The sequence below is a fragment of the Anopheles nili genome, chromosome 3 (genome assembly GCF_943737925.1).
Source record: "Anopheles nili chromosome 3, idAnoNiliSN_F5_01, whole genome shotgun sequence".
In the NCBI taxonomy this organism is placed as follows: domain Eukaryota; kingdom Metazoa; phylum Arthropoda; class Insecta; order Diptera; family Culicidae; genus Anopheles; species Anopheles nili.
The window spans coordinates 36,651,984-36,724,072 of NC_071292.1; the positions used below are offsets into that span (position 1 = coordinate 36,651,984).

At 42.2% G+C, this 72,089-nt stretch overlaps 1 protein-coding gene across 1 annotated transcript; it reads right to left on the reverse strand.

The window, feature by feature from the left end:
* Positions 1 to 25,513: 25,513 nt before the first annotated feature.
* Positions 25,514 to 35,973, reverse strand: LOC128724173 (lachesin-like). The gene is made up of 11 exons (XM_053817938.1): positions 35,853 to 35,973; positions 30,522 to 30,563; positions 29,382 to 29,479; positions 29,054 to 29,261; positions 28,716 to 28,862; positions 28,402 to 28,530; positions 27,680 to 27,814; positions 26,437 to 26,589; positions 26,264 to 26,350; positions 26,076 to 26,189; positions 25,514 to 25,992 (listed from the first exon to the last, which is right to left on the reverse strand). The coding sequence occupies exons 1-11, from the start codon at positions 35,971 to 35,973 to the stop codon at positions 25,808 to 25,810; spliced, it is 1,419 nt and encodes a 472-aa protein (XP_053673913.1). The 3' UTR covers positions 25,514 to 25,807.
* Positions 35,974 to 72,089: the final 36,116 nt, after the last annotated feature.

Here is a 72,089-nt window from a genome sequence, read left to right on the forward strand (position 1 = left end):
TGGGCGCTTATCGTGTGACGTGAATAGTGTGATGTGTTCCGGTGCCGCCTGCGCGTACAGTAACTTCCGCCACGTCTTACGCCTCGCAGAAGTAGCAATAGTGAAAGGTGACAGCCCGATATGCTCGGGCACATCGGAGAAAGCATGCATAATTTACTCTCAAAGGGCGGCAAAAGCTCTGCTACGGAAGCAGGTGCGACGGTCGACGATGATGCGTGTGGCACAGGAGGGCTCAATGCTGACAACAATCGGTAGCTTAGCAAATTCCGGGATACGCCGGGGTTGGAACCTGATCACAGAACCGTTTGAAATGAACGGGTTGGATTGACATGCCATCGCCGGTGGTGCATGGCTTAAGAGGAGCTTTTGTCATTGACTCAATGCCTGTGCTTTTGGATGTGCCAAAATTTCTCGAGGTTTTAGAAGGACGACGGAAAAGCTGCTCAAAATTAATGATTAATTCGATTATTAACGCATGGAAGCTAGAAAAATGAAAGCAAATTATGTGAGATGTTCATCAATATGAAATTGAAGGGTTTGCTAAACATCGAACTTAAGCATCGCCACAGGCTCTGTAGAAATACTGTAGCTTAATCGTTTTGGTTCTAAATGACCATGTTCTAAATAATGTTCAATCGAACGGCTCGAATATTGCCGTGCAAGCTGAAACCTTGCCATTTATCTGCTTTACTTATCTGTCTGTCGTTTCTGGCAATTTCAAATTCAAAGAAAACAAAATCTAGCACCACGAGGCATGTTCAAAAATATAATGCCACTCCAAATGAAAGTGCTATAGCGAACCTGTAATGAATAATACATAAGATTTATAGGTGTTTATATTTAGCTAATTTTCATTCCACAGTGAAAATTACTACACCCATAAAAAAGGATAATGGAAGATTATCAAACTTATTCATCTTTTTTCACCTGCTCGTTGGTTCCTGGAGCTAAGCAACACGAAATTTCGTGAAACATTCCGTAAAGCCGAGAGCAAAAAGATACCCACCGATAATCTTCACGGGAAGCGCCTCATTGATATGCTTAGAGATTGCCTTGCGCACACTCGCTTTCTCAAGCTACGGTCTTGATGATTTCTGGCGAGGGGAACCAGTAGAGCTACTTTCTATTACGAGTTAGAACGTAGGACCTTCTAATAGAGGCAAATTGGTGTAATTATAACGGGATTTTCCGGAAAGTTGCACTCATTACCACCTCGGATTAGATTGCAACTTGCCTTGGTGTATGCGGTGATGCACTATAAAGAATAATCCGCGAAATTGATATGAAAATAAGGCGAAGAAGTCCGAACAGTAAAAGAAAAGTTTTTTATCCTTTTCTTCCACTACGCATGCTGAATGCTGGAAACAGAAAGCATTGACAATAATGTACGACTTAGAATGTTTTCTAACTCAAGCATTGGCATTGACAAAGGAATATTTTACGAAAAATACCATGCAAAATGGAAACGACCAAACACTGGCTGCTTCCCTTATCGATCATTCAAAGCAAATCTTTTGGGGCTTAACCAACATTATGTCACCCTCAAAGCGGGAAAAGTAGCACTACTATCTCACGAGAGCCTATATTTATGGACGAGTAGTCATCGGAAACTTGTCCGTACCGGGTCCCTTTGGCATACGGTCTAGCGACATTTTTTATTTGATCAGGCAGGTAGATTCCAGTTTGCCTCTATTATCCTATTTGCGGAGTTTGGTGTTGCTCTGCTATATTTCTACGCTAACCCATACCAAAGCGTGCTGAACGGGCACTACTTCCGGTCACTAAATGCTGCCGTATCGCTTTTGCATAATGTAGACGGTTTCAAATTCATCGGTAGGGCCGGAACCAAGCTTCGTTTGAATTCCGTTGGGTATTAGCCATTTTCACATCGGTCTCGCACCAGTACAGAGCAACGCTATTTGACACTTGCAGTGAAGATTTTCGCTTTCGTATGCTTTCCGGTGTTTCATTAATCCATCGTGTACGTCTTCTGCTTTGCTTTGTTTTTGCAGCCGGTCGGAGTACGGTTTGAACCGTGTAAGCAAGCACCCGTGTGTTACAGTCCAGCCGGCACCGACACACAGTTGTGTTGTGGTTTAAGTTTGCTCTGTTTGATTTGCAAGCCTTTATGTTTAGAATCTTTATCTCTTGTCTAATTTCCATTCTCTTTTCCCTCCTTGCCAGTGCTGCTATATCTCTCTTTCTTATTCGATTGTGTGCTCAAAAGGACAATTTCAGGATCCATACTTCAAACTAAATATAAACGTTATATTTGTATCTAAATAATGTCTGTAAATTATTTGAAGGAATTGATCTAGTTCAGCTAGACTATTGAGTTTATGCCTGTCATATTAAGAGACTCTTTGAAAAAATAATATATTATAAAGTACGTTGTAGACTCAACTATACGGATGCATAAATACTACAAAAATATATTACTTTTTGTTTTTCAACAATCATGTTACATAGTCATGTTATGACGTTATTTTATTTGCTTTAAATAATATCGTGCTAGTGAATACAACACAAAATGTCTCAAAAGATGTTGAACGATTTAATTCAAACGTTCCTTCTATTCAATCAAATTTATTGTATATTATGCAAGGTTTCTTATGGCAAATTATCTCACACCAATTGATTACTGCGAATGAAATACACTGCACAAGTTGCAGTTTATTCGTACAGATAAAACAACAGTATGAATTCGTTCGATTTTCACAAGCTTCACATTACAAAATTAAAGCCCACACAGTTTGAGCCCACCTAGGCACCTACGCTGCCACGAACACTTGCGATCGTTGTTGCGTGTGGCGTTGTTCATAAAACCCCCACAGGCAGATGAAAGCCGTCAAAGAACAACGGGCGCTTGGAGGGGAGGGAAAAAAACGAGAGCAAGAAAAATCCGAAATGCATGGCCAGGTAAAACGAATCAGTAGCAACCGCGGAAGTCAAAAATTCAATCGATAAATCCACTCTCGCAAGGACTTTGCTTTCTCCTGTTTTTGGTGGCTCTGATGCCAACGACAACAAATGGAGTCACTTTCCGGAAGCCAGTGAACTGAGTAACACTCGTTCGGTAAACTATAAAAAATCAGCCCCAACAATCCCCAAAAGCACATGGCATCAGCGTGATGGAGAAAACAACAAAAAATCGTGCTTGAACTCCCTGCCGACGAGGTGATGCAAATGACGGTGGCTCAGGGAAGTAGCATGTGGTTGGGGTCCTATTTTATGGGTCGATTTTTGCGTGCCTTCGCTCAAAAACCATCGGTTTCTCATTCTTCACATGGAATGAACCAATCATGGGTAGTTTCATTATGTCATTGTTTTTTTTTGTTCCAATATTTTTTCCTCTCCTCCTTTTATAGAAATCAAATTTTATTTTCCATGATGTCAGTTCCAATCCCTATTTGTCTGAAATAGAAATCAAACGTTGATCGTAGAAAGGCACCGCAGAAGTCTACGTATTTTAGGGAAAGTAGCGATAGTAAAGCTGGAATGTCAAAATAAAATTCTCGATAATGCTTCGAAACAAACTAATTTCAGCTCGCTCGGTGAAATTGACAAGATAATCAGCTTTTCAAATAAATCTCGCTAAAGAGGGAAGATAGCACGAACGTATATGACGTTTGATCCACCTTTGTGTAGTTGATATAGCAGAGAAAAATCAGCTCTTTAACGAATCTCGTGCATTTCCAAACACGAAATGTCTACGTTGCGGCAGCATTACCTAGTAGCAATTGTAAATATCCAGCAAAGTGCATGAATTTAATGAGCAGCCAAACAGTTGCACACTGCTCTTCTGTGATGTAAACCTAGCTCTAACGACACTGTGCGGTGTTCTTATTGCAGGGAAGCATGGAATTATATGCAAAGGGTTGTGCGAACTGGACGGACCAAACACGTTTACCCAACCAGTGGCATTCGTATTTGAATCAACCCGAGCATTCAAAACTTGTGTGCGTGTTAATTAATTTTAAAATAAAACTAGAGGTAGTTCGGAAACCGACGTAACATCTGAAACTGAGGTTATTTCTTTGTAATTGGCTGAGACAAATTTATTACCATTGGTGAGTTTTTAAAGCGAATAAAAAAATTGAAATCAATGAAAGAGTGCCTAAAACTATGATATTTATTCAATAAAAGGACAAATGTTGAAGTACAAGCATCATTTTCAAATCTGATCAAAATGATTGGTGAGTTTTTGATGCAAATAAAGAAATTTTAGATACGTAAAATTAATGAAAGAATGCCTAAAATTATGATATTTATTCAATAAAAGGACAAATGTTGAAGAACATGCTACATTTTCAGGTCTGATCATGTGCAATGTTTAGAGTAAGTTGTGTAAGTTAAGAAATACAAACTACATACAAAAGTGTTGTAATGCTTGCTAGTAGCACTAAAATGATTAATCACGAGTCGTGTGAATGCTATCATCATTTTCTTAATATTGTACCTAGCAGTCCACGGATCGCCAAAGCCGCATCCTTCCGACAAACGACCAATGAGTATAATTTAATTAGCATTATCACTTTTGCATTTACAACTGGCCCTTTCCCGACTGCATCATCGGTTGTTGACGTAGTCCCAGACGCACTATTTCCAGTGGATGCAATTGTTAGACATTGGTTCGTCCTATTTTCGCATTTATGTGCCCTGCAATGCCCTCGACTTGTTGACGAAGATGTTCTGGAGCGGGTAAGCTCGATTAGACCCGCACCATCAATCTTGTATTAATCACATCCAACGAGGCTAATTGTATTTCATTATCATCTTGAGCCCGAAAGATCAGCATCAGCCCCGCGTAGTCATGCATATTAAGCAAGAGACACTTACTGTTTTGTCGAGTAGCTTCCGATGGTACTAGCCCCGGGTCAACTGTGCGAGGCCGTGTAAGTGCGAGGAGAAACGGTGCGAAGGAAACCCTCGCCATATTGCATCGTTCCACCTCTAGTTGCATCAATCATTTTGGGAGATTCGCTGGAGAAGCTGTCATCTGTTAGCGCTTCTCTCAAGGTGTACTGCCGGGTGTTCGACCGGCTACCTCACGTGCATGTGTTGGGGTACGTTTGGACTTACCATCGCGTATGTTATGCCTCTAACTGACGTTATTAGCAGCAAACACTATCTCTTTTTGATCTGAGTACAATAAAACATGGTAAAGAAGACACGAAATTCGTATTTGCTACAAAACAAAACGCTACTCAAACAAATCACTACAATTGGTTGCTACGAGTTTCGGGCGAGCACAACATAAGAGTGGGATACCCAGGTTACGGTGGTACCCACAAGCTGGTTGTAGCTGGTCTGCAGAATCGCCACTAACCGTAAACCATCCAAGGTATACCCGTTTTGTACGTTCCGGAACGGTGCCAGCAGTTCGGATGCTGCTCGGAAACTACGATTGGGGCTGCAGATTCGGGCACTGTTCGTTGGCATTTCGTTAGAATCCGCCTGGAGAAGGAATATGCTGCACGATGCGCATGCTCAGGAACTGTTGTGCATGAACCTGTCGCGGATTTTAAATGATCACAGTTCACTCCACTGACTCACATGTATGCAGAAAAGCTTCACCAAGCCAACCAGCATTAGTATCGATATTCAAACAATCAATCGCTGAGTACTTGGATATTATGAGCGATTGATGAACTCTGACACGATTCGCGCCCAGTTCAATTAAGCCAATAGCGTCGGAGCAGAATTAATGGGTGTGCGTTTGTTCGTGGTTGATGCCAGTTGCCACTTCCAAATTGTCATGAATCGTGAGCTTAAGAATGCTTCTTTTCCTACTATTTCGTTGGTTAATTAGCTTGAATCGAGCTTATCGGGAAGCCCCGTTTACCGTTATGGTGTGTGTATTCTTATTCAACAAATGAAAACATACAGAGAGGTTAATTGCGTTCATCGGCACTTCCGTGTTGATTGTTCCAATGTTAAACGATTAACGTTTACACTGATTGAGCTCGCAGAAAGCACCCTATTATCACGGTGCATCCAGCGCTCTTTTTGCCATTTTAATGTTGATAATGGTGTTAACGATAATGGAACACGCGGAGTAGAAGTTGAAAGTTGAAGTTGAAATTCCGTAGCTGTTGATGAATATCAAACAGAACTCAGCGTGTTTCTCCGTGTCAGCAGAATATTGGTTAGATCTGAAGAATTTACGGCTGGTTTATTCTCCATAGCACGGACATTAATGAGCTCTCTGGCTCAAGAGCATGCATGTTTCATTGGGGGTTTTAATGTGTAGCAAATTGCTCAAGTGAAATGTGTTTGACAATGCTAATTCGAGTTTAAAATTTTCATTCGATGGCAGAAACGGGAGAAATGCAGACAATTATTTGACTAAGAATAGCTGAGCAGTTTCTGTTGAAAAATTACTTCCATGGAAGATGATTCTCAGCATGGAACATTGAAGGATTTTTAATATAAACATGCATTAGTTAGAGAATCATGCTTTGAATGTTGAAAACTTTTTTTTTCCAAGATTACTTTTGCATCACTAGTAAGGGATTTGTTTTTGCATCAATACTCTATGTAGCCATTTTTTATTATGTTAAACACAAAGTGCCATTTGTGGTAGATTCTCTTTTGTCATCATATCCAAAACCATTGAAATACTGCATTCTGCATTACTCTTGCAGATTCAATACATATTCGGTAAAGTATAGCTTTGTATATCAATATTGCTTTAGTCGAGACGTGCATTTGGGCTGATGGAAAGATCTGACACGGCAATAGCAAGTGCATGGTTGCACAAACAGGGGGTTTAGAAATTGATAAGGTATGAATTAAAAATGTAACCAAATTGCTTAAACATCGTTTCGCTTTCAAAGGGTATTTTTGTACGAGCCTTAGATTTGCGACAGCATGATGCATATGGGATGCTCTTTGCAAATGGAACATTAAAAAAGGATTTCAGACTGGCACAACTAAAATTCAAAATTACAGCTAAATAAATGAAACACTAACAGGATTCACTCTATAAAATATTCTTATCTAACCGGTCGTATTATATTCTAAAATTTTTACATATTATTCACTGCCTACTACAAAATATCTCATAAATTTGGAAGAATCATTCTATCTCTCTTTGATTTTTATTTAGTTTGAACATTGATCATTCAAATAATTAGAAACAGCACGAATCACTTTATTACGTTCATGCAATTTCCCTTATTTGTTCGATTGCATATCAATGATTCTATGTTTTGGTTATCAAAAGAAACAGTGATCAGGATTTTGGAATAGTGAAAATATTTTATTTTATGCAATGATTCCGTTCACCAGGTCCACTAACTATCCATCATACCCATCAAGCCAAATGTTTTACAATAAGTGTGGTATCCCAATTAACTTAGGGAGCTAATCTATTACACTCGAACAAAGCTGTCGTTTTTGAACGCAAAAAGGTTGTGCATTTCTAATGTTTTACTCTCAGCACAAGTCTCAATTTACTTTTCGGGTGAAGAAAGAGCCTTCACGAGCGTAGCCAAACAAACAGAGTTCAATGAAAACAAATACACAAACGCCCATATCCATATGCACCAACGCAGCAGCTGCTCGCCGAATATCGAGCATCAGGCGAGGAATTGAAGTTGCGGCTGCACCTTGCTGCTGACCATTCGTAACCAAACATTCGAGCTGTTATTTGTTTTAAATTTATTTCTGTGAATAATTTTATTATTGTTTAATTGAATTTAAATGGAATAAAATATTCCACCCTGTCCGCGTTTGGCAAATATTTGCCGTATGACGATGCATGTTCGCGCATGCATGCATGCATGCATGCACTCATGCTAGTTTTAATGCATGTACAAGAACAATTTAAGCTTCTCTTACTGTACATCCACTTTCGTCATGCGGTTGACACGTGGTGCAATTTACCGGCACCGGCCGTGATGCTGGCCATGCTACTGCAGCGTAGGATTCTGCTGGATGGTCATGATTCTGGAGGCAACGATCAACCAAATTGCAATGCGTGTGCTCCATGCATTGCTCCCGTGGGCTGTGCAGTTCATCCGGAAAGCCCTCTGCCTCTCTTTATCGGTCCCAACCCAGTTTGGCCAGGTTATCCCCAAATATTGCAACGCAATCAAACCTTTTCGTTACCATGTCGAATTGACCCGGGATTTACACAACCGAAAACCGAAACCTCCATTCCCGCCACACTCTGCCATCGATTGAACAAGGATCTTTTTGTAGTGCGATTCTTCGCCTTCTATGACGTTATAGCAATCGATTACTTAAATAATCGAGTTTCATTTTTGTTGCGCCGATGAAAAACAAACAGCGAGAAAAACAATGAATTCATTTTCCCACCAAAAAGGATGCCTCGGACCCGGAAATGCGGATGAGTAAAAACTTTATAACCGATAAAATGAAGTGTTGCAATCGCAATACGATACCTGCTCATTGAATGATAGCGGTGAGTAGATGGTAGTGTATTCTCGTGTGGTTGTTCGCACGATTCAAACTGTATGTATGATATTTGTTATTCGCAACTTCATTACAGAGTTGACTTTGATCAGCATTAACAGACGATTTTACATAAATAGAGCTTGAAGACTTTAATAATTGATAAAACATTGATAAATTAGTTAATAATTACTAAAAAAGTGAATAAGATATTTAAAACATTTGTGCAATCATGCAAATAAGGTATACAAGTTAACTGATAGGTTTTTAGTGACTGCAATATGGTACAGATTCAATAAGTTAAAACAAATGAATATTCCAAAAAATTACAAAAATCCTAATTACTATCAGTATTGTACTAAAGCAAATTTCTCTTGAATAGTACGCTTAAATAAATTAACCATACAAGTGAGTACGCGCAGTATGTTGACACAGCACGACACATATGACGCACTCTATTCAAAACCAGGCCAACCAGCCGTTTGCATGAGCTCGTTGGGTCAACCCAGCGCCATGGTAGCCACATTTCATGCAAAGAAGCACTACCAAAGACGAATGAACGGGGATGTTCTTGTGAGACGCCACCATGTCTGCGGTATACACCCTTATCTTGCGGCTCTAAAGCCTCCCAGTGTGCATACATATGGATCGGGTGCATGTACGGAGCAACGAGGCGATGACGCGGCAGCAGTATTCAACTGATTTCCTTCAATTCGCAGGAACCCGACGAATGAACGAATAGTGCCCACAATCGTCCCTGAGAATAAAGACAAATCGAGAGAGTCTAAGAAAAAAAAGCACTAACGCAGTGCTCTAGAAAGAAAAACCCTAGACCCTTATTTCCTGGGCAGCCTGCCCGGAACTAGGCGTTTATGCGTTCATAAATAACGCAAAGGGTGTTGAAAATTTGGCTATATTCGCAGCAAAATCGCAGCATGGAGTACACAGGAGATATGCGAATTCATTTCTTTACAATTGTCCGGTATTGATTTTGTTTCCTTTGGCGTAATATTTTTCAACACTGATTTTTTATCTCAGGCTTCCGTCGTTGCGTAGGAACGGGTATTAAAAAGGGGCCGCAAAGGCTAAGCTGATGTCTTAAGCCGATGAAACCGTTAATCGAACAAACTGGAGCCATGGTTTATCTAGTTGGCTAGAAGAATGACTTTCGATCAAACAAGGCCTACTTAGACGTCATGGTGGAAAGAGAGCGGTGGCTAACGTCAAACGATTAATCGAGGTCCTGTAAATATAAGCTTGCAGTACGCAGTTAATGCTTATACTCTCTCTCTTTCTTTCACGTTCGGTGTTATCTGATAATCATTGAGAGGCACTAGGCAACAAGCCTTGGTTATTATGCAAAGAGATATATTATCTAGGTTCGCTTAGACGTCACGTACAAACCGATATTCTCGATGATAGTCTGCATCCTTATCTAGATGCGGCAAGTTTTTTGTTATTCTGTATCCTCTCACACAGCTTTCACTTCCATTCGATTTTTGCTGTGTTTGATATTCCCCTCGGCACGAGAGATGGGCTGGGATAGAAAAGATGGATCATGAGTCTGCCGTCGAGAACTCAACCGAAACAGACACACCACCGAACACATCCCCTTCAATCGCTTAGCTCGGTTTGTTTCGCTTTTGTTGTGATGAATGAATCTGCCAGCTACGAAATCCTGAGACCACCGGCCGATTTTATGCTTCCGTAGAGAAGCGCCACCGCAACGTGGATCGACGAGCCTTGTCGAAGCGTCGGGATGCGGAGAGCCGAAAGGGATTGATTTTAATCAATGATGCCAAGTGTTTAATGAGTGCGAACAATAAGGATGCCACAGGCGAGGAAAATTGAATTAAAGTAATCGATACAGTTTTTCACTCACCCACCCGAGTGGGCCATCTCCCGCGCTTGTGCCTGATGCTAAAACGAAGCGGTTGCGCTTGCGAAAAGTTGCACGTTGGTTTTGTGCTTGTGCCAAGCGGAATTTAACATGCTTTCAATCGCATGAATTTCCGATCTCGCTACCGCTTACGTGTTGACGCTGGTTGCCTATCTTACTCGCTAATTTTGTGGTATTTGGTGTATGCACGTGATTCGTTTCCATAATTTCGCTTCATTGGAAGCGCCCGTAGACATCGCACAAATGCAAAACCGCAATTAGTGCATACACGCAAACACGAAAACAAAATTGCTTCACTCTTTCGTAACTATTTGACTCGATGCGTTGCAATGCTTTGTTAAACTTACATTAAGTAATCGATTGAATGTGCCCGAAATAACCATGAAAAACGATCGGCCTAACAAAACCAGCACTTAAAGAAGCATGAACGTGATTGCATATCTGCAATTTTTTATGCAACTAAGCGTTTGAAAAGGAAAGCTTCAAAAGGGGCTCCCAATGTTCCATGACGCTTCGTCTGAATGTTTGTGCGCTTGCTTAAAACTCTGCACGAACATTGCTGTAATCACCCGTTTATTGTGTTACAACTAATTAATATCAGACAAAAAGTGTTACCTGGGCAGCAGGGTGGGAGTGATTCGATTTGATGGTTGGCGTCAAAACCACAAACACATCAACGACAACCAGACATTTGCGAATGGTCAAATTTGAGATTCACCAATCTTTTGGTTCATTAATACGATTACGAATTAATTAAACTAATCAGGTTTCTGCAGCCTCTGGTGGGGCAGCTCACCCGCATCTTCGGAGAGATATCCGGTCGATAGGAAATGTGCCCCACCAAACCTTGGCCATACCACGGCCATCCGACGTGCTTGGTACACCCACCACGATCACGATTTTTCTCCAGCGTTGCATGTAGCCGAGGAGTTTAGCCGTAGCTGCTTCGTAAGGGTTTTATTTTTCATCCTTTACTCTTTACGGTCCTCCTTCTGGGTAAGCCGGTCTCATCCTCGCCCGGCTGTCGTGTCATGTCCGTGGGGAATCGTTTTTGATCGAGAAGAAAGGCCAAACAGCAGTTTCTAGGGCTGCAACCGAAGCGACCAGTGCGAGCGCTTGTGTAAAGACTAGAAAATCGGTCTGTTTATACCGCTCCGTGTACAAATCCTGGAGGTTCTCGTGGATAGCCGCTTTGATCCACCCTCGCCCAGGCAGGAACGAACACGGCGGTAAAACACGCTCACTATCCGCCCCCGTGCCACGCTGGGCCGGGTGAGATATGAGAGGACAGGGCCGGCCAGCGACGCCACCGTGTTGATCCTAACGTAAAACCGTGCTTAAACGAGGCTTGTGGGTATTCGCCAGTAAGGGCGCCGGATCGGACCAAACGCAGGCTCCGCCGGTTCGGATGGGTTCGGAAGAAATCGAATTAAAATTGTATCAACTTTAGTGGCGTTGGTTATTTTTGACGGTTCGTGATATGCTTGCCGAATGGCTTCGTTATCCGATGTAGATAGCTGGTCAATCTACGCCTGAGCAAGGTGAGCCCGGCAAACGGGAGCCCGAGAAGAGCGAAAGTCTAGCGAGTAAAAGAGAGCAGCACCGTCTGACCTTAAGCTTTGCTTGGGAACTGGGCTCTTGGGGTGAGTCGAATATCGGTATTTTTTTCTTCTTCAGCCGGCCCTCACCATGTTACGGTGAGGAGTGATAAAATAAGTAAACCGCTCACAAGTGAGTTATGAATGTTTGATGATCGGTAGTTTACCTCGGAGCCAATAGCCATTGCTGCTAACCAGAAACTGGGGGGTGACTTTATTATTGGTCATCCCGTTTCCCTGTCGTTGATGTAGTTCCATTAAGTTCAGGTCAATAATTTGCACCACCCCGATCCTTTACATATGTAACCCGGGCTGTTCGAAGTACGCACCCTTACCTCGAGGGTTGATGAATCGAGCGCAGCAGATTCATAAATCTGTCAGGCGTAACGCACCCTGTATGTTACTGCAAAGTGTGATGATAATTTTACACCCAAACTGAACCTAGGGAGAATTTTACAGCGTTTATGCGTCAGGATTAAACCTCATACAGCATTGATTTGGAAGGAATTCTGTTGTTGTTTTTGTTGTTGAAATTTTATTATATTTTCTCAACGGGATCTAGCGTTCTGTGTTTTTATCAGTAAAACTAATTAAAGTAGGTCTGATGGCATGTTACTAGTAGCTAGTATAATAAATGTGTTGTATATTTACCCTCACACAGTAAACTAAAAATAATCGGACAAGATCAAATTTAAAATTTTTAATTTTACCCTGCTGCAGCAATACTCTCAAAAAACAATTAAAAGAAAACGTTGATATGGATCTATGTAAAATGATGATAATCAATAATATTGTAAACATGTTTGATTTCAATTAGTCACATTGCTTACAGATGGTTCAAACCTTTCCGGTAATTATTATTGATACCATCGATAAAGCATTGATTTTTCATTAGACTTTTACAAGGGGTGTAGAAAAAGCTACGGTTTGTCAATTTCTCACATTGAGCAGTTTCAATATTATTCATACCCATACACTCTAAAATTTGCCTCTTCTACGCTTACGTTCGCGCTTGTGGTCAGGAACTTGTCACGATGCAGTGCTTTTTTTTTGTAAGAGCTAATTTATCATATTTACGTCTTGGTGTCATCTGGTAGCATAGCGCTTTGCAGCGGGTGATAGTTTGTGGTGCTCTTCTTTGGCATGGTTTCATTTTTGCTTCGCTCTTACCCCGATTAACCTGTGCATGGAACACTGCATCAAACGCTCATTTTTATTCATCATCTGCGCTTCTTTGTCGTTCTCTTGCGTTCACGGTAGTGCCATGGACCGTGTGGCTTGCAAAAAGTTAGAATTATTACCACTTTTAAGCCATTTCACACAATATTCTAGAGCAACTTTAGGGTATTGGTGAGATTAAAGTAACACTTTGGATATGGACCGGTATGGATGAAGGACATTTTTTGTTATAAATTTGTTTTTGCACACATGCAAATTGATACCAACCATAGAGGAGACTAATAAAAATTAAAGCATTTTCGGCTGGTTTAAGCGTCTGACTCATTAGTCAAGGATTCAGGGGCTGTAAGCAAAAACAAACAGAGAGCTTCTAGCCGCGCAGGGAGCGAATGTGTAGAAAGCGTACCGGTGTTGACATGCTTCAACAATTAGCGTCACTGCAACGTGTGCTCAGTGCACTTCCATGGCACCATCGTACGAGTACGCGCTGCAACAACCGCTAGCGGTTGGCATATTATGTTCATTTTTCCACCCCAACCTAATGGTCTATCGAACATCTCGCGCACAATGGATGAAAAATCGTTTTCAAAATAACTGGTTCTCCGAGTTTTCCCGGGTCCCAACCCCCGGACATTGCCAGCTACTGCAAAGCGCAAAAATTACATCACCTCGCCGGATCACTAACCCGGGGCTCATTCCTCTACGCTTGAGCACTCCGGCTGCGCACTCTGATTGATGACATACTTGAGTGTAAAGTTGGATTTTTTGTCCGCCTCAACTATGAACCCTCCAGATTGTCCTTGCCGCTGTTATCGCCGGCACGAGACCCACGCTCGTTCCCTGTCGCCGGCTCATTGTCAAGAGTAGTAGGCCGCGGATTATAACCCTGTCGAAGAGCAGCCGGAAGTCGCACATAGACATATCATAACCGCCTAGCTACGGAAAAAAAAGAAGATATAAACAACCCGAGCATGGGGAATGCTGAGAGTGCTTTACATAATTGAATTGCAATGCGACACGTTGGCGACAAGTGCGGACCAATTCCTGTGGTGAACTGTACCGTGGAAAGATCCCGTATCTCTCGACGTACGTTCCGGGAACGTTGGCATTCCTGTCAATGGGAAATACCTCTGCAAAGGAGGGGCGCGCGATTTCTGGCTTACAATCAATGACAAATGGAACAAAATACATAAGTGGCTTTTTAATTTCCTCGCAAGCGTGAAAGATATATCGCACAAACTTACGATGCGGCAAAGAGGCTGTGTACACGATAATAGCGACAATAAAAAAAAATCTGAAGAAGCCGTTCACCGCCTTGCCCGCATTATGGGCGTATTAAGGCGAAACCTCTACAAAGCCGAAGAAATGTAGCCCCTAGCCTGGGCGCTGAAAGATGCGGCACTTGAGAGTTTTGAAAGCCGGCGTATTTTTTGTCCTCGTCAAACCCCGCTTCCATTATGATGGCATAATTTCCAAACCATCACCCTTCACCTTGCACCGAAAAGGAACACTCCATTCGAGGAGGGTTTTGCTTCGGATCGGAATGCGACAGAAATCACCCCCGTCCGGAGTCCGGAGTCGATTGACGATTATCGGGCGAATAATTCCAACGTTTGGCACATACGTGCACTATGGGGTCTGGCGTCGCGTAAACGCATTTCTAGCAACGAAACTCAGCGACCACAAACGCCCGAATGATGGCCCAGAATATTGCCGCTCACAAAAATTGCTGGTAAAAATCAGAACGCTTCTTCGCCTCTAAACTGCTCAAGAAAAGGCAGAACAATTTGTGTGCAAGCTTCGACGAGTGGCAGCGGTTGATGGAAAATGAAATAAAAAGCCCAGCACACTCACGAACCTCACAGCCACGGTGGCGGCGGCAACACGAGCGACCGGCAACATCTTTACTCCTTCAGATATCAGCGGCTAGTGTTCGAAAATCGGAGAGGCATCCGGTATGGGAAAAATATTTTCACTGTAAATTTGAATTTTATTCAATTTTCCATTCATTTCATCCGAGCTGCCAAATAGCCAGCTCGCACACCAGGATGCATTCCCAGGCAGGACGGCGAAGATCGGAGCCTTTCTTCATGTTTTTTTTCTTCTTCTTCTCTCTTCCTAAACGAACCACGACAGTGTGTGGCGAAGGAAGGCCGTTGCCAGCGGAAGGCTATGCTGGCCGACGATTTGTCGCTGTGTGTGCTTAACTCTTCCTCTCTTGGAGGTGTCGGCCTTCGCTTTATGTCGGGTGCCTACCCTTACTCAATCGTCACAACAAGCGAAAAAGGGGAGGCACAAATGGAGCATGTTTCTGACTTAAGACATTCATTTTTCTCCATTCGCCACTCCTGCTCTCGGTCGGGCGATATTTCCATACGACAATCGGAGCAATATGCAGAATAATACCGAAAGACGTTTCTGTATTGAATAGACAACGTGGCGTCCCATATGTTAAGATATTATTTTATATTTCCATGGTTTTAAGAGTAAACCCAACGTTTGGCAGCCCCACACATTCGGCGGATGCTCAGTGGGCACTATCTGCTGCTTGCTTACCCTGCTCGACGACGACGACGACGACGACGGAAGGGCGAAATCTCTTTTCCAAGAGCGCTTCCCGGGCGTTTGTTCGTGCGGGTGGCAAAGTGGAACGTGCAGAACTAAACTGCATCGTCCTTAAATTGCCTGGGCTTCTGGGACGGTTCGGTGGCGGTCGCGGTTGCTACCGTTGGCTTTTAACCGTCGGGAAACTAATGGCAAGGCACGAAGGACGGTGGCAAGAAATATGTTTTCGAAAGGAAATTCAATTTCTTTGGCGGATTTTGAAGGTTTCACTTTTTTGGAACGTGAACGTGCATCGTTTTCTTCTCGTGCGCATCCATTAATGCGTACCGCGCTGGGAGGTGAATTTTTATTGGCACAATTTGCCAGCCTTTCCGCGTTTTTATTTTATTTTAGTTTGTGTATTATGTTGTGTTATTTTCATCTCGTTTCTCCCGGACCCGGGCTCGCTGATCCTCATGCGCAGCGCGGCACTTATTGGCAACCGGAACGGGAATGGCAACAAACAAAAAAAAAAGAAGAAAATACCTATGGAAACGTACCATCCTCGGGTGGTTTGATTGGTGCGATTTTGAACGTTCGGCAGGCGGGCGATAGATGGTTTATGAGGGTTTGCATGTTTGCATTTTCCGTATCGTTACATATCGAGCGAACGTACTCAACGTATCGACGTTATTGGTAAATCAAAATATACGCAGTGGATTACGTACGTGCGTGTGTGTGTGTTATTTTTACTTACAGGGTTAAGTGACTGTTGAAACAAAAAATTATGCATCATTGAATCATCACGACCTCACTAGAGAGCATTTCTTTTTCGGAGAAATTTTATTTTTAAAACCATTGATTCGAAACGGTCATTAGTTGATCGAAATTAAGAGCAATGGTTCCAATGTGAAACATTCAATGAAATCATGGTATGTTCTGAAAATACATTTCGATAAAATTAAAATCACATACACTGTAAGATTGCACCGCGGCGATAAAAATATCTCGTCAATTGTTGTTGATTTGTTGGGAAAGGGCCATTTTTAATGTAAATATTGAACTCGTATCCTCAGCAGAATTGCCCCGAAATGGATTTATTGTGACAGTATTTTTTCTCGCGCCTGAACGCAACAGTGCAAAAATACGGCATGCTGGCTACATACTGTCTGACCGTGACTGTTTGATTGAAACGAATAAGCTCGTCTAGGACTTTTTTTCCTCGCTCTCTCTATCTCTCTCTCATGTGCGTAACATTCCTACTATTATTTTCCACTTTTCACGAGTTGCGTATCAAAACATTCCCCGTTGCTGTCCGTGAATATAAAATTTACTCACGCAAAGTAAGGATGAGGTTTGCTGTTATTTTATGCGCCTTTTCCGCCTGCCTTTTCTGCGTTCATTTCCAAATCTTCTCCCTCTGCATGCGTTCATTTATTCGCACTCGCCTCGCCCCCGTTCCTAGTCCACAAGCAGATCATCAACCGGATCCGGCATAACCGGATTAAATTTGAATCAACCGAAAATCGGGAAACGTGATATGCTTCGGAATCGGCCGGTCGCTTCGTGGGAGCTGCCTTTTTGCAGTGGTCTCCATGATTCATGATTCGCTTTGCCACGGCGACCGTGGATATTATTCTACCTTATCGTTTTAATCGAATCAAAACATTATTTTTTTCGCTTCACCACTCACCACGGTCGCATAGCAATAGCAATGGTAGTAACAACATCAATGCCTTACCGTCTGCACCGATGAGCACGGGTCGTATGTGTGAGGACGCACGAAAATGGAGCCCGTATTGAGCATGGTACCAGGAGTTTTCTGGGCTGGTGCGCTTTCCGAATATAAGCCCTGTCTGATAATTTTTTTCTTCTTCTTCTTCGTTTTGCTTCCCTCTCTCTCTCTTGCTAAGAATCTCGGCTGCTAGCCAAATTTTCACCATATTTAAACGAACCCCTCTGCGTTTCAACACGTTAACGCTTACACAATTATCAACGGGACCATCATGGTTACTTGCCGTTCGGAAAGGGCAAGTCAGGTTCCATATTTGGACGTGTCGCCATACCGACACTTCATACATTTGCACCCTTGGAAAGCGCCTGGCTCGGAGGCTGCACTTAAACCGTGCGATTCCGGGTCTTTGCTATTTGTTTCGATACCTGGCATATTTCCGTCCAGCCTGCCAGCCAATCTCCACGTGGAGCGAGGCAACCTCTACGTCAGATTTATTCTTTTGTTTCCCAAGAGGAAAGAATTAGTGACTGTATAATCGTCGCTTCGGTGCTCTCCAGCCAATTAAATGCGTCAAAAGTTTCATTTTCTACCCGAAAAAAATAGATATTTAACGAATAAACATCCCGAAAAGGAAGCAGGCTCAACAAAGTTTCTATTTGGATGGACAATTTTCTTTTGCCCGTGTTCATTGACTTCAAACTTTTGCAATACTTCCTTCTGTCTCGCAGCACCGACAATGGCACACGGTGCCAGCTTAAAGCGGGGGGTTCAACAATCCTTTTTCCGCGAGCTTCGATACACAGCCTCAGTCGGCGATATCCCACCGTGAAACACCTTCCACTACCTGGAGAGTCTTACCTCGTTATTCATTAGCATGACGACTTTCTTCCGGCTTGTACGTTGGCGACGAATTTTTGATTGAAATACTTTTCGCCCAAGACTTTCGACATCCGCGTCGGCGAGATTGTTGATTTCATGTAAAGGGCGAAAAGATTGAATACTCCACAGACAGAGCGAGAGCGATTCGAATTGAAAGTGAGACTTTCGGTCTTAATACATGAGTTTTATTCATTTGAAAAGTTTCTGCCATAAGCGCAACCGGATCGTACATTTGACGCGGTATTTCTTCCATATCACATCACGTTGCAGTCTCATTGAAGCTGGGATATTGGCCATCCCTTTTTTTGGTATTATAGACTCGGTGGACAGATAAGAATAATAGATCAGCAGGTAATAAATTCAAATATTGCTTTGCAAGTATCGCATGATAGATATGATACAGACACTGTTCAATGCTTGCTATTCTTTGGGTCTTAGTAATCGCTAAACGGCCTGGGTATATAAAAAAATGTTTTTTTTTTGCATGTTTGTCTACTGTTTTATTTTCTTAGAATTGTAGTGAGCTATGTAAAAATCCATCGTTGTGTTCAACTAGTTTTATGTAATACTAAGGAAATATAAATATTTATGTACATATATATACATATATATATATATATATATATATATATATATATATATATATATATATATATATATATATATATATACATATATATCTATATATATATATATATATATATATATATATATATATATATATATATATATATATATATACATATATATATATATATATATATGTATATATATATATATATATATACATATATATATATATATATATATATATATATATATATATATATATAAATATATATATATATATATATATATATATATATATATATATATATATATATATATATATATATATATATATTGTAAAATACTTCATGTCATGCAACCCACCAAAAAACAGTGAAGTAGTCTCTGTTGTTCCGAGGTCAGTTAAATGGAATGAAACATCCAGAACATTTTTTCGTCTACGTATGCCTTATACATATATAGCAAATGCTACGATTTATTGAGCAATCAAGCTAACCGCTTTAGAGCGACCTCAGATAATGATCGAACCTCAAAGACGCAAAAGAAAATCGGAGTAAAGATTGGAGAATATAATACGGCATTGTGCAGGATAATGGGTACCCATAATGGGAGTAGAATATAATGGATAACTGGGAACGCGAAACACGAGCGAGTTACATTTGCTAAAGTTAAAAAGCACAGTTCCAAAGTTGTGCACTCAATAGAGTGCAAAACGCCATGTACCCTAAACTGTACTAGTGTAATTTTCGTATTAGATTCATGTGGTAATGGTTGATATATGGACAAAATCCCATTGAAAATGTGCTACGACCGTAAATTTGAAAATTAAAATTGTATTGTACTGAATATTTACTGAATATATGAATATAAATACTGATACTCTGTATCACAGTTGTTAGGTATAGTTGATAGTTGTGTCTTTATACTAGAGCAGATGCTTAAAACATAGTTTGAAAAGAAAATTTTATTTCCACGACAAAAAGCTGATACGCCAAAATAACATACTGATAAAATACGTCAGGAATCTTAGATAATCAAATGATATTTATTTCTTTTTGAAATATCACTGTCTTGAAACAGTATTGAGCATTATATTATATTGAAACAGTACAGAGTATAATCAACGATAATTTGGTATAATGATCAAACATGTACTGCATGCGACACTTTTCAATATCGTCATGATCGTCATGGATCTTTTTCATTCTAGTGTATCTAGTAGCTTGGGATTCCATTAATTGACGCGATTAATCGAGCATTGTGCGATGCAATGCAGAAGCAGAATGACCAATACCTCTAGTCAAATTTGGAGTTTTATGAGACAAACTTAGGAAATTACTGGCAAGTATCCAGTGGAGCTCGACATGACATCGTGCATGACATCGTCACGCTTAAGGATTATGCGATCATATCAAAATTTTCCACAGACTAATATCACCCTATAAACTCCCTAAAATCTGCTTCAACCAAATTTCATTCCTAATCCTTATCGATGATCCTCCTTATGGTTTGTCGTTATTTGTCAAATAAAATAAAATTTAAAATTCTTATAGATCGTATGTACGAAATCATATACTTTTATTCGTGTGTGAAGCATTGGTTCGGTTTTTTTAGTGTTTTTGAAAAGCAAGTGGTATAGTGCTTAATAAATCTCATTCGTTATGCGATCATTTACGACGCATTAAAATACTCAAATTGCTTTATTCGGTTATGCGTTGCAGAATAAAAAATGCGTTGTTTTCAGTTTTAAAAATATATACGCTGATTATGGTAACTGAGGAAAACAGATCAGGCTTACTGCTGACGAGGCAGTGTGATATGAGCCTCGGGGAAATAAACTTAATTGTTCCTGATTATCCCATCGTAAGCATGGGCCCTTGTTGTATAAACAACATTCCTACGGTGCATCCGGTGACGTATCAACATGCTACGTGAAAGTTAGTAAAACTGAGAACGAATTGAAGTGAACGTGTAAAGAGTCATGTGCAAAATTTCATGGTTATGTTGAGATGATGATGAAAGCTTCCAAAAGCCGTAGTTACCTACGGGCAAGTGCTGCTTTCCCATTGGAAACAAGAGACACTGATTGTTGGAAACAAACTTTGTCCTCTCCATGCTGAACGATCTTTTTCAGTTCGAACGCTGCTGGTGCACTTTGCACCAGATGAGATAAATTTGAGACAATTTCTTCGTAGCAATAACCTTGTATTCGGGTCTGCTGGTGAAAAGCTCGGCTTTCGTAGGTGGCGTAAAATATGCTACTGAATTGCAATCTCCCCATTCCTCTGCAATCTCCTCCTGTTCTGACGCTACGGGGCGTATGCCAGAAGGATTGTAAGAAAAAGAGAGAAAAGCAGCGAGAGAAAGTGGGGGTGTGTGTGCAGCAAGCTAACCAGAACGGTTTACATCAAATGGGGGTTAACTAGTTAATATTTAAATTTAAATTATGCTTAAATTTCGTTTCAACTTAGTGTATTCGATGGTGGATGCAGATTTCGAGCTGCTTTACGATTCAATAACTGGAGCGTTTTAATAGAATTCGTTATGAAACATGCAAAAAAATGCATTTTCGCCCGCGTTTAAAACGGGACACGGAGCTTAATCATGCCTATTTGCATCATTTAAAAAAATAGAAGATACAAACGTTTGTAAATTTACAGGACGTTTCGCATAAAGATATACCTGATAAACAATACAATACTATTATTTACAACAGCAAAAGTGGGCACGCATGAATAACGTTTAACTGCTATGTAAGCAAATCGTAGCGAAGTAGTACTTACATTGGGTAAAGCACTTCACCAACTGCTTAGTTGTAACGACTGATGATTGTGTTTTGTGGACATTATACGGGCGTAACAAAAAAAATACCGATAACCAGCATAAATGTATTGAATTTGGTCATTTATCAACTTTTTGCTGTTTTGATAAAAAGCAGATACGGCACCACAACACAATCATGCAAGGAGAGGTGTCGTATGAGCGTGCTTCAGACCCCAAGCCTAGCCGGAAGAAAACACTAGCTAAATTAAATACACAGCAAGGAAATAAAATTTGATGCATAAATCAAAACTTTATCAGAATGAATTCTTAACTAAATACCAAATAAAAAGGTATTTTGGTATTTTTTCCTCGTTTATTCACCATATTCAACCGGCGCCTACGAAAGCGAGCCCCGTTTCCGTTTGGCCGGTTTACTGCAGTGCTTTTTAGTAGCCTAAAACTTTGACCCATGGGGTTGCTGGTGGGAAGGTGAAATAGTTTTCGTAAATTATGTGTGTACCTCCTACAACCGGGCCTTGGGAAGTTTTTGCTCATTCTTCTTTCCCGGAGCGTACCAAGGAGCAGGAAAAAGTTCCCTTATTTTAGGTGCCAGGTAAAAGTGGGTTTCTGTATCGCCTCGTTGAAGCTGGACAATGCCAAGAAACGGAGGTGTCAAGACCGAAGGGGGCTAACTATCGGTGAACCGAAGAGAACCTGTTGGGTAACATAAAATCATTAAAAGATCTTTTAAACATGAGCATGTTCCGTCGATGGCGGGCAACTTTCGCACTTCACACCTTCGCCGCTTCGCACCGGAATGGCAGCACGAGAATCCGACCCTAGTTCTGAGCTGCTTTTCGTGCGGTCATCCTTAATTAAAATTTGAACAAAACCCCTGCCCGACGGGGTTTTTGCCGACGGTTGCAGTCGGGCAAAGTTGGGGATATCTTAGGCAATAAAATCATTATCATTAGTGCCCGATTATTAGTGGTCGAGGATCAGGTTCACGATTCCGAAGAAAGCGAATTCCTAGGCCGTAAAAGCAATGAGACCGTTTTCGTCTTTCCGTTTGCTAAACCGTTCGTTGTGCCGTGAATTTGTGGATTCAGGCATACAGTGGGTGGTGAAACGCACTGGTACAAAACTTTGAGGTTTCTTAAATCCATAAGGCAACAATTTTGTCGCGTTTCGAGCATTGAAACTAGCTACAACTTCTACTAATATGCGACGGAAAAGATGTCTCGCAAAATACAATAGCATTATTGTTTCCCTAATCATCTTGAAATGAAACTTTATTTAATCAAGTTCTACTTGGCTAGTAATGGAACAACATTTTTAATACTATTGTAGTGCAAATCAATTTTTTCGAATTTTATATCTGGAAGGTAAAGTCACAGTAAAACTATTGATAGAAATTGGCTCAAGATTTTAAAACACTCCCTTGAACGATGGTACGCTCGCTGGCATACAACTTTAACGCAGAAATTTGCAACTGATTCGTAAGAAACACAGTTCGAGTACCTTCCGATGAGCTCACGGATTGAACGATGGAGCATCGCAAACGCCAAAAGCACTCGTAATGGCTACGTCGTTAAATTCTTAAACTCCTGGCGATCTCCTTGCTGTACGCCTCCTTCCCTCAGTAAGCGACTCAGCCGAACCTAGAACGCTCCTGGAACCGCAACGGAACGACGGAAAGGGGCCCGGCATTTTTTCGGAGGGGCCCACTAGAATTTATGGTGATAGCAGCAATGGCTTCAATTACCGCGTTTAGCGTGCGAACGCTCGCGCATCCGCGAAAGGTAATAATTTTCTTTTTTATTATGGTAATTACTTTTTCTTGATCTCCCGGCTGGCTTTCTCGGGCGGCACAACTGCAAAGCGGCGGGTTAACGGAGCGGAAGTGATATTGTTGTAGGTGTTGAAAAATGTCAGGATTTTCATTACATAGACATCTAGCCGCCTCGCACGTTAGCCAGCTCGGCCAGCTAGCTAGCAGCCGGCTGGCCATCCAGCGCGCAAAAGTGGAATGTAAACAAGATAACAGCCACCGCGTGCGTTCCTTTGCACACCTGATTCTTCTTTTTCTTCTTCATCCCGAATGCCTGCACACCTCGCGCAAATCAGGAATACCACTCCAGGTGGCAGGCGACCGAGAAGGATCCATATTTTTTATGCTCTCTTTAGCGCCGCGACAAAATGCTTGTTAATTAAAATTATGGTCTTCCTGGTTCGTTTTCACTGCAATTTACGAAGCCCAGCCTTATTAGCGGCCTCCCTACGGTCTGGTGGCGCGGAATTGGCATCGTATATTTTGTTGCTAAACGATGACAATCGTCCCGCGTTGCTTACACACGGTAGGTAGACGAGCAAGCTGCGTTGGCTGCTCGTGAAAAGCTGATGGAACGTTTGACTGCACATCACGAGGCTTATGAGGATCGCAAATGGAACACAATTCCATGACGCTGTACTAGCATTATTCAGCATCGACCACAAACAGCAAATGTCAAATAATTTTGCACTACAACTTTCGATTCCCTCAAACTAGAGCTACAGTAAAGCGAACGGTTGGCGTTTCAAGCTCGAATCAATAATCCTACCCGCTAGCAGCGAGCAGTGGCGAAAGTTCAGTGACGACTTGTCGGCGTGTAATGCAGAAAAACCTTTCAGTTAAAATGCTCGTATCCATTCTTTAAAATTCGTTATATCCACGAAAAACCGAATGATTTCCAGCACGCGTTCCACTGCGAATCGTTTCAGCGTCTCACCATTTATCAAACGACGAAGAAAATCCATTAGCGGTTAATACCAGGTAACCACGAACGCAATGCAATACCTCGTTGGTCTCGACGCGCCAACGTGGGGCCGTATTTTATCAGCACTAATTTAGCATTTGCGGTAGCGGTTTTGTTGTTGGCGAGGGATTTCGGCCATAGTTTGGGTTATCACACGACGGCTTAGCAAAAACTGTTCGCACCAGGTTCACCATTCGCTAGGGCGTGTTCCGATCGTTACTGCCATAACACCGAGATCGAGCTTTCATTTGTCTTACTTTCCTCTGAAAAAGACACTTTCTTCGAACGATTGACAAGCTGGGTAACTTTGTCAACAAGCGAACGTGAGTTGAATTACGGGCGGTGAGTGCGCGAATGCGATACTCGAGATCGTTCGTGCAAGTAGTTCATATATCAGGTACCACGCGGACGAAATTCTTTTTCCTGACACTTCCAACGCTTCAGCTGTAGCGGGTCTGGTATGACCAGCACCATTAACCAAATTCACGCCCTGCATAATTGTACCGGTAAGAAAATTGTTTGAATTTAATTCAATCAACTTCGCTACAATCGTTCCAGCGTTTCTTCGCCGATTTAGTACCATTGCCAACGGACGATGATTTCATCCTTCTAGCTAAGGCGCTCCGGCAAACCTTTGTTACTACAAGCTACCGCGGCTAGGCTCGTGGCGTGGCGGGCCCAACCAACATGAATAATTAAATCACTGAAGTGAAACAAATTGGCCGCAATTTGTGGTGAGGCTGTAGGAGCAATGCTACATCAACAACTGTGCGCTTGCAACGACTTCCGAAGCAGCTTCGGGAAGCACACGCGCAGGCAATCCGAAATTCTGCAAGCGTAAGGCAACAACCAGAAAAACAGCACAAAACTGTCGCTTGTAGGACAGTTGCGTTAGCAAAAAATAAATAAAATTCAACACGTAAACAAGCCATTTTCCAGATTAAATTTGTGCACACAAACAGATCAGCTAGCAACGGCGAAAGCGGAAACACGATTATAATGGCAGGCAAGAAGTGTGTAGCCGTTAAACTGCTGCCCGACCGTACGTCAACGTGCCCCCTAACCAGCGAGGCGCGCCCAAATGGTGGAATGTCGGATGTATCACAAACCAACGCTGCAACGGTGTGTCTCAATTTCATCATTTTTATTATAAAAAAAACTTTGTTACATTTTCAGCTTTTAACAGTGTTTTTTCTCTCCAAGCAAGCTGCTTGTTTTCGGCTCGTCAATTTGACCGCCTGTTCGGTGCAAGCGCCAATTGCACTTTCTTTGTCTCCGAACATCATTTAACCCCTTTGGCCTGATTCCTACGTCATGAAAGTCTCGCAATATTTGTTCTATGTTTAAATAATGTAGCTGCTTTATTTTTGGATTTTGCTTGCTTCTTCATGCCAAAACGGTTGGCTTCTCTGGCTTATGACAATCACCTGTGGGCTGTTGTACATGCCACTAGCAAGTAAGAGACGCAGATCATCATCAAGACACCCCCAACGGTGGGTGAACGGTGGAGACACGCTCGAGAGTTTCCTTCCGTATCGACGAAGGCTTCTTTCTCGCGCTGGTCCTCGCTGAGGTTGGCGCCATTGTCCCTGTAACGATGATCACGATCTGTCCGAACAGAACATTAACCTCCAGTGCTCCGGATTTACTTGATTTCGGGCATGCGGTTCCATTCATGACCCAATACTTACCTTTGTCAACCGTTCCATCAACGTTCCACGTCTCGGAGCTATCCCTGGTCCCCGTGATTTTGTTCGAAGATGAAGAAAACTCGTCCAACGGTGGACGATAGATTTTGTTTTTGTCTGCAAAACATTCAAAACTGATTTATGGGAGAACCGCCAGGGGAACGAAAGAGCGAAACACGATCGATACGAACTATTTTTTCGATAGACTGCTTCCGTGGTGGTTGCAACCGTCGTCGTTGCTGGAGGACTCGTAGCCATCGTGGTGGTTGACGGAATGTCTGCAGAGACAAAGGCAAGGGAAACAAGTGCTCGTTACGAATTCGATCGCCTATGCGGTGGCGAACTGGAGGACGGATGAACTTACGGTAAACCTTTATTGAGCCATCAGTTTCACCGAGCGAATTCTTTACCACACATTTGTATGTTCCAAAGTCACCGATGGCGATGTCTTTGATTGTGAGCTTCATCACCACCTTGTAGCTGTTGATCTCCTTAATCGAAGGTTCGAAGTGCTTACCTAGCGATGTATGAACAAAACGAAACATGCAATAGAAATGCTGAGTTTACGGTATGCACGTATTTGACGGTAAATACGCTCGAAATAGTTTTATTTTAAATCTTTTACCACAAAGACGCCGCGAAACAAATCAGCCGTTCGCTGTTTCTAATTGTAAGGCAAGTTTTTTTGCTCATAAACATAAAACCAAACCTCATCCGTCGGTCTATCAGTTTCATTGTTTCACCGTTGCTACGATATTCGAGCTACATTTAGACAATTCGCGCTCGCCAATGCTGTAAATCAACTGGAAGATAATTTTCAGCAGTAGATCGTTCCCATAAATCTGGACAGACCTTTCTTTCATTCCAACCAAGGTTTTGCAACCTTTGCCACACCATAAAAGCGTTTGCCCAAAAATACTGTGCAGCATAATGAATTCGTTGACATGGGCCCTTATCATTGCTCTCACCGCCTTTTGGGGCATCCCAAATAAGAAAGCAAAATCGGTAACCAACAACACCGGCCAAGAAGCTGTCTTCCTTCGAAACTCTTCCCGTTTCGTGTCGCTCGTTCTTCTCCATTGCCATTGTCCGCCGCATGTCCTTACATTGATTGAATAACAAGATGATGATTGTGACACAATTTTTCCTCATTATCAGATTTTTCCTTGTTTATTATTTTCATCCATTTGGTGTTGTTTCGTTCCGCTTGGTCGCCAGTGCTTGTCTCGAAAAGTAAAAAGGGAAAACCACGTTCATGCAAACGGTACGCCACGAAAAACATGCACCCAAATGTTGGAAGCTGTCATGACGGTTCTAGAAAATCTACTGCCCCATCAACCAAAAGTCACTCTGCTTCCTTAGCAGTGAAGAGGAAGATATTAATGATGAACGTTTCTGCAAGGAGCCGTACTACCTGGCTGATGAGGGACAAACACAATTCTGACCTGGACCGAACCGAGTCGAGCTACAATATGCTACGTGGACGGTTTTGTTCCTTTTATTGTTGTTTCATTTTCTTTTTCCTGTGTTCTCTGTATATTTATATCCATCCTCATCAATAGATCCTCGATAGGGGCGACTATATTCTAGCCGTCGAATTTTCTTACCTTGCGTGATGATGGTGTCATTCTTCATCCAATAATTGATGGAGCGTGGGTATGCCTCGGATTGACACTCCAGAGTCAAGCGCTGTCCCAGGGCGGCTCCTACAAGCTGATCTTGTATCCAGATCATCGGAGGAACTGAGGAAAACGAAATAACAGACAAAAAGCCGTCGCACCAAACCGTTAATAACTATTCAGAACGCTAATAAACGTGATACTAATAAATAGGTTTATTATTCCGGATGGGCTGTTTCGTGATTATGCGCTCGATACAATTATTCTGGCTCAAAACAGCAAGCTATACAATCGTAAATAACCAAAATGAATACACTAAATTTAGTAATATGATCAAAAAATCTCATCCCCTGCCACATCCAATGAACTGATGAACAATTTTATCTTTCAAGCGGAATTTAGCACGGATTCATTACCACGCTGAACTCTCATAAACGTAAAGTATTATTTCTTTTGACTTTGTTTTTCTATCAATAAGCCGATGTTGATGAGATAGAGCTTTTTAATATGTGGAGTAAATACGTTAGGGTTATTGCATATGCTGCTCAACGATTGACAATACCGTTTGAGGCAACTCAAAGGAGCATACATGCATCAGTCGTAATGCGCGATACAACCTATGGAAGTGCAACGCCTAGCAGCGCGAGGATTTAATACTCTTTATTCAAGCAAACAATAGAACAAAAAACCAGCTGGTGGGTGGTACTTACAGTGGACAATCAACATGACGCGCTTGCTAACCGATGGCGGGATACCGTTGGACGCGATACACAAATATGCTCCCATATGCAGTCGATTAACTCGCGAAATGGAAAAGGTGGAGCTGTTCAGGCTGGTTGCTGTTTTAAATGGCGTCGGATGGAATAATAATGAAACAATTTGGTTGTAGTTTGCTAGCCCAATGCACTTCGTACGCTCGTGATAGTTTAATGGTCGATAGGAACCAAGCGAAGTTGCGACAACAACGGAAAAAAACAACAAATATCATGGTGGCTCGAAAAAAAACGTTGCAATATCGCCCTACCTCCTGCGCTGATGGGCTCGTTACCCTCTCGACGCCACATGATGGTGGGAGTTGGTGAACCGGATGCGGCACACTTCAACGTTACGTTACTTCCCTCCCGGACGACCATATCGGTGCTGGTGGGATAGTCCAGTATGTTCGGTGGAACTGTTGGGATTATATTGATATTTTTTATGAGCTCAGAAGCATGAAACGAGAGAAGCGCTCATTAGCATAAGCCAACATGGACAACTACAATTAAATCACGTTAAATCACCAATATGATAGGAGGTGTGCACGAAAAGCGTACCCGTTTCATATTGTGCACTGCATTCCCTTTCAGGACTTGTTGTCCTTACCTACGACATTCAGGTATCCTATTTGGTTGCGCATCGGATCTGTATTGACCTGGCACATGTACCAACCCTTGTCGGATTCCTTTACATCACGGATCCGCAACACCCAGGCTCGGCCCTCAACGTGCGCTATGGTCATCCGGTGGTTTTTCGTGATGACATGCGTTTGGATCGTCAGGATTGTTTGAGTATCCACGCGAAGCCACGCGACCTGTAAGTGTACACAGAAGGACGGCAACATGACGCGCGCTCTATTTCGAAGAAATCGCACAACAAACAAACGCCCATAGCGCACAATGAATATATGTATATAAACGAAGCGTACGTATACCTTGTACGTCTGAAGATTGTTGATTACACACGTGAGTACTGCCTCTCTTCCAACTGGAACAGTTAAATTCTGAATGGGCTCACCAAATTTGGGTAGATCTGTAAAATATAACAAATGTATATTAGTATTTTTTATTATTTTACTAGAGATAATATTATACTGCAAAATTACACACTTAAAGGTACATTATATTTCACTAAATAAAATCTTGACCATATTTGCCTAGATAATTGTTTATATCAACACCTTTGGGTCTGATTTTAACACTTCATTTTCACATTGTAATTAGACTTTATATGATGAAGAGTTTGATATCTAAAACACACCAACAATCGATTATTTCATCACCAGAAACAATTACTATTGATTGATGGAATATTGGGAAAATTTTATCATCCTACATCATATCCTTCTCGATTAAATTTCCATTTGAACTCAATATAGTATGCGACCGTCTTGCGTTGGCATCTGGTCCAACATTCAGTGGCACCCTGTCGTAGTGCCACTCTACAAGCAACGTTCTTTCCACTAAACGCGAATCCTTGCGCTCTATCCCAGCTTTATTATCTCACACTATCAGCTGACACACGATATTTTCCAATTTTAATTACGATGAATATTTAACCCTCCGCTGTCATAATGCTGCTGAATAATGCATTGCTACTGCTATATTATATTCATGGGGCACTTATTCCTAAAAATGAGTGCAATGGCTCAATGCAAGCAATTCGATCTCAATTAGTCTCTAGATACCCTACTCTGTCTCTACTCTTCGCACTCTTCGCTTCTCTTTCTCCTACTCGTGAATACTCTATCTCTCCTTTTCTCTTAAAATTCCTTTGTTGCGAACCGACGGTTTGGCTGTACATTTTCTTTCTCGTCGTATCGAGCCAGGATGAAAAAGTGCTGGCTTTCGATTGCCTTCGACTAAGAGCAATATTATTCAGCCCTGAAGGGGGTGTAGGCATAACGCTTTCCCAGCACACATATGCTGTATATTTTATGAACACGTTAATCTGTTTTTATCTTCAACGCTTTTAACAGTTTTTATCTGCAAGAACGGTATAGAGTCATATAATAGCTACTCACATCAAATGTCTGCGTATTACTGAATGTATTCGAATAAAACTATTATCTTACCTTTATCCAATATATAAGAATTGCTTTCCTCCACTGGGTCGTCTGCATGCGCCAGCAAATCGAAAAGAAAAACAAACAACGGTTTAAAGCAAGCAATTAAAATATACGGAATTCGTGCAACCCCTGTTATGAATTATACAACCGCTCTGATTATTATTCCTTTTTGATAGAGTTGTAAAAGTGGAATTTAATTGTTTAGCCCTTGTTTACAACATTCGTACTAATGTATTCATTGTTTTTCATCCCCAGCTGCAGTGGCAACGGCACCGGTACCATCGGAATCCTCATCAAAAACTGCGAGCCAAAATGGATCAGCATCACAGGGTGGCATATTTTATTTCCTATACTAGTGAAGCTGACTACTATTCGCCTCTACTATCAAGTGTTTTATAAGACCGATCTTCATCGCCGTGGAGAGTAGCAGAATTCATTTCAGGCGAAATAAAACATGCACAACAAGATGACTGCTAGAGGGTGATTGCTTCATCGTTTTACAACGTTACGATTCTCGACCAGCACGGAGTCGCCTTGCATAATCGAATTTGGTATGTTTTTCGTTGTTTTGTCTTGCTCGTTTGGTTTTGTCTGCTTCACTCAATTTAACAATTTCAGATGCTGTTGGACGATTAGACGTTGAAGAAAGTTCCATGCGCCAAAAATGATATACTCTTTCAGCCCCGCCGGTGCCCATACGTGGCAGGGTGTTAAATAAATATCCTGACAGCGCAGCATTTACTCACGTAAGCAATCGTAAATAGACAGGCCTATGGAGGCAGATGAAAACTCCGAGTCAAGCACAGCACACACACGTGAGACCTAAAATGTATCCATTAGGCGTCATTTTATCGAAATGGCCACCGTGTCATTACAGGCACACGGCTGCCAGAGCTAAGAGCATACTGTGACCATCCGTTGCCTAACCTCACTCTCCGAATGCCGCTACCACACCTAGGCTCTTGTGTAGGGCCAAGGAAAGGAAATCATAAAATTTACAAGCCTGTTGAAAAGGTAAACCAAAATCCCTTCATTCATTTAATTAGCAACTAAAGCAAAGTTGGTTCCCTTTCATGCTCGCCGCCAGGAGCCTTGCAGACGCCTCCTTACCGGCGGGGTGTCGTCTGTTCGTCGCGCATTAGCCGTCATCAGCCATCCGTTATGTCTTTCTTCTTTGCACGGGCGTAGGTTCACCAGGCGTCTCCACCGCAGCCCGCTCGAGGGTACGGGCACCACTACCGACACCACGTTAACCACAAAAATGAAGACCAAAAGCCTCGTGTTGGGAACCGTGGAGACCGAAGAAGAAAGCCACTGCCATGCAAAGAAGGCCTCGCGCGGGGCGAAAAGGACGCCGGGTTTTACATACATCGAGGTTTTATGTTATGTTCTGTGATGTGGAAACTGTTGGCATTTTCTCTTTCTCAACCAATTTCAGCCAAAGTCTGCGGTTTTCGGAGAGGAAAATTATAACCAAACAGCTAATCATTAATAATGAAACCATGCCGAAAGCAGCGGAGACCGCACACATACTACACAGGGGCTCGTGCGCGCGCGTTCTGTCCTCCGTGAAAAACCGAAACCAAAACCGTAACTAGGCCGTTTATCGTGAAGGGCCATCATGGAGGAATTCGTTCTGGGTGTTAAGGTCTCCATTCGAGGAATCCTGCCATGCTTCGCCCAGCGTCGTCGATTTGGCGGAATCGAAAGGAAAGGGCTGTGGGTGGATTCGTTTCGTTTCCGCGCGCACAAACTGGCGAGCTTCATGTTTTACCAGCGTTGTTTAAACAAACTAGCAACGCCTAGGTTGCGATGTCAAATACTCGTATGTGGTAAATACTTGGAAAGAGTTTTTGAAATTATACCTCCAGTCTCATTAACAATCGTCAGCCGTCGTTGTCTTAATTAGCAATGATTCATACTGCGGTTATTTATCATATTGTGGTGAACTTTGCTCATATCGATGCCGACATGTTGCTATATTCATCACATTTTTAAAAGGGATTTAAAACTGCGGCTATAATACCTGAACTTGAGTTCAATTTTGTATATTTCAACTTACTCGTTCTCAAGGAGTTACCCAAATAGAAGGAATTGCGACCCAAAAACAGTTGTTGGATGCCACGATAACAGCAAACTCCTGCATGTTTAGCCATAAACATTTTTGAGCCCGTTAGTGAACTAACTAACCTAACTAACTTTTTCAAATATCAATATCGTTAATGTATATCTCAAAAACGTTGACAACGTTTTTACGGTTGATTTATATTCAAAAATCCTTATATTAGTCTATCCAGCCACGAGGAAATTTCAAGTCTAGAAAGCTGTAGCTTAGCTTCACAAAGCAGGCCTTGACCGTACACCGGTTGTTGAACGATTTGAGAAGAAGAATTAATTTCAAAAATATCTTAAAACTATAAACATGTGATTTTGTTGTTTCGACTATGATATAAATTACCCTAAAATGATCAAAACAATTTTATGCGCAGCCATTGATACATCAGCAAAATAATCAACGAAAAAACAAAACGACATAATAAAAAAAACATATCAAAAGTAAATAACAAATATCCCCAGAATGCAACGTTGATCATCTTCTAGTTCATCTTAGATTTTACTGAAGAATCTTGCAGTATGATCATGATGCTTAGTGGTAAAAAATGAACATAGTGTGAACAAATAATAAAACATCAAACGATGAGTAGATTGCTATGCAAGTTGCAGTTTATTAAAACTAAGTACTAAGGAGAGTTACAATGATCAAAATTTATAAAAACTCGTTTGAATCACACTATGCATTTGTTAACTCTTGATGAACAATGTTCTCAAACATAAATTAATTTTTTTTTCAAGAAAAAAGGATTTAATTCAAAAAATAGCACTGTTCAAGGATAACGCATTTACGATAGCAGTACATAATTAAATCACTCTACGATTCAAATTTAAATGATCTTAAATATTTTGATGATCAACTAATTCATTACGCAATTTTGATTGGAAAATTGTTTTAAAGAAAAAGTATATCTATAATATGATATAATTGTGTTGAAAAAAACACAAATATTCTTCATTATTTAAAAGAGACTGTTATCGAAATTACATAAAAAAAGACAATGTATAAAGCTCGTGTAAGTTTGATTTTCCCTAATACTTCACTCATATGCTTTATCTAATAAATTTTTAATTTTTTTCGAAAATATCTTTAATTTTAAAAAACTATCTTTTGACCAGCGATTATAAGTTTAAACCCATTCAAAAACGCTATATCACATAGTTGCAGTTTCCAGTCGTACTTCATCATTCATTTCTTATTCAATCTATTAGATGAAAACCAAATCTGGAAAGGTGTTACTTGCCAAGAAGATGTGGGACAGGAAGACACATAAAACCAACCGCATGGTTCATTTTTCTTAGAATTTCTTTTCCTCACTCTACATTGCTTCAGGCGTGCATTTGGTGTGTGAAAAAGTGATTTTTGCTCCATCAACGAAGCTACCGGGGTGCTTCTCCTCGGCAAGAAAATTCATAGCCAGCATTAGTGGACCATGGACCGTAATTCGAGCTCAACCATTTGCAACCATGCTTTCCCGATTGCAAAATGTACCACAATGAGGGTAGGAAATAATAAATTTTCATCTACGAAACAATAGGGAATCATTGCATAATGTACCTGCCGTCTGCCTACCAATGGATCTGGAAAGTTTGTTTTAGAACTTGGTTATAACGCAAAGTGTACATAAAGTATATGAAAATCGTTCCCGCTGGCTGGCCTAATACCTGTAACGTTGTAGGTGGCCGGGAATTTATTGCATGTCCTTCTAGCACCTGCTTCAGCTACCTATTCTGTGCTTGCGCTAGACTGTAGGCTGAAGTCGTCACGCACCCAGGACTGCACACGGCGATGAACTTCAGCATGGAATTTAAGAACAAAAATGAATGAGACAAAGGACAATGGAAGCCTTTCACCCAGGCGCTACACATATTTCACAGGCAACTTCAGAACCGGCGCCAGAAAGACATTGAAGACAGTCCGTCGATCGTGTCGGGGAATGAAATCGAAATTTAGGCTCGTTCGAATAAATTCACATAATCGTAGGTAAGCGAACGGACATATTATCCAGAAGTCTGCACTCTCGCGAACTGATAAGCTGAACCTGAAAACTCTCCTGTGGGTGTCTGTGTGTGTATATGTGAATGATATGGTACCAGTTCACCAGAAAATCCCTAATTAATTCCAATCATCTAATCCATGCTCAATTATTTTGTTATCTCAATTCTTTCAATCATACCAAATCATTCATACTGCAAATATACTAGATGCAGAAAGAAAATCATATGAACCGTATAGCGGGTTTTATCTTCTTTTCTCTTTTGCTTTACTGTATTAAATGTAAATTATAAACTAATGTGCTCACAACCAATCACTAATGATTCCAAGAAGCAACTAATAAACTTAATTTTGTTTTCATACAAAACTGTTGATATATTCGATGTTTCAAATTTAAAACAAAAGTTAATACAAATTATCAATAGTTTAGGCTAAATTAAATTCTAGAATGAATTTTGACCTTTTTTGATATTTTTAAACTAGAAAAGCTAGAGACTTCATACCAAAAGTATTCTTATCGTTCTGGTAGGTTTCACTATTAAACCTGTTAATGCGAAGAATGTTTCAAATGTCACTAATTCCATTTCATTATACATTACAAAATTGTAACAGTCTTTACAGCGATTTTCTCTGGCAGTTGATATCTTTGGTTAAAGTATTACGATCGCTTATTTATGCAACACGCCCTTAGACAGTGACGAGGAATGGAACGTTGTGGGTATAGATCATGGTTCGTCATGCTAAACAGGTCTCATGACTTCATGTCCAAGCCAACAGTTTTGCTTCTACCGAACGAATCTGCAAAGTCAGCTTAAAGCCGAGCTGTTGCTTTATTAAAAGAGCGCAATCGACACGCGCTAGCTGCGAAGAGCTGTATGCAAAAGACACCGAAGGATGCCAAGGTGATCGGTCACAAAACATGTCAACATTCGGCTCACTGTTGGCTCAAAACAAAGGCTCAAAATGTTGTCGAATCTATGGAAACGTTCAGCTGGCCTACGACGCCTACGGGCTCTTTGAACTGTTCTAATGAACCTCCATCGCACTGCTCGCTACAAACGTAGCGTCTCCTTTCGCCAGTGCCATTCATAATGGGGAAGCAAAGATGTTATGTCTATGACGGGAAACATGACATTGAGCCATTACCATTATGCTGTTTGCGACCATACGACTGTTTGCCAAAAGACGTGTCCGTAGACTGTGCGGTGAAGCTGGTCGCAAAATCTTACCCTGTTCGCCCTGAGCAGCACCAAAGACGAGGTATGCATTCTGCATTAACGCCACAATGACCAGTGCAATCGAGGACCGCCGGAGCAACTCCATTTTCGTACTTCGTAGGGCCCGCGCCATGCTGGATTTGGGGTTTCCTTCTGCGCCGGAAGTAAAGCTGTATGCGGCACAAAGCAGCTCGGTGCAGCCCGGTACCATTAGATGTAGCTGTGATTATCCTCGGCCAGGTCGGTCGATGCTCGTGGCAATCCTTCTGCAAACTGGGCTAGGGACGATCCGACCCCACAAGCTGGCGACCCAGCACACTGGGGCCAATGTGATACGGAGCCGCACTAGCACACCATCCACCAGTGAAGCAGGTGAACTAACCGAATTCAACTGACACGCTGCGGTTCGTTTGTTTGTGTGTTTTCCTCACACTTGCACAGTGGCGGTGCATCGGCGGAGCTAGCTGTCTTTAGAAAGTATACACATTTAGTCACCCACTATCCAACCAAACCCCGGCTTTTGTGTCTATATTCGCTCTCCGTCAGCGACAAGCGGTCCTTGCCGTGGTGTTTACAGTTAGTGTACACCCGCTGACTGGCCGCTGTACACGGCAACAACACGCAGCCGGCGAAAGTCCCACACTTGAGCAGCCCGGAACTGCAATGTTCAGGCACTACAATGAACACACTAATGCCTTACGACAAACTCACGCGACCGAAATCATGTTGGACCGGCGCATGGGTTCCTGCACACACGGTTGCGTTCTTGCTGCCGTATTGCTGCCCTGCCTCGATGGCTCGATGCTCAACGCTGTACCGGTTCCTCGGGTGGGTGAAGCTAGGCAAAATAAAACACTCGGAATTTTCTCACTTCAGTTTATCCTTGCATAGTAAATATTTCCCGCCATCCCGCCATTTCCCGTCGTTTGGCGGCCTTTCGAGTTGCTGATGCCTGCGCAGGCGAGCTGATAGCGAAGAAATAGCATTCCGGTCCTTTTTTCGAGAGTCGCCGACACCGCGACGGGCCCGCTACCGCATGCCGGCAGGACGCACAGATGGTGTACGATACCGAAGCTTGATGCCACTGCCGTTTCGCTCTCGATCCGCCGTCCTCCCACTGGCGCCTTATGCCGGCACCTTTTATCGCTAACTTTTCCGTTGCGTTCGGCGTTTGTATTTTTGTACGTTTTCTCTCTTTACACTTTTTCGGTGGCCTTTGTTTGAAATGTTTTTATTGCCGATTGTCACGAAATTGTACTTTCCTTAGAAATTTATTACATTATTACCCTCTTCACTAAATCTTGGCAACTGTTTTCTATCCCTGCTCCCTTTCGATCCGGAATCCTTGGCGTGGCTCCCATGCGGGCGGCAACTAGCTGTTGCTATATATGCATCTCATGCACGCGAACGCCGCGAAAGCAGGCGCTCAGGCCAGCCTACGCACTAACCACGCCATGAACGACATGGCGCCAACTTCACGCGTAACTCCTGTGGCGACCGAGTTTTTCGCAGCGTACCGGCTGTGCGTTCTAAATGGGGATTCGAGAATAAATCCGTCCACTTAACGAATCCGTCAGCTCGCCCGCTCGCTTCTGGTGACGCTGGCCTAGCTGACCGGTTGTTTTATTTCCCGTGCCTTACCATTGTCCCACACCAGCATTTCGTTCGCGTGGGCGAGAAATATTTTTCCGATATGCGTTAATTTGATTCTGTCCCCGCTGTCCGGCTTTACCCGCTCGCCGAATGTCCCCAACCCCAGCACCCGGCTAATTAAGTACAGGAAGAGGGAAGAAAACACGGCTTCATTATAGTGATTGTGAACTAATTAATTTCTTCCTTCTTTATACCGGCCTGGCCCGCTGATTGATGTTGTATGAACAACGCGGTTGCCGACGAACAAAACCCCCCGAGCATCGACCGGGCGCGAAAAATTAGCAGATCAGCTCGGTTGCAGTTTCTCGATCAACCGCCGGTTTGCAGATGAAAAACAAAAAAACGCTTCGTTTCTTCGCTCATTCTCACTGTTCACACGTCGGTCGCGGTTCTTCTTCGATTGCACGCAAAGACAAAATGTGCAGCATCGATTCCACGCACAACACCGCCAGTAGACACACAGAACACTAACAATCTGTAAACGGCATCTGGGCACTTGGACAAAGAACCGTCCTGATAACCGTCCCCCCTTTGCGTTGGAGTGTTTTTATACCGGAAGCTATTCACTTTGCGTTAAAACGGTCGCCGTGTGACCTTTGCACTGGTGCACACAAGGATGGCCAGATCCGATGCACTAGCGATGCTGCCTCCGAAGGCTCGGGGTCCGACCAAGCCAAGACAGACAGTACAACTGGTCGCGTGCAGTCTTTCGCCGTCGCTTTTGTAACGATGAAACACATGATCTGACGAGCATGCCAGACCGAGCTCCCGATCGCATCGGACCGATTAAATTGCACGGCGAGCAATGCGTGCTCGCTCGTCCTGTCGTCGCCAAGCCGGTTTTAACAACAAACAAAACGAACCGCCAAACAACCCACCCGAAGTTCGTGCCCTTTTGTGTCGCATGCGCACCGTGTCCTGGCGAGCACTTTCTCCTTCGCAAGGGGAAATGCGCGGGAGTGAACACAAACTCGCTCCAGCCAAGCGGTCGGTATGCAGGGTGGGAATGAACACTTGGTAGCCAAAACTGCACCAATTCCGGGAATAGCTCCTGAAGGGATAAAGTCGGAAATAATGAGCATATGCTGGGGTACGAGTTTCGACAAAAGACGCAGAAAAAACGGTGATCCGTAATAAATCATCACTACTAGCGAAGACACACGCACACACACAAACAGTTGTTTTTTGATAAGCGTTTCGCGCTTCTCACCGATATGATGCCACTTACAGGAAATACCACTCCAGCACGGGGCTCGTGCACGATGAAACTATCCCTTGGTGCCTTAGGAGCTCGCTCTACTGTACGCGTGTTTCGTCACCCAGGCGGCGTTTTTCCCGATGCTCTGTGACCGTAAAGCTTTGCCATGTGCTGAGTATTAAAAGTGGGCCGCCGTCGGTAAACTACGCTCCATCAAGCAACGCAATCTGCAAACATTGCGTGTGCACCGCGTTCTCGCACATCCAGGTAAGCGTAATCACATAATTAGTGTGTTGCATCGATTAAACAAGCGGCGTTGAAATTAAATGAAGCTAGAGTGTCTACTTAAACACTTTATCCATTCCCTGTTGCTGCCTGCATTTGTTCCATGGGATGGGTTTCGATGGGTGCTTTCCATCAACCGGTGGGGCAGTTTGCAAAAAAGAACGAGTTTTTGCAAAAACAAAATTGCCAGCTAGGGTGACCGTCCTAAATCTTCCAAAAAACTATAAATGCCTTTCAGTTGCATATTAAAACTCACGTATCATAAAGCTAGACACCTTCTCGTGGTGTCTTTTTTTTTCGTGAAATGACAAAACTACGCCAAAAAAAAACGGCAGCCCATTCAGTCTTCTGCATATGCGCGCATGTGTTGTGTTGTTTTGCAAATCAAGCAAAAATTTACATTTATATTACATCACAAGGAAAAATCCTGCAGCAACGAAAAGAAAACGTCACCCACCGCATTTTTTAAACCGCTGCCCCCAATCTTTCTTCGTGGCTCGCCGACGATTAGCCGTGAACGGATGTAAGATATGTGTAACATCAGCAAAAGGTGAAAAGAAACGCATTAATAATAATAAATCTAAATGAGCAGCCAAACATTCAACATCACGCACTCACTTTTCCATGCATTCGAAACCACGCATGGCTCGCGTTATCTTGTTAGCCTTAGTTTACAAAGTTGCGTTGGGGAGTGTGTGAGTTTTTTTTTGCCTGTTTCCATGTGACATTGTGTCCTAAGAGAATTTTCCTTGCCTACGTCCGGAAAACTGATGGGAGTTTAACTTTTTTGTTTCGCGGGTAATCAACGCGCGACCCGATGGAAATCTTTTGCATCTCAGGTTGTACGAAGCACCCGGGAGTACGCGTCCATTTGTCACGCGAAACCTAATGCAGTTAAGGCAACAAATCGTCTCACAAAGGTGTACATCTTGTGTGCGTGTGTGTGGGAATATTACCAAAAATTTTAGTGCGATACGTGTTTTGTGTCTTAGACAATTCTTCCGATTCTCTGCTCCCATTCATGCAAGCAATCGAAGTGATCACCAAAACCCCTGTTCGAAAGCAAGATCAGCGCGTTAGAAAACATTCGAGCGAGAAGGCGAGTAACACAAACACCGCATTAATTATGCCACTATTTTCCGTGATATACAACAGTAAGCCGCACATGCTTTATTCATTGCTACAAAGCGAACAATTTATCATACAATCCAAGCGAGGATGAACCGAAAAACAACGAATCACGCATACCCCGTTGCGTGCCCAATTGGAATATACGTACCCATCCCACGGTCGGTTTCCATCCTCACAAAACCATCCCCGACCACAGCTATTCACCCTTGTGTGTTGAAATTCTCAAATCTGCCCAAAAACACCGGGACGGGAGCTGCCACTGAACTAAGAAATCTGCCAACTAGTGAGCAAAAACACAAAAGGTGTTAGAAAAGTCTCCAGATTCGTAAATTATTTATGTTCCCACCGTCGGATTTCGCTACACACGATACACGCTTTGTGGCGCACTGGCCGCGTTCTAAATCACGGCACCACGTGAGAAAGTTTTCGGTGCTCCCGGTGCCGATCTTGGGCCCTTCGGTGCGGACAGCGGTCCACTGGGGATAGCGAAAGCACACACAAGACGAATTCGGAAGCTCTCCGTGGCGACCGGCCCAAAAAACCCGAAACAAAAACAAGCACAAAAAAAAAACAAAAGTGACATAAATTGCTCAGCAGAAAATTAAATTTTAAATAATTTTCTTCCTAAGGTTCGCGACCCGTGGAAGAAAACAACACATTTACCTGCGGTGTTTTTTTTTCTTCATTTTTTTTGCCTCGTTCCAGCTCCATGTAATATTCCCTCCCAAAAGCCGGCAGCCCTTAACCACCTGCAATGCAATTGGAAATGTGAAAGCCAATTTGCCATTTGGCAAAGCTCTCTGCTGAAAAATGCTGTTGATAGGGATGTTTTTGATACCACTCGGCCAAACCATGCTATGCTAAACTACTACTGGAGCACGTGGGATCCTTCTAATACCGAAAGGTATTTCTCCATCCAGCGGGCAGCGAGTGTGAGTAAGCGTGAGTTTTGGGTGTTTAGATCAAACGAAATGCGCCATTGTTGCAGACAGGCACGCTTGTTCATTTCCAACACTCGTAGCCAGGCTCGCTATCCCACCAGCTGCATTAACCAGCTGCAGGCGTATTTCTACGATGTTAAATCCGATTTTCGCGTATGCCAAGATGGTACGTGAGAAGCTGCATGTTTTTCTTTTCCTTTGCCTCGGATGGCCCCACATATTGCCCAATAACCGTCTGGCATGTGAGCAGCAGAAGCTTGTTCCTGTGATCGTAATGGTTTTGTGTTAGAATGTCATCTGGAAAACGCTCCGATCTAGCGTATTCTGAGGCTGCTATTAGTCGCTAGAGAAAAAAAAACCCCAATCGAACAACACATCATCGAATCGAAGAGTTTCCCAAACGTTAGTTAAATGTAAACTTTGAATAGGTATTCACATTTGAAAATCATTAAACAAGCTATCGTAAAATCAACAAAATCCAAAATATGTTTTTCTTTTTATGGAGCTCTTAATCCTTACTGAAACAAGCGTTGATATTCCTGGTTTTTTGTCTTGAGCTATGTTGGTATGTGGGGAGTTTTTTTTTGCTGCCATCAAAACCACCGTCCACTTGGTTAAGACAAAATTGCAACGCTTGCTTCCAGGTTGTCGAATGCAGCGGATATGACCCACAGTGGAGCCTTGGGTCAAAAAACACCAACGGTCACGGTGAGCGAAGGTGAACGAGTAACCCAACTCGCACGTACCCTAAGATCACCCACATATTGGCCAGCCAACGGATGACGGCTTGCAAACGCTGTTTGATCTATGGATCACAGAGACTTGCACTCCACGTTTTTGCTGCTGCGCAACGTCAACTGCATGCTATTTTTCTTTTTTTTTTGCTTATCACAAACGCGCAGAATATTACAAAAATGGCTGCACGGTGCATGGGACCTCGATTCTGCAGCGACGGTTAACGAAGATGGTTAACGTTGTGATTGTTGTCGTGCTGCGATTTTACGCTGTGAAACCTACTGCAGCTAACAGGTCGTGAGGCCTTTACAAATTACTTGCCATACATTGATTGAAGTTGCTTACCTACTGTACTCCCCACATGACCAGGATGGTCTCGTCTTCTCGGTGGTGCAAAAGAAAAAACAAAACAGAAGACTAACCCACACCTGGGAACAAGCTAGACAAACAACAGCTTCACGGTTGGTTGGACTTTGCAGGTCTATCACTTCGGATGCGCGAACCTCAAATTGTTGGTAAGACGATTCGGTTATACAAACACTCCACGCTTGAATGCAACATTCCGAAACACACATTGATGTACCGTTTGTAAAATTGAAAACTCGATTACAGGCAAGCTTAAGAGCTCTACCGCCGGGGATTGGGTACCAACAAGAAAAAAATGTTTGAACGCCTTGCAACCGCAAAACAAGGCACCATCCTTGAAATTGAACCAAATACCGCAGTAACCGAAACAAAAGGGCTTCGGTCGAAAGGAAAGGAAGGAAAGCGGCCTGGCCTTTGGGGTGGGGGGGGGAACATTTCTCCTGCAAAACCGCAGCACGAATGGATTCGGATACCCCAAAATCGGAAGCAAAATGTTTCAAATTGAAAATAATGCAGTTTAAGTTGCGAGATGCGGGCTTTTAGCCCGCCGTCGATCGATGTCTTATTTCCGATGTCGCTGTTTGAAGGCCGTCCGCTGACTTGCCAGCGGTGAGCGAGCTGGAGCCCATAATTGGATAAAAGCATCAGCATTTACGAACTGATCGGTGCCGGGAATGGAATGGAAGAAAAAGGGGCGCAAAAATTCGATACCGAGTGCCAAATGGATTTGTTATTTATGATTGGCCGGAACGTGTAGCGAAACATGCAGCTAGCGCCGATTCACGCGTGACTCTGTCCACTTTAGGCGGAAGCGTTTAAGTAACCGCTCATAAGCATGATTTCCTCAGCGGTTCCAGTGTGCGGTCTTCACAGCCCGTGGGGCCTTAAGGATCCATCGGTGAATGTGCTAAGCACGTGCTGCGCCTTTTAGCAAGCAAGAAGAGAAGAAGCAAAAAGGTGCCGTTTTACGTCCACAATCCAAATGGTTTTATGGAAGCGAACAAGCAAACATTATATTTTCCCTGCAGTAACAGAAATAGATGCTGTCATATCTAAGAAAAAAGAGGAGCTAAAGCTATACTTATGATGAATATATGGAACAGAAGCAGAAGGTTAACACTTCATCCATCCTGCAGCTCTCGGGGCGACCCTTTAACGTTGATAACTTTAGTATACTTGCAAGGAAAGTAATATGCGAAACCGGGAATGTCCTGAATAAGGCTAAGATTTAGAATTAAAGCTCGTAGTTTTCATAAATTGGGTGGGAGAAACGCGCTGATAACATAACCCTTAGCTGTTAAAATAAAATAATCATTAAATAAATAAATTAATTTACATAATATCGTCCTATCGAAAAATCACCAGTAAGAGAGTGACGCATAAAATAATTTAATCATAGGGTGTAAAAAATACCATTTTAAGCGCGTAGTAGTTAGGCGTTTACATTAATAAAAACAGTTTAATTAGTAAAAAAACATACACTATACGTGAAAAATCTGCTTTCAAAGCCCCGTTCTCAGAGTGCTCGCGGGTGAAATTGAACTCCTTGAGCATATTTCATTTTATACTTAATTAAGGCAATTATTTTTTCCGCTCCGCTAAGCACGAAAACAGATTTGCAGCCGCCGTAACAGAAGTCGGCGTTCCAGAAGTGGCGTTACGAGATGCCAATTCTGCCGGCCGCGCTCTGTATCAAGCGGCTTTTTCGTCCCCGTATTGTCCACATGCCAGTTAGCAGGTTGGCTGGTTGACTGGTTAGGTCCTTTGCCTGTCTTTTTAACTTTCTTTCATCTTCCCGCAAAACCTTCTTCGCGCCGAGGCACACGGACCGAGGCCGAGGCCTGCTTCTACAGCGACCGTTTCTGACCTCGTGTTGGATGATACTTGAATCAGCGAGAAGCAAACTTTACCATACTAACCAATGTGCGGGGTCATGGGTTTCGCCATCGGTAGCGGCAGACTTTCTAGTTTAACTAAACATGAGCCTCACCCCGGTCCGTTATCGAAATACCTTACGCATGACAACATTTTGTCGGCAACATTTTGTCGTTCGCGTGTACTTCTCGGAAGTGACAGATGGTGTGTTGGTTTGAATTTTCGCAAATACGCTCCCTCTCATGCCCAATCATCAACTGCCACGTCGAAGACTTTATTCCACTGCTGGTTGGCACCGTGCAGGAGGCAACAACTTCTTCTTGTACCACTATGAAGAGCTTGCAAATTTGCTACTTGCTGTGAGTACAGTCTACAGAAGCATTCAAAGTTGATGCTGCCAATACTACCGAGAGTAAATTTCACTCCGAAAACGCCACGCACTTTACGAGCGACATAATTTACCAAACAAACGATCAACGATCAAATTAATAATAATTTTCAGATTTCCAAGCTTACATTATTTCGTGCAAATGTAGCCAGTAGAATGGATGTTTTTAAAATTTACAATTTTTTAAATTGCTTACGTATATGCAAAATGACAGCGCTACTTATAAGTACACCCTTCTTAACAGGAAGAGCAGAAAATTACAAAAATAAGGAAGCTCGTTTGCTGGATGTCTTTAAGTGCACACCTTCTTCGAAGAATGAAATACTTAAAAACAGTAGTAGTGTGGCTCTAGCTCTGATAGACATCGTGGACGTTTACCACCGAAATCATCCGCCAAGCATCGGATAATCTTGAAGTGAAAGATCAACATGCAACGCTTCCCTCCCCGAAAAACAACGAAACTCTTTTGTTGTAACCATCAGCACCCCGTGCAACTAACCAAACACCCTCAGATATCCTGCTAAGCGTGCTGAAAGGAAGAAAAACAGCTGCACCATAACTAGCTCAAGCGCCATAAGCAAGCGGCTTCGCAAACGGGCATTGTTCGTGTAGGAAATTCATTAACGAAAAATATAATCATCCTTTCCCATCAAATCAATTTCCGCTGTTTTCCACCATTTATGACGGGCATCCACGCGAGCGCTTAGCGATTCCGATGGTGCTGGGTGCTTTTTGATTTGTAAACGCATTCCCGCACTGCCACGTCCGGAAACTTAACCACCCGAACCAGCCGAACCAGGCGAGCTGCCATCGCTGGTCGTTGGTTTGTCTTACTTTGTTTGGACTTGCGGATGGATACAGCCAACAGATCCTTCATCAGGCCATTATTTGATCGTAGCAGCAAAGCGTACCATTGCAGGTTCCGCTTGCTTTCAAACACACTCTCATCCCTAGCCGGGTTTCTTGTGTTGCAAAAATAAAGAACAACGCCACCGAAAGTAACGGAACCGCTGCATTACGTGCGGGCAGTGGACAGTTTGTTGTGCATAGCACGAGAAGCAAACTGTTGTTCAATAGTTAATCAACGGCTTGGTTCCGTTATTTCACTCCTTGCCGTTTCTTGCCAAACTGGCTGACTTTCCAAGGCGCAAACCCCCAACCACCCACGAATCATGCCGATGCCGAAGTAGCTTTCTCAGCGATACCGTTTCCAGGCAACAGCGGGCACGAATGTTGCAAAAAGGAAATTATTCAAACAAGCGGAAGCAAACTGCTACATAATTTTGTTGACCGACATTTTGGATTGGAACTACTTCGCCTCGTGCGAAGGCACATCCATCTGGCAGGAAGCACTCTGGCTCGGTACAGTAGATGTGCCAAGGGAAGACAAAGCAGGACACGGTAGTTTTAGTCAAAATTTGTTAATCAAGATTTTAATAAGATCGTGATTCATCATTCCACGTGCCCACTCTTCACACCAGCACCGTGAGTTTTAAAGACTTTGGGTACATTTTCCGGTGCTGAAACGCCAATGCTCCGGAGGATCGTTTGACTGACCAGTTACAACATTTATCACTCGTTGTGCAGGCGTTCTTCCCAGTAATGAATTGATGCACCTGCTTGGTTAAAGAACGCAAAACATCATATTAAACTAATTAGATGAGACTCCGACAATTCAAGTGCTAATTGAATTGCAACTGTCGTTTACTTTTGGCCTTTTTCCCTCAGGTTTTCGGATCGGTACTAGCAGCCTTAAGCGTGAGTGGCATCCACGAAAAGCGATTATCAACGTCGGAGGGGTTTTGCTGTTGTTTTGCCCCCCCCATTTCAACAAGTTTATTGCGAACAAGTCCCTTCCGAACAATCAAGATACTAGATGTCAACTTGTGAAAGGGTTTCGTCAAGTCCAGTGCGCTGGTGTTCCGTTGCCGCCCACGTCACACCGTGTGCTGTATAGCAAGAGGTGAAGGCGAGAAGAGACTTCGGCATGCTAAAAATGGTACGTTAGCGCATTCCGAAATTCTTTTCAGTGATCCCTTCCCTGGGCTATCTGTCGGGTTGACTGGTGAATCGTGTTGGAAAGTTAATTTCACACTAATTAGAGGTTTATTAAATCCTTTTAATTTCAACAAGCAACGCTAAGCAGATCTCCGCGGGAATCTTTGAAAAATCGGCGCTAGGCAGTCGCAGGAAAATTTAATTAAATCCCTTTTACCGATAGTATCTCGCCGATAAGAACAGAAAACGTCTGTTCTCGTGGCATCGGTGGTGGCATCGGGCCTGTACATTTTTCGGCTTGTGGAATTTAAAATATTTTATTCTCGCCTAGTAATGAAGCAAAAATGTGCTCATCAAATCTTGGCTACTTAAAATACACAAATATCGTGTTAAGCTCCATAAACCAAAATTTAAGGCGAAAATTGCTGCCGGTATATTGTTCAACGAATATGTAGACTAAAAAAAAGACAAACGTTTCTCGCACATCATGTTTCTTCGTTAAAAACGAAAGCAATTGCACTTTGTGGTCAGGAGAGTACTATTAATGCACATGGCAAAATAAATTATGATTAATTTATAATACATTATACTCACAGCTCTTCATTCACTCACTATCTTATAACTAACAATGTAAACACTACTCACGACTCGTGCTTAAGTAAAGCTCATGGTTACAGGCCGAAAATAAACATGATATTGAACTAAAAAAAAAGCAGCATAATATGATGATAGTGAAATTCGAAATTAATCGATTTGCTTCAGCACAAGAGCAATATAATCGCTTCATAGATTACATACGTTCCTTTATCAACGAAGGTACGTTTGAAGATATTATGTTACACTGTGATGAGTAATTTTGTTTGTGAAATGATTCGACGCTTTCCTATGAGCGTAAGCGTGAGAAACATTTCAATCACCAGGCAGGTAAACACGCAGCACAAAACAAAACTTATCCTCCAGATTCGCAATGCTTACTACACGGTCAATAGGCAGGTTCACCAATGGGCAGAAGTGCTAGAGTGAAGGAAATTAATTTATTTTTCACGGCAAACAAAACTCAAAAAAATAATGTTGTGTAACGAGAACTCTTTCCCTTTGCCAGTAATTCTTCCCATGCTGGCGCGTTTTGCTGCCGGAAAATCGTGATCGCATGTCTAGAACCGTTTCACGATGATAACCCTAGCCGGTATATTGCTTCGCTTTCGGTGTACTTCAACGTTTCATTGTCCGCATCTGCCTACCGAAGGATCTTGGTTCATCATCATCCCCGGAACGAACGCGCACGACGAAAGCACTCTTTTAGTACATTCTCCTACACAATACTTAAACAGCTGTTACGGGGTGGAGTAGGCGTTAACGGTGCTATCGTGTCGAGTGTATTTTGCACTATCATGAAATTGCCGCATCATCATCATTTGCAGGTTATGATTACAGTTTTCTTTGACAAAACTTCATTCGCTAAGCCCATTTGCCGCCTATTCTATCCTTGATCTCGTGCAAAGATCGCTAAAATAGATGCATCATACAAATCACTGGTCGTGTAGGAGCTTTCATCATCTGGTAAAAGAGTGTTTGCCTTCATGAAATATTGTATTCCATTTGGATAGTGTAATGAGTTTGTTAATTGATTCAGGCCCCTTACTTTTTATATGAAAAATCTGTGAGAAACTTTAAACACAACCTGGAAAGTAAACATTTATGTTACTCCCTGCTTCTTTCCTGCTCAAAAAGAACCTCTACAGTTCACAGATGCTTTGCTAATAGTTTTGGGCATAATGTTGTTGATCTGAATCTACAAAACTACCAAAACCATCAGCACGGATTATAGGAACAATATTAAAGTCACCCGTTAATCATCTTCCTCGATACAAACACTGTCTTACTTTACAAGTAATTTAATCACCATCGTCATCATTTTCAAGAGATCATTTTATGTAAGACGCATTATCATAAAAATCATACCTCTTAGCTTAACTGATTGCGGAGGAAAATTCGCTATCCTACAAGCAACAAATAAGAGCAGAGAATATTGCCCTTCATCTCTCACGTTATTACGTTCTCAAAAAACTCGCGTAATAAACTACGAGCGAAGGATTAGTAGTAAAAGCAATTAAACATGCATTTTTACAACTCTCTCTCTCTCTCTCTCTCTCTCTCTCTCTCCGTGCCAAGGGATTTTCATAACTCAGCCTCAGCCAGGGACCTGCTTCAATTTGCAGATCGCTAACAACCGAATTTGCAGCACGCTTCATGCTTCATACCCAGCTATTGTGCATAGTTAGTGAGAATTAATTGGGTGTATGTGAGCTGGACATAAACAAAAGATAGCAATTTACCAAGCAGGTTTCATTTTGTTTTTTGACATACCCACCCAACTAGCTTCATTTTACGACGCAATTATGTCTGGCTTAGCAAACTCTTCTCAGAACGAACTTTGTAATACGAGCATTTTAATCACACAGATCATTCGCGTTCTTGCACGATAGAGGCAGATCAAATTTCGCTGGCCGATCGTCGCTTAGGAGAAATGGTTGAATAATGTGATTAATATTTTCTCCACATGTTTCATGAAACTCTAGCATTTTATGCATTCTCTTTTCATCATGCATACTCCTCTCATTTAGGCATGGTGAAACGGGAGTACAAATTTCGTTAATGCTTCAAAATTAGCTGGGTAATAAGTTTGCTGGAAATGCTTTCAAATGAGTTTGAAAAGTACCACAATAGGCCTTCGACAATTTTCTATCACATTTTTTATAGCTTCATGTTGGTTCGCAACAATTTATCAATTTGATTAACAGACACATTTTGAAATACCACTAGTGTATATGCTATTCGATTGCGTTGAAAAATTGTTGTGATGAAATTCTTCGTAGAACTAACATTCGACATGCGTTGAAACAATTGACATACGTGCAGTCATTCCTGGCCATTTCCAACTGCAACTGAGCCAACTACCCGCAACAACGGGCAAACGGGCTACACGATGCAGCGCGTTGAAGGTAAAACTGTTACAATCCATCATTTCATATCAATCAGAACCATAAATCATGCGTTCGTCTGATGGATAATATACGACTTGACAGCATACAAAAGCAATCTCGCTTGTCTGTGATGGAACAGCATCTTACCCTGCGTATTGCACGGAAGCTCTGGGATGATTCTATTACGGGCTCATTTAGATTGTGATACCTTCCTAGTGGCTGGATTCGTAGGTAAAAGATTCCTTCCGCAAGGGGCTACAACGCCCACGAAGTTTGTATTGAACTGTGGCTTTACTCACCAATATCCACACAGGAAAGGTGCGTTTTTCATCGGCTTGTTTTGAGAGAGGGTTTGACCATTGTCCGATGCGAGCTTGTTCGCTAAATTTAAAATTACCCGAAGCAACGAAACGATGGTGATGTCAGGAAATTGGAAACCATCATGACGTAGATTTCAATTCGTACGTTCACAAAAACCATACGTGCATGTTGAGGTAGTATCGTTACATTTTGTTTTCTGTACGTGGAAGCATTGGGAACGGATTTCATGATACACTGCTGAAATTCTTAATTTCTATGCATCTTTAATCAAATAAACAGCTCATTTACAAATTTTGAACCCAAGACTCAGACTACATCAATTATTAAATGTAAAAATTTTTGATGTTGAGTTATTTAAAAAAAATAAAAATACTTAACACATGTTTTGCAAAAATCCTAATCAGTTTAGTTTTATTTTGTAAAGACAATGTTGAATGAAAATTATATTTTTTTAGGATTACTTTCAAACATAAATAAAAGTAACACAGCACAACATTAAACCATTACTAAAGTTTGGGCATTAGCCAAAATCACTACACTTGTCTCCAGACGAACCAAAGGCAATAACACGTGCATAATTAACCGGAAGAAAGGTTGTTGTTCTAATACATGCTATGGTAAAAGTCAAACATACCCAGAAACCATCAATGTTTGGTTAAAGCAACCGTTAATTAGTAGTTACTGATATGGTTTAGTCATCTCTTTGATGATCAAATCAATTGCAACAAATACTCTCAGCCTTTTCGAATGTTCTTCTTCTTCGAGTGGCAAAAGTTCCGAAAGGATTAGCCTCAATCGTATGAATATTGTATTATTTTGTATCCTTTATTCGGCGACTTAAAGCATGCCTTGTGTGTGTTTTGGTCCTGCGTGGCTTGTGAAGGTTATGACAAAGAAATGATTGTAATAGAAAAGTTATGTCAATCCACAAGGATTTTTCATCACACAAGTATTTTTTCGAGTAGAGAAATATTTTTTTACCTAGCTTTATTAAGTTCATAAGTTAATAACGCGAAAACAATAACAGTAAGACCAAACGCTTTTATGCTTGTTTTTGTAGTAAAACATTTATTAAAAGAAAATTTATTTTTTTAAATACTACGCGTATTGCATTTTAACCTAAAATCCTTTTTATTATTCAATTCAATTGCTTGGTTTGTCTAGTATTTTTAAATGATTAACATTATTTTTAGATAAGGTACTTTCATTGCTACAAGCACTAAATAGATTATTCAAGATAAACGCTCAATTCTAAGCGATTCTAAGACGTTTATCAATATTTTCTTTTCCATAATATTCCCTTGTATCTGCATGATCGAAGGTGAGTAAAGTATGACTTAATCATGCGCCAGGAACTGTGGAGGTACGTTTTTAACGTTAGCGCGGTGGCAAAACCCTCATTCCAGTTCAACTTCATGAACCCCATGCCAGTTCAACTTGATAGTCAGATAGTTAACTAAGAAAATTTCGAAATTGCAGACTTCTAGCATTTATATCTTCGAAGATACAAAGCTATAAAGTCAAAAATGCTTCACATCAATGAAATTTGGATTCAAATTTAATCAATTTATATTCAATTTTGATCGAAAAGTATGATTTTCCTTTGCTTTTATTCAAATAACATTTTATTTATTGTTTACCTTAAAGCAAATGTACAGTTTTACGTTTGATCAACAACATAACTGTTGGCATATTTGATTGGTCGTATCACTGTATAATTTCATATGATTAATATTCCTGCTGTTTTGTAACCTATCTGGGTTGCTTTGGAGATCTACTATACTAACTTTTTGGTGCAAATGAATAATTATTTACCCCTGCTGTTACAGACACTACATATCACTAAGAACAAGAAGGATAAATCGAACAACAAGAAATAGGACTACAGACTAGTAGCAATCCAATTTGCATAAGAAGGAAGCAAATATATTGGCAAGGTGAACGTTTCAGAAAAGTAATGATTTTTCCTGTAGCAAACATAAAATGAGAATATGTTATTGTACTATTAAATATTGATATTACGGCGTAGAAACATAATAATTTAAAAACTCTTTTTTCCTTATAAACTAACATTTTAATCAATGTTGGTTTTAGTTTTGCGTTTAACGACAATTGCGATTGTGAGGTGGATGTGCATTTATCTAATAATATTCAAGAAAAATGAGAAAATATCACATGACACATAAATAACCTCAACATATTTAGGATTCAAATTCAAAGCAAAAAATCGATGTCAATAACACTATCACCTATAGGGATTGATACAAAATGCTCCTGAAACAAAGAAAAACTGTGCACAGTGGCGCCCTCTGGATGTCTTAAACTTCAAATAATGCTTAGTTATGTTATAAAAGCGCTTTCAATAATATTTTTTTGTAAATTGTAGTTTAGTTATAGAATAAAATAGTTAAGACCGTAGATTGTTCCGGGCTGTCCTTTAGTGCAGTGCAAGAATAAATTATAATGTTTTCAAACGAAAGCGTTACTTTCAACGGTAATTGTTCGGGAATTTAAGATGTTGTACAATATTTCCATCATATGCATGCATTCTAAAAACGCTTTATACCTCTCCTTATCAACGCTGGCGCCATCTATTTGTCAACATGTGTTTATTTTTATGAGTGCACAGTCTAGCATTATAGCAAAACCATTATAGCATGTGATCTAAAATGAACAAAGCACATCGCTGTAAAAAGCTTGCAATGATATCAGCACATTTTATGAATGGTATATATATTTTGCGGAATGTTCAGCAGAATATTAGTGCGATTTGATTAGTTCCGTGTCGTTGCGTTACTGCATCGTTAAGTACATATAAAAATGTACATATCCATCAATCGTTTTAAATCAGTTCGTTATTTATTTTTCTCTTCACACTGATACAGAAAACTTCTTGTTCGGTTTTAAACAATATTTATGTCGCTGAAAGTTGAATACAAATATCATTTGACTATAGAGTCCCTTTTTCATTTTTTAAAGGATCCTGTTATCCATGAAAACCTAGATCGTGGAATCAATACAGGATCATTATTGCATTGCTATGTATGTACATGAACTTGTACTCATAGTTGAAAAACAAAGTTTTAATGAGGCTATAGATTTCTTTACATATCTTCATTGGATAGGTTTTCACTGATACACTTATATAAGATTTTTTGATGAAGAATTGTTTCAATGGCTAAAGTTTCTACACTTACGCGATAAAGAACTGTTATCCCGACGAACCGGTCGATTGCAATTCACCATTTTTCCTGTCCAAACTTTATGATAAAGGGTTTACATTACGTCAGTGATTAACATCAAAGAGTTGTTTCATCAGAATGTTGAATGCGGTATCAAGTTCCCGAATGAAAAAGTCTTACTAATTCACTTCCAAAACCCATCGCACGCCTCACCGCTGAACCCTTGGCGAGAATACTTGCTTGACATGTGTGCTTTCCTTCACAGTCACATGTACGAATGCTTGTTGATGAACATCAAAGAAGTGAACCGTTTTGGGGAGCAGTTCTAATGTTTTCGTAGCATAGAATGATCATCTGCATCGTACAGTTCAAACTCGCCGACATGATTTTACGAGCACCTTCATGAATGATGAATTTCCTATGCACCATCCCGAAAAAGTAGTTCCTTTGTACGTCGTTTCGAAAGCAAACATTATGCTAGTGCATTTGGCATAGCATCCCCTTTATTTTGGTTATCATGCTTCGTATGATAAAAATAAACCCAACTCTTTCTGCTTCCGTATTGCTCTGGTATCGAGCATCACTGTACATTCCTTTGCAAATGAATATGCGGTGGACAGTGATGGAGGTTAAAACTTTTGTAACAAGGATCAGGTTGCTGCTTCGCGGGATCCGCGTGATATGGTGGATTTTGCCACGCATTTCACTTCCTTTTTTATGTTGTCTAAAGCTATAAAATTGAATCGCATATTTATTCGAGTTCACAAAGCATTTTTACCGGGATGTACTGGCTGGGAAAAGTTACCGTAAGAATTTTAAATTTAGAGTGATTTCTCAAAGCAAGATATAACGTTTCTCCGAAAAGAATAGTATGATATTAAATGTTGGTAGAACTTGGCTCTCATTTCATGACGGTGCTATTATTTATTAAAGGTTCATTCGTCAAGAAACCGCTAAATTTTGTAGATAGCTAAAAAAACTATACTATATTTGAAATAAATTATTGTTGATAGTTTACATTTGGATAAAAATTAGAAAGAAACTTCTATTACCCTTCATTTCAAGTTAATTTGATTGTGGAGTAGATAAACCTTTAAACATCGTACAACTTGCAGTACCAAGCGACTCCACTTGATGTGTTCATAGTATTTATTTGATAATGCTTTCAAATTCCAAAAACTCTTAAACGAGAATATCCAAATGTTTCCATGTCGAGTTTCTACTGTTGCTAACTACCTGCCAATCTGCTCTACACTCCTCGACAACTAACACCCAAACCTCACGGCTTGGCTCAAGAAGGATTCGTGCCACTACCAGCAAAAAAAAAACAGGGGGGAAGCGTATCCAATCCGTGAGATATTTTCGATATTTACACTCTCATAATAGCGTTAACATCCATAAAAGTCATTATGAGCGTCATTTTCATAACCGTAAGTTTTGATAAAGAAAAGAATTTTATGGTTTAATAAAAAGTCCATTCTGTTGATCCTTTCCTAGCACCATTCAACACGGTGCGCCAGACTCTATCTCTATTTACCTTCCGTTTGGGTGCCGGAGCTGGGATGAGGCCTGGAGAACGTTAAAGATGCCCATTATGCGCACCTACACGAGCCCCCGGTTGAAGTATTAGAGGGTGAAACGATTCGCAATCCGTTGGCATAACATATAATCGAAAATGGGTCGCTACCTGCTGCCGCTTCTTTAGTGCAGTCGGGCGAGTCGTATATTGTTAGTGTTCCGGTTTGTTTCCCCTTTTGCCACCGGGCAAAAAGGGGAGACTAAATTATGAAACTTTCCTTGTTCTTTCGCAAAGAGTCACCCCTTGCCGACCGGTTCGCGCTTCCTGGTGTGTGTGTGTGCGTGTGTGTGTGTGTGTGTGTGTGTGTGTGTGTGTGTGTGTGTGTGTGTGTGTGTGTATGTGGCCTGGATGTATGTGGCTAGTGGATGGTGGTGCCGTGTGGGTGCTCTTAACATTTTACGACAATCAAGGCTTCGCCTTTTATGAAATGTACCAAGCAGTATCGTTTGTACTGCGAGTAAAAATAACATCGGGTACGCCGCGCTGTACATTCCATTTCTTCCACTTTCCGGTGGGCAATAGAAATGGGCAGCAGACCCATCCTTATCCCGCAATTTCCAGCACAGCAAAAGAGCAAATTTCACTTTATCGAAACTAACAGCATCGCCATCTATTCCAGCCGAATCAGTCCGAAGTCGGAGAAGTCGCAGTAATAACAAGGTTTTCCCTTTCCTGCACACGGGGGCACTGAAAATCGTAACATTTCATATGGTAAACGTGAGCATCAAAACAGCGGACCTCAAAACGGTACGAATCCGCATGCTCCAATCCGTCGATGGGAAGGATAACCTTCCTCGGTGAACGGAAATGAATCCTGAACATGCGTTAAGCATGAAAATTCTGCACTTCTTGGCAAGCGATGATCTAAAGACACCGTTTATGGTGATTACGTGTAACGTGCCGTTTTCGAATCGTGCGTACGGTAATGTGAGGCAAACGTTTCACCAGCACTATCTTGTACAACTCTCACCAAACATACAGCTATGTCTTATTTCTGATGATTAAACCAATTGAAAACTTGTGTACTTACCAGAGGCTAAACGTTGGTTCATCCTGCTGTTTATTTCTTTATTCATATATCTATTCTTTATCTGATATTTGTTTCTCGTACTTTAGTCGAAATGAACTTTAATCCACAATACCGGTTTCAAAATCCATTATCACTAACTGAAATATTGTTTCTATGTGAGATGGGTTTTTAGTGTGTTTTCTACCTCACTTATTGGATATTTATGCGTAATTAGCAGATCTTGTTTTGTGCATAACAGATTCTTGTTTTTATTCATTATCCTGCAGATGTCTTACATTATTTTTAGACTGTAAATATGGACCCAACAGCAGGTGAGAATGGACAAAGAATTGAAGAACATCTAACAAACTAAATATTAAACCTGAGAATGCTGCTATTTATTATTCATAAAAAACATCACAATAACACAAAACATTATTTGATCGTGGACAATGGCAAAATTGCTTAAACACATTGAGAAAAACTGGCAAATGGGAACAAGGTTGCCGGTTTGTGGCACCGATTCTTTTGAATCTTTAACAGAATACAAACGAAAACAGTCATATAGATACGTAACAAACCTATAGATTCGATGACTGGAAAAGGCATACAAACGGGAACAGTCATATAGATACATAACAAACCTATAGGTTCTATGACCGGAACAAAGAATGCATACCGTTGCATTTCGCCAGTACTCTTTGAGATCAAAAAAAAAGTAACAGGAGTAAATTTGTTACGTTCAATGTCGATTCGACGCATCGGAATACGTTACCAGGACTATCTAAGCAAAAAGAAGTTTCAAGCTGAAGTTCTACTTGTAGACCTGATTCGGAGCATTCAATATAGATAGTCTCGTTTGTAAATAAATTATGACCGCTTGAAATCCTCTATGCAACATCGTCTGTGTCAGTCAACTTCAGCACGCAGTATTTTTGCAACTTTTATTATTCTCCACAGGGAGGTTCTGTTCAACCCTCTACACAAAAATTACAAAAATATCTATTAAAACCCACAAAGCACCGATAAAACGGAAGTTTGGCCAATATACTCCTCAGTAGTGTACATCAGGTATGTTAATAGTGAAAACACGGGGCTTGTGCATTGAATCGAGCAATATTTTAAAATAAAGTAGACTAAAAAATCAAACCAACGGAACGATATGCTTCGCGTCGATAAAGCAAGTGAGTGGGTTTTTTTTTTAATTTTAGCTTGCGGCAGTATAACGAAGCTAATACTTTACAACATAATACATACATAACTCATTTCAAATGCAGGCTAAGTTTACGTGGACTGTTAAAATTACTATGATGAACGTCACAAACCAGGTAAATATGGAACAAAGCTTTGGTTACTCCAACAACCTACCGACAACAACAACAACCGATGGCTGAAGCTGTACAATGCATGTATAATTCTAATACTTCACATAAGCCTCAAAGCATAAGATATATCCCTTACTGATATAACCCTTTTATCCTTTGGACTTTGAACCTAAAGGATCTTTGGTCTCGTGTGTGTGGAAGGACAATGAATAAAAATGAATGAAAATAAAATAGTTTACTGATTCATAATGGGGTGTCAGGACAGAATTAAATTATATTTCATGAAAATAGCTAAATAACGACCACTACGTCTTTACATTTGAAATTTTTTTGCAACCCAAAACAATCGTCTAGCCTCAAACAGTTAAGTTATCAGTTAAGAGACATTCGTCTACTTACGAAAGAGAAAGGAATAATGATAGAACTGGTATGGATTAATGTAGTAAGAGAAAAAAAACTTTTCGAAGAAATTGTATTTACAATAATCGAAATGAGTAAGTTTAATCATTATCAAATCCTTTGAATTCAGATCATCTACTTCTTAAAGGTCTGAATCGTCATCTTTGTAAAGATCGTAGTAAAGAAAACCAAACTAAACGTATTAGCCAGCTTATCTTTCAATATGTTTCACCCGGTAAATCTTTCTCTGCACAAAATTATTTAGCTAATCTCACATGCTGAATTGGTGACTTCCGTATATATTCGCAGGGATTATTTTAATGGCATTATTATTTGAAAAAAAGTGCACACTATACTCGATAAAATACGATATTTTTGTTGGACGGAAGGCCCAGACAAACCAATGAATCGGAAAATTGATATAATAGAAACCACAGAATTTAGTTGCTGTCCTAACCAAGAGAATCCTCATGTCCTAAACGATATTAAACAAGATGTGGAGTAGTTTCATTTACAAGATCGCAATGTGAAGGAGTGTGAAGCAGCGAACAAGCAACTGATAATCGTCAGTGGAAGTACTAAATTCACAAACACCAGATCCGTCTGTATCTAGGTTCTGTAACAGGCCTAGAATGCTAAAAGTGCTCAGAAAGCGTTGAATTGGAGCAGATCTTTTTTAGGTGGGCTCAGTGTGACTTACCGTTAGGATGCATGTGTCAATTGCCAAAAATTTCAAATATAACAGTGTTTAACGCCAACTAGAAGATTCGCTCCTGAATGCTGTTTTGTAGACATTCGCCTCTAATCATAGTTTTTACAGGGAGTGAACATTGTTGTCTTGAATGTATATCGACCAACGGCCAGATATTAAAGCTCAGCCAGATTTTGCCAAAGTTCTGAGGGCACAAGTTCTTCTTGTATCTAATGTTCAATCAATTGCAAAAGAGTATATGCTTCCTCGATAGGGCTGAACTAAGGAAGATCTTGCATATGGTCGAAAATTAATGTTTCCTCTTCAATAAAGGACTTGTGGGAAATACACTGCAGTAATATTTAAACGAGACAATGGAATACTTCACTATTGAAATGACCCAAAAGAAACCAAAAATGAAATGACCGCAATTGCAATGACTCAAAATTGAGAAATGAAACCAAAAAAGAAAATATAAAAAAAAAATATTAGAAACTTATTCTTCACGAGTCCATCAACATATATCATTAGCATTCGATGATATTTTCATTATTCATATCCACATATTGATCTAAGAATAACACATTCATTATTGATTTGTTTAAAAGGTAATTTGATTCTGGTACAGCTTTTCTGCTTCATTTTCAAGAGAATTCAAGTTTTCTGTTGAGCAATTTGCAGATGATTTGTATTGTATTGTTAGTTGAAATTGGTCAACCACACGTTAATTCACAATAACTAATACGCTCAAATATCAAATAAATTTATCAATTGAAAAGAATCACACCCATTACAAACTACAACTGGAAGCAGATGAAAAAAGTGTATGAACTATTTCATGTTCATGTTCACCATGCATTTTATACACAAGTTAAAGTATAAACACTTTTAGCTTGATTGGCAATTGCTGTTATGAACATAGATAAAGATACTAGATAATATGATTTTCAAGGAATGGAAAATAATAAGAGAGGATAAAAAATTCGGAGATAAAAAATATCAAATATATTAATGGTTACAGATGCGATTAGACTATATTTTTACGAGACTCATCATTAGAATAACACAATATAAACTGCTTGTCTTCTACTCTACTCCTTCTCCACTACTTCCTATTCTTCTCTATCCTGCTCAAACTATTATCAAACAATCTATCACTTTACTACCAAAATACTAATTTCCCTTTTTTTCAATATCATTAGCTTACCCAAACTCACTTATCAGTTTTAATGTACTCTTCCATATCCCCCCCGACCACTCCATTATTTTTCCCTTTCTTATTCACTACCTCTTTCTATTTTCTAGATGTTCTAGTGTTGATTTTCTATTTTTCCAAAGAAAACTAAAAAGTTAAACAACTATGTGAGGCATTTCAGAAAATTTAGACTTCACTAAGAAAAAATAATTAGTAATGACAATCCAAGTTATAAAATGGGACAGTGTTATTTTGTCTGATTAAAAAGAAGATAAAGATCAGATGGGCGAGGTTGAATTGGTGTGATCAAATGCAAAATTTTGCGGTTCTAATCAAATATAAATGATCTTTTGATCAGCACTTCACCGAGATGATTGTATTCTTTTCAGTATTCGAACTACTACTGTTTATTTCTTTCATTGTCCTGGGTGAAGTTCTAGCACTTGCGTAAAGCTGAAAATAAAACATACCAAATTTTATCAAAATCGATAATCATCTGATTTTCTGAGTGATTGTTTTTGGCATTTTTGAAAGCGCGTTTTTCTTAAGAACTTTCTCCTCTTCCCCCCCCCACCCACCCCTCTGTTGGCTAAATAAAAATCTCAAAACTCCATCCATTCATTTGTTTTATGCCGTTGTTTGTAATCGAATCTAGAAGTTGAGCATTTTTCACATTATTTAATTGTTTTTCGTCTCGTGAATCGAACGAATTAGTTGTATATTTCAAATTTAAGCGATTGTAAATTGCGATTGGAATTTTGATTTCCTTTCCATTGAACGAGAGAGTGAGGGGTGGCCTAAATTTAAATTTTTCTACTAGTTCAAAAAAAATCTTCTGAATCGATTATGACTTTTATTTTTATTGTTTTTATTGCAAAATTATGGGGGTTTTTAATGTTCTTTCTTCCCCTTAAGCATTTTGCTCTATGGCCTATTCCCTTTGGCTACTTCTTACCCCACAAGAATGAAGATGAGCACATTCAAGAACGTCGATTAGCACACAATACGAAAACAACGATAGCTTTTGGGCTTCAACTAATAAAATTGTGTACCAAATACCATTAATAAAACAACTGTTTTATTAAACATTGGTTGGAAAGAAAATCACATCGAACAGCTCACAAAGCATGTAAAACATAATATCAAAAATGTTAAGTATAAGAACTAAAATTAAAAGATTTTCAAAAGAAAGACATACTACCGAATTGACATAAGTGAATAACAAAAGCATATACTAACAATATATAAATTGCCGAACAACAAATACTATGTTGGTTTAAGCGCTATACTGTATTCAAACACAATACAAACAATTATTTTTATGTTTTATTTCATTTTATTCGCCTCTTCTACCATAAAAAAAAAACATTATATACACATGTATTTTAACGGAAAATTTATTTCATAAAATTACATTACGTTCGTTTAAACACATTGTCAAAGAAAAAAATTTCACCTACCAGTGAAGCGTGGCACAACGAAAAATCAGAACATTCACGATGGAACGAAAAAGTCATCAAGAGAAGGATTTCATTTCTACTTGTCAGTTCAGAATGCAATGCACTTGACAAGTTGTAATTTGGAGCGACAATAGAGAATGGTGGATGGAAAATGCACCATTGTCGGTCGCACTTCATTCCAAGCCGCTTCCAAGCCCTCAAGACCATTCTCCGCCGCGCAGCTTCTGCTGGCAATTTCAAACCATCGCTCTCCACCCACAAACACCATCGCCGACGTTTCTCCAGGGGGCACTCGCCAATGCGGTGGCATTTTCTCGCTCAGGGCGATTTTTCCATCGTTTTCCGTTGCGCGGTTACATGCTTTCGTCGGCTGTCATTATTGTAGTACACGGGAGCAAATGGAAAATCACTCACACAGCTTTTCCCGCCAGACAGAACGGGCCCGTTCCGGTTGCACCCTCCTGAACGGCTCTCATTCTCGCCGGGCGTGCGTAAACTACCCGAAACGGGTTTGGCATACTCGAAAGAGACAGGGGGGTGAAAATCTTCGTCAATTTATCAACACCAACCAGCAAACATGCAAAACAAGGCTGATCTAGCTACCACTAATTGATACCAACAAATCGGTGGCGTTGGACATTTTCTAGCATATTTCATTGAACTCGGTGGTCTATTGGGGAGCCAGTGTGTTAGATGTGCTGAGACGATGAAAAAGGCACTACATTGTAATATCACAAACATTCATTGATGACAAATTGTTAGCGAAAAAGGAATTATCATCATGATTCAAAGAAAAACGCCTACTTCTCGAAGTAGGAGTTGCCTAAGCCATGATATCGTTCATTGTACATTGCCGCAGATTGCGACACATCTCTTCGATAATGATTCAGTTCGAAAGGACCGAGGTTTTCCTTCGATCTGCAGACATGATTCGAAGCAGATAAATGCATTCTTCCAACTGTGTGCTGCCACGTCGCAGTTAGCCTTGCGCACGCCTCGCAAAAGAATCTTGATGGAGAGAATGTCGTTCAAACCGCATCAAGTCCGCAACCGTTGAACGAAATGTTCCGCCTGTCAGCTGACAGAACCAGCCAGCGTTTTGATGGATTGTAAATGAGAGTACGAAAGATAAATGAGTAGTGACAGCAGAGTGGAACCAGTGCGTCCGAGCGATCGTCAAGATGGACGAGCTGCATGCGGCTAATTTATGACGTCTGGACACTCTGGTCTGTCGGGCATCTGGTACCTACAGAGTACCTACAGCATAAGCCGTGGAATTACGCCCCATTATGTGTTGAAGACTTCCTGCTTTTGTATTGATAACCTAAAAACCAAACCGTGGTGATGTAAGAGATTCAATCCCATCCGAAGGATCCTACCCGGTAATATAACTCACGCAAGTACGTTTCATTCAAACAAATTGGGTCACGATCTGTTTCCATTGATCCACACTTCACCCGGTACCCTGTCAATGGTCTCGTGAAGTGGCCAAAAATTCACACACAGCATCCAAAGCTCTCGCGCCTCGTCACGGGGGTTTCGGGGTCGAAGGCCGTATTATTAACTGAAACTGACACAACCATTTAATTGCACCGCAAAACCTTGACAGCCACGATTCCTCGCGCGATTCCTTTCGTGCTCCTGTTCATGCTGTTCATGCTTCGTGCCAGAATGGTGCTGCCAGGCCTGTCTTATTCGTCTTGGACAAAACTTTGTAAGGCACTGTGTGGCGAGCCATCAAAATGGCCCCCCAACAAAGCGCCCTCCCAGGCCGTCGGTGCCACAAACGCCGTCGGGACTGCCAAACGAGAATAACGGCGAGAGGACATTGAAGAGAGCGCCAAAAGCCAAAGCATAATGCGAAGCATTTGAATTTCGACTTCCAGCCCACGTCGTTAGAGTGTTGTTGGCGCGCGGGAAAAGCCTCCAGAAGAGCCTTCGTCAAACTGTTTGAATGATGTCAAATTATTTTGGATAGCTTTGTATTTCGATATCTTACTGATTTGTGCGTTGCGTGTTCAGGCTTTGTTAAGTGATGAATTGCTAAAGTCATTTATACCCGTCAGTCCGCATATAGGCGCTGTCAATCAAATCTCTCCTCTGACGCCCTGGGTCCCTGGGCCCGGTGCTGGCCATCGGTCGACGGCAGGACGGTACACGAAAAGGAGCGTAGAGAAGAAAGAAAAGAAAAACGTAGAAATCACTCCGCACGTTCTCCAATCGACAGTGACGGCGGCATCGGCCTCGGCGTCATCGGAAACCCACCACCATCACCACCGGCATAGTAGGCGCAGATCTCTTCTCTGTGGTGAGCGAGATTCCATGCTGTGCATTCTTGACATCTCTGTCAGTTAGTTGGTTTCGAAGCGGCGTTCGTCAGTGCAGTCAGCAGCGTACCACCCCCGATCTTTGTGGGGTATGACAAGGTGCGCATTAGCCGGTTCTACTCGAAAACCTTCTTGAAATTCATCCATTCCATCCCGTAGAATGTAGCACGTATTTTCATCTCGCTGGTTTGGCGCGCCAGCGTGAAAAGATCAACCTCTCGCTCAAACGCCATCACTCTGTCTCTCTCTCTCTCTCTCTTTCTTTCTTGCGCTCGTTTGGGAACGAGTTCTTGCCAAAACTCTCATGCGCAGCTGATATTCGATTGGCATCGGTTGAATTTTCCGTTCGGTGCCAGCAGTTCGACACATGCTCTCCATGTAAATGAGTATTTTTCGTTCGATTTCCCCCGTTTCGTCATCATTTTCAACTGTCGCTTTCAGTGACGGGAGGGTGTTTCATTGAAATTGCAAACGTAATTTGCAAATAATCAACATCGATTTTACACCGTACCATTGCGTTCCATTGAATTTCGTTCAATGCATTTTTCTTACCCCGTGGAGTAGCGAGGAAATGACAGTTTTACGCTAATTCAAGTGTTTAATTGGCGTAGGGTATAGACTATTTTGCACTATCATTCAAATATTATTTCTTGCTACCATCAAGGTACATGAAGCGGCATTTGCGTAGTATTCGTCGTTCATCATCCACATGCATGCACATGATTGCACAAAATGTAGCCAGTTGAATGGGAATTAATTAAACGGTATGAAAGGCGAGCGGTATAAAAGCTCGAAAAAGACGATAAAGTATCCATGCACAGTAAAAGAGCATCCGGCAAACACGCTGGATATGATGCCAGCAATCGTAAAACAAAACACGGTACAAACCCAGCAATTTGCAACTCATTAGCCTGAAATGAATAATGATCTCAAACTAATTCACTAATTCATACCATTCGCAAGGCATCGCCGCCGGCACAATATTTATCGTGCCTTGGCAGGATGCGTCGCTTGAAAGCGCCATCGATTTGTCTCATCCTTCGTCTCGGGCCGTTCCGTCCTTCCGGCCATTGCACGGGTTGTAGGTTTTCTTATGCCCCACCATTACCGCTACCCTCCTTCCCACCCTCCCTTCCCAACACGAATGGCCACGATCGCCTCGGGGTCTTACCCGGAGACGACACACAAATTAGCAACACCCTGTACGCTCCCCGTGGCAGGCTCCAAAGCCTTCGACCGTCGGTCGGTCCCAAAGCCCGTCATTAGCGGCACCGTCGATCGCAACCCACCTCCCCTCATCCCCCATCCCCACAAACCTCCTCACACCATGCATATGGTGCGGAACAAAAACTCGAGAACCATTTATGCCGGCAGGCTTGGCAGCATATTATTTATCTGTCAGCTTGTGCGACCGGAGTGCAACATTATTTTTTTTTCTCCTTTGCCAAGTTGAATGCTGCTGCTCTTTTGTGTGCTCCATGGAAGCTGTCACCCACAACCCGCGGGCTGGTGATCGTGATTGTCACCGTGGACCCGTTTGAGGTGAAGTGAATAATCTGCTTGCTGCGTTCGCTCCTCGGTAATATTGTTTAATGGACTTGGCTAATTATTCATCGCACCTTTCGCGAGTTCATTACAAAACCCACACGGGCAGACCCGTGCTCGCTGGCATGGTGCGCCTAAATTAATGGGTAGTTTTGGGAGCACCGACAACACACTTTGAAAAATGGACCCTCGTTCTAGCCCCCGCAGGCGGTTCTCAATCTCGTCTCGAAAACCAGCCATCCATTATGTATAATCTCACGTTTGCAGTTATAAATATATATATGCTCCCCCGCCGATACGGCGCATTACTTAATGCCACCACCCAGGCCGGCTCGAAATAGTTCAGTTTCACGAATCATGACAGTGTCCTATCCCCCCACCGATGCAGGCGGGATGGTTGGGAACAATATTTTTACCATCACCCCCATGACATGCCGACGGCATTCGACAGCATTTATGTAGATGTAATGTCAGAATCACTCGCTGATGCTGTATTTTACGAGCCGCACAAACGGTTCCAAGCGGACACACCGTGGGTAGTGAGGCGCAAAGCTGCCCCCCATTTGTCATCCGTCTCGCGAGCTGAGCTGTGAGGCCGACGAGCATGTGGCCGGAATCGGCAACCGGGTTTCAGTTTCCGTGGCCGATCCCGGGCAACCCCCTGTGTCGGGTTACAAGTTCATTTGATCAACTCGTCCCCGCGCGACCGAGGTAAGCGGAAGGACAAAGGACCTCGTACATCCGTGGCCAGCTACCTGATGGATGATGTATATGTTCCTATGCGGCTTTGGCACCCCCTTTGCGCAAGTGTGTGGCGTTTTGACAATCTCGTGCCTTCTTCTTGGGCGCTCGTGATCGTAATTAAAACCTGACAAGGCGAAATAAATTCTTTCGACATCATAGTTATTGAGTCGGTGTGTTGCTCGCTTTTGTTTCGTACCGTCAGACCACCCCGCCGGTTGCTCCAGCACCGGTCCTGGAACCGACGTGGCCTCGTGAGGCATATATCTTGCCCCGGAGTGCTGCAGGGCGAACTCGTCTCGGTGGCCAAGAAGAGGGCGTTGCGATTGGGGAGCGGGAACTGGTAAGAATTATGACCGTCGTTTAGTGCGCCGTAGTCAGGCGAACCTACGTGCCGCGACGGGGAACCATGTCCCCGTGGCAGTCTTTTTGGTGCGACTCACGCGACCTATCACCGCGCGACCCGCCTTCGGTGGCGGCACAGTTTCGATGGTTTCTTTGAAGGGGATGAAGCCTTGGCAAAACGCCGATTTACCGTGTACGAGCGTGCGCGAAGGTAACTTATAAATCTACCCAGCTGTCCAAGCAAAGGTGGCGAGCACCATCGAAACCCCGTCGTAAATGGTGATGAACTGTTGTGGGTGGGGAGGATGGTGAGGCAGCTAGCACCCAGACATAGTCCTTGTTGCAGTGGGAACGATTCGGGCACTCGTTCGAGCGGTGCAGAACTTATACAGCCCTTGCCACGGCCCTTTTGTAGAACATCCAACAGCGTCGCGGGCTTAGTACAAAACCGTTGAATCCAAATAGCCCACTCCATTATCTAAACAAAAATTCATTGTCCCTGAAAAAGTACGTCCTGTTAAGGGACAACCCGGAGCGAATATCAAAAACCCCTTTACAGTGAATGTTATAGCGAAAGGTAAGCAGCTCAAAGCAACGCCTTTAATCATCGAATGATCAATTATCACATAACCACCCACATGCTGTTCGCCTACACCAATTAATTAATGTCTCAAGTAGACTCCATTTCGAACTGTTCCAAGCTCGCAAGGACGTGTGAAAATGTCATAAATGTTCGCCAGCAGCTTCAAGGTACCGGGCGTGGACGCGTCTGCTGGGGTCAGAATTCACAGGAAATAAAACAATCTATTTAACGGAAAGTTTTGCCACGAAAATGGCGCCACATCAGGAACGCCGGTAAGACGAATAAAAAAAAGGAAGAAAATCTCCACACCAATCGGTTGGATGGCGTATCTCGTATTATCCAAGATAAATTATGACAATAAACATACATTTTTATATGTTTTCGTACGCCTCCACTCTCAAAAACCGTCCACAGCAAGCAATCGAGTTCCGTCCTGTCCTCTCACGCAGGGGTGAAAAAATCAACCTGCACCGGACGCATATTTCGGAAAGTTCAGGAACCCTGTCACGCGGCGAAGGACCCCCTAACAACGAAGGCGAAGCCAAAGTGGAACGCGTGCACGAGCACATAAATTTTATTTCTGGAAGCGTTGAGTAACAAGAAAATAGATATATAAAATATAATTTATATTTATACATTTTTTATTCCCTCCCGTACTACCACCCCCAGCAAGGGGACGGCATTTGGCAGAAACCTAAGACGCCCCACACGCCAGCACCTTACGGATAAACGGGCCTTCTGCGCTCTCGAGAACATACACCCGGGAAGGACTCAAGGAGGAAGGACTCAAAAGTAAAAGTACTTTGCCATCGGATAGAAAGCGCCCAAAAACTGTGCGCTAGGTTGGCGAACGATCGAACTGCCTGCCTGCGAGTCCTCGAGTTTCACCAAAAGGTTCACTTGCCGGTTCTGCGAGAACTGCGCGCCATCTCAGCCCGGTGGCTCTGGTGGTTAAAATCTTCCACGTTCCAGGGCGTTGTAGTAACCTTGCGCAAGGCTACGAAAGGGAAGAACATTCTCTCTCTCTCTCTCTCTCTCTCTCTCGCTCTCATCCTTCACATGGTTCACGTGGAGTGTCAGGGCAACACGTTGAGGTGTCTTTTGGCGCGCTGCGCCTTTGATTGTGCAATGAATTGAAGTGGTGTGAACAAGGAGCGCATACGGGCCGACGACGGCAAGATTTACGGAACAGCGATCCAGAGATCCGAGGTGAAGTTATAGCCAACCGGCTCGAGCCACCGCCACGAACTAAATGGGGAAAACGTGTGCATCAGTTCCCGACCATCAGGGGCCCGCAGACGGTACGGGCGAACCTGGAAGGGACCTGAGAAAAAGGGCAAAAGGAAAAGCCGTATAACTTACACACGCTAACGAATGAGAATTTATTACGAACATATATCACTTTTACTCCAAGACTAATGTGTTTATGTTGGTCGGGTGGTACCAAAAGGGCTGCGAGGGAGAGAAGAAAACAAAAAAAAGGCTCACTCGCCGCTACAGAGCCAGCCGGTTGCCGCCTGGTGGAGAAGGTAAAACAAGGGCAAGGAGAATTACGGCAATGTCTCTACGTCGCTCAAATAATGCGAATAGGTACTGGCACGCTGGAAAACACAAGCACACACAGGACATTTCGCTGTCCGTTCGCTCTCGGCCTCATCCTTGGTGTCATAGTCGTCCTTCTTCGGGGTGGAACCGTTTGAGCAGGAAGATTTATGTTACCACTCCCCGAGGCCTGGGTGGCAACTGACGGAAAATCCTAGCTAACCGTCGAGTGTCTGAGCGTGAAGACAAATACCATCCGAAACCTCCATCGTTGGCACCCGGAAGGTGAACCCACCCACGCGTCCCCCTTGGTTCCGCGCTTTATCCGTCATCTAGCGTGCCGTTCCTTGGGAGTGAAAGATAATCAAGCAATGGCGCACCCTCGAAATTACTCTCCAAAGGTGGCGCCGTACAGTTTCGCCCTTCAGGTTTTGAGCTTGAGCCACGGGAAACACTTACACAGGCTGGTTCCGTGGACCGAGCCGGGCGGGAGTTCACCACAATCTTCCAGATATGGCGCGGTGCGATGGCGCTAACACCCCCCGTAGTGTCCGGTAATCAATCACTCCCCCTTCTCCCCGGATAGGGTGAAATCTGCTCTATAACCCGTGACAGATTAGTCTTGCCCTAACGGTTACCTTTTTGTGGTCATCCTTCAGTTGTCCGGAATATGCGCGGTAACATTTTTCACCCACCGATGCTCATTTTGAGACACGTCGGGTCATGTGAGCATGGGGTTTTGGTGACATTTACGATCACCCGAGCGATCACGCGATTTCCGTAGCTCTTCGATCGATCTAACGCCTGATTGGGGAATCGTCACCAGCACTCATCAATTTATTATTAAAATTAAGCGATTCCATTTCTGCTGATCATATAGAATTTTACAGACTTGTGCTAATTTGACTCACAATGAGTGCTCATCTTCACTATCTTTTAGATTTTTATTCAGCCCGCTTTTCGAAAGAATCTTTCCGTGTCTATAATATCAAAATCCTGGGGTTTCCAACAATTTCCTAGAAAGTTTTGGTTACTCTACAACATTTATTCAACATATCTGAAAAGATCACTAGAAACTTTAGTTAGTAAAATTTTGTACATTTAAAAAAAACATTGATCTTTTACTGTATACTTCCGAATTCCATAAAAAGGTAGATATGCGTCCGTATTTTGTACGACATCGAGCATCGTAATTTTGTTGGAACTTTCTACTGACGCTTTCACGGAATTTACATTAAAATAAAACAGAAACAATGAATTTGCAAGTCAATATAAAAATGCACATGCACAAAAAGAACACTAATTCAATGCAGCAACATACACTGTGGTACTCGAACATGAAATATAAACCTGCGTTCATTTATCCTTGCAATCTTTTTGGCTCCACAGTTTTTGGCGTTTGTTCCTAATAATATTAAGGTTACGAGCTTGAGGTACATTTTAGAATTGCAGTGCCCCCAAAACGCATCTCGTCAATGCACTCGAAAATTTGGTGCAACCAACGAGCAAACGACGACATTCAGCGCGCACTATAAACCCGCACCGAACACCTCACATATCCGGGGGGGCAATATTTTGATTCGCGCTGTAAAATTATATGGATGTCGAAAGTGGTCATTTTCGAACGCTGCCTTATTGACAATGCAACAATGCAAATTTGTATGCATGCCTGAGATGCATTGCAAGCGGCACACAGCCTTTGCCAGTTGGCTTTAGTGCCATTTTCGAGCCCGGGGTGAAATGAATGAAGTTTTCCCTTTATTTCCCATTTATGCTCCTGCCACGCTGTTACCGGGACCGGCTGTGTCGAGCCAGCCAGAAAGTGGAAGCATGTGGGAATGTGGGTCCTATCCTGCGCGGATGCCGTACGTACGAACACCGTAAATACCATCCAGCGCAAGTGAACGATTGAACGAAGGAGTGAGCGCGAACGAATGCGAACCTGACACAAGGACATAAAGATGTCACATAATTCAATGTGATTAACATCCCTGAATATTTATGGAAGCTAATAAAGCTTCGGACTTGTATACATAAATTACCGCAAAAATAAAATATATGTTTCTTCGTCGGCGATTTCAGGACGGGCCACGGACGGGCTCAACCGCCCGGTGCAGTTTAGTGTGCGTGTGTGTGTGTGTATGTGTGTGTGTGTGGATGGCTGCGAAGGCTCAAGCGGATGGATGGCGAAATCGGAGTGTTGAAACGTTTTACCAGCAAATCAGCAGGGCCGGAGAGGCGCCGGAATGAAAAATGAACCCCGGGTGAAGATTGGGGGGAACCCGTTCGGAAGCTTTCGCAAATACGGACACATTCTGGCCGGTGGAGAAATACGCGTCGTGCATGTTTATTTTCCGTTATTTTTCGGGCCTCCCTTTTTATGTTCGTTTTTTTTTTTTTTTTTTTTTTCGTTGCGCCATGAACGCCTATTAGTGAGCCAAACGCCAATGAACGCCATTTTGTGATACCATCGAAATCGTCCTTTTGAACGGAGGCTTTTGTTGCGATTTTCTTTCGTTTTGGGGTTGTTTATTTTTCTTCCACAAAACCTACCTAGACATCACACGGAAAGCTCTCGCAACCAACCGCAACAGCTGTTAAACTGCGATCGTGGATGCGCGAATTCTAATCAACTTTCGAACAAACAAAAAACCCCGAATCATTTTCCCCCACATACTTACACTTACATGCAGACGTTTGTCGTCATTTGTTTTGCGGGTCCAGATGAAAACGGCCGCTCGAAGTGTGGAAGCTCGCTCGCTCGTTCGGAAGATAAACGTGCATCTGAAACCCAAAACCCCAGGACATAAACGCGCGACCGAGCGGGAACAAAAATGTTCCTTCCCGCTACGGAGCAGGGTAATTTATGGCCTCCAAGTCTCCGAGCCACGGCACGGACGGTGCTGGCGCGCACCGTAACCCATTTAACCGCAGTTTGAGAGCAATTTGCATTTTAACTCTTTCTCGCCCGACGTCTCGCGGTCTGTTGTTGCGATCCGGCAAGTAATTAAAGCGGAAAATCATGCCCCGCGGCGGCCTCCTGCCGTGGGTAGCGCCGCAGGACCGACAACCTGCAGGAGCGCTCGCCATGCGCGGACGAAGATTCCGAATTGACTAATTCGGTTTCATCAGTATCAATCGCGTTCCCGGGTGGATATATAGATGCGTCCCCGTTCCATGACGGCAGCTTAGGTTCAAAAAAACGACAAGTTTTCAGCAAAAGAAGGCAATAAATATCAGCGCGAGGGGTGAGCGGGAACAAAAAAAAAAGTTCCAAGAGATTTATAGCCCATGAACTCGAAATATAAAGCCATATATCTTCCATCACCCACCGTCGGCCCTGCCGGCGCTTGCCAATGCTTGGCCATCGTGGGCCACAAATTGGCAGCAGCTCGGTGGCCGCCTCTAGTGGGTGCTGGCGACGACGAAGCTTGCTTCGTCTCTGCGGTCCCTTGTGCAGTGTGCACCCAGAAACCCCTTTCGGCTTTGGCGGTCCCAACCCACTGTTCACGCCGTCCGGTATTACCAGGCAGCGCGCGACCACGTCACGGAGTTGCCTTTGCAGGCGCAAAGAACTCGCGCACCGAAGCGCTGACTCGGGGCTATATATCACTTTTGAGCAGCCTGAACACACACTAAACACAACTTGATTGTTTGATTGTACTGGCGGTTCAGCTTCCCTTGCTCGAGGAGCCCACGAGGGCTTTTGTGGGGTGCGTGCCGCGGAATGGTGTTAACGTATTTTTCTGCTCTTCGATTAAAATGCTGTTTTAATTCGCCTGCCGGAAAGACGACGGGTGCCGCGAGAAACACAAGCCGCACCGTCGGTTTTTCGTGCCGGATGCCGTGTGGGCCCATGCCGTGTTACCGTGAACCCCAAATGCTCATGTAAATGGAAATTAATTATGATCATCTAGTTTAACGTTTGCGTTTTACGCTGTTGCTGCTGCTGCCATTGCCACCAAATACTGTTGTAGACAAGGAACGAACGAGAACACACGTTCCGCTGCCGGTCGAATGGGTACTGCCCGGGCGATTGCATTAATATTCCCAAGTACTGCGGGCCTAATGCGCCTCCGGCAGCCTTTGCTGCACGAAAGCACCCAACGAGGTATGGCGGCCGCATAATACGATCAGCGTTTCACGCGCATTTTCCCAACTGCCTCCACCGTGCGGCTTTTATTTTTTTTAACAATTTCATTTTAATTGCCCTTTGTCGTAAACCTTCATCTTATGAATAATATTTTCAAGTGGCTGACTTTTTAACGAACCGGAATGGGGCGCGCACACAAGCAAAGGAGGGATAACTTACGAGCGTTCCGTGTCTGAACGCGCTGTCTAAACGAGCGAAACCTGCCCGGTGAGATCGAGTGCGAAGTGGACGATCGGACGATCGCGCGAAAGAGGGCCTCGGTGATCGTCAGAACGTCTGCAAATACCAAACGAGGGTA

Excerpts from the sequence above, each read along its gene's own strand:
- LOC128724173 (XM_053817938.1), bottom strand. The coding sequence starts at position 35,973 with ATGGCGCGGGCCCTACGAAGTACGAAAATGGAGTTGCTCCGGCGGTCC. Across the intron at positions 27,815-28,401 it reads CGTCATGTTGATTGTCCACT|TTCCTCCGATGATCTGGATA; the intron begins GTAAGTACCACC and ends CGTTTTCCTCAG. Across the intron at positions 25,993-26,075 it reads TGATGGAACGGTTGACAAAG|ATCGTGATCATCGTTACAGG; the intron begins GTAAGTATTGGG and ends CTGTTCGGACAG.